Source organism: Acomys russatus, chromosome 29, assembly GCF_903995435.1.
Source record: "Acomys russatus chromosome 29, mAcoRus1.1, whole genome shotgun sequence".
NCBI lineage: Eukaryota > Metazoa > Chordata > Mammalia > Rodentia > Muridae > Acomys > Acomys russatus.
The window spans coordinates 1700244-1751241 of record NC_067165.1 but is presented as its reverse complement, the minus strand read 5'-3'; the positions used below and the strand labels follow the sequence as shown (position 1 = coordinate 1751241).

Genomic DNA, 50998 nt, shown 5'->3' with positions numbered 1-50998 from the left:
ACATTTCCAGGTCCTCCATGAGGAACCACTGAACTTAGCCTTCTGGCCCAACTGGAGCAGTGCAAAGCATGGCGCAGAAGTGCCACAAAGCATTGTTCAGAGAGCACACTTTGGTGACATTTGTTTACTGACTCTAAGGTAGGCTGATCCAGCAGGTCACTGATGGAAGCTCACAGCAAAACAAGAAACTGGTAAATAGGAGTGAGACGGAAAAGAGGCCTAAAAGGGGACTGGAGAAGTAGCTCCCACTTAGGGCCACTTGCTGCTCTTCTAGAGGACCTGAGTTTGACTTCCAGACCCCACATGGTGGCTTACAATCATGTGTAACTCCAGGCCCAGGGAATCCAGTGCCTCTCTCTGGCCTTCCAAGGCACCAGGCAGGCACACAGCACACAGACATACATAGAAAAAAAAAAAAAAAGAATTTTCTTTTTCTTTTTATAAAAGAGGCCTAAAGATAGGAAGAGCCAGGGAAAGAAAGAAGTATGGGGAAAACAAGTGAGTTACACTTAAAAAAAAAAATCCTTATTTTTTCTTTGATGGAAAAACAGCAGGGCTGACAGCAATGTTTTCATTTTAAAAAAGTGATTTAACTGCCGAGATTTGGGGCTGGGGAGATTGCCCATCTGTTAAGAGCACTTGTTGCTTTTGCAGAGGACTGAATTTTGATTTCCAGGACTCACACCAGGAGGCTCACAACTACTTGTAACTCCAGCTCTGTGAGTGTCTGCACACATGGTCATACACACAAACACATGCACACACATGAATAATAATAAATTTTAACTAAGAATAATTACAAAGATTTTCCTACTCAGAAAGATCTAAAACTTCTCAACCTATAAATTAGTCTTTCAAAACAGAGCAGATTCATATCTCAATGAAAGTATGCAATGTAGCCTTTACGATCCTATATAACTCCTTCACATATTTCACCACTGAGATTGTTGAATCAAATAATGTACAAATATCCCATATATAGGTCTGTAATTAATATTGCTGACGTTAAGAAATGGGCCCAAGTACTTAAAATACTCCCAAATTACCCTAATTTTAACTACACATGTTTTAGGAGAGAAAGCCTACCTGAGTATGGCTACACTTTACCTCTCTAGGTACCAAGTGAGAATGTTTTGACTCATTGGACTCCGCGGTCTTTTCTGGAAGGCCCATTGTAGCCTAGTCATTACCAGTAGTATGAAAACCCAGGTCAGACCTTGGCCTGGGATAGGCCTAACTAAATACTTGATAATTTTTGTAAATATGATTAGACAGAGAAAAACAGTGTTGCTTAGCACCATACTTTTACATTTCTTTTCATCTTGGGCAACTGCCATACATGGAAACTGGCAATGTGACTCGGTGAGGAAGACAGGCCGTTAGGAGATAATTAAGTCATGAAGGCTCTGTTCTCAGGAATATGGCCAGGCTGTAGACAACAGCCTTTACTTAGCATTCAATTTCCGTCCAGCTGTCTCTTCTGTGCCCATGGACAGTATTTTTCACCTTCAGAGGAGCAGTGATCAAGGTACCATCTTAGAGAGCTGGCTCTCAACAGATGCTTTGATTTTGGATTTCTTATCCTCCAAAAGCGTCAGGAGTGTGTTTATTCTCTATTAATGGCCCAGTCACGGGTAATATGGTATGGTAGCATGGACAGAGTAAGGCATTTTCTAAAGGCCATGTAGGAGCTGGGAAGGGCACGGAGGGACAGGTTTTTGTAAGGCAGGAAGGGTACCTCTGGGGACAGGCTCCCCACAAGACAGGTAACGTTTTGGCCAAATATAGAAGGAAAAGTAATACTTCTAGTGGCAGGAGAAGGGCATTGAAAAATGGAAGTTAAGAAAGAGAGGTGTGAACAACTCAGGGCATCTGGAGGTGTAGGCAGAAGAGGTTGCCAACAGTTAAGCACGCCATGCTGGTTGCCAGCACTTCCAGTTCTGACAGGCGGTACAGCGGCGCGGATACACCTGGAACATGTTATGTAACTGGCATAAACCAGTCACGGAAGGGCCAATATTCATAAATGAGGTGCACAGAATTGTCAAGTTCGCAGAGACTGAGCACGCAACAGAGGCCACTTGGTTTTGGTGTAGAGGGTAGAATAGGAAATGATTGCTTAGTTCCCAAAAGAGTTTCCATCTGGGATGGTTAAGTGTTCTGGGGAGGAATCTGGGTGGTTGCAGATCCAAGGATTAAAACAATAACATTATTATTATTATTATTATTATTATTATTATTATTATTATTATTTTACCACAGTTAAAAAAAAGTTAGCAGATGGAAAATTTGGGGACATAAGTCAAAACTTCCTTAAAAAAAGAATGTCATTTCTTTCCTTAAACAGGTCTTCTTTGGTTGTGTGGTGGCACCATGCGAAGGAAACAGTGGTGGCCTTACAGAACAGAAGTGTGAGATGAAGGTGCAAGGACACAGGGGATGTTTCAACGTATCCTAGAAGTGGACCAAGCCTTTTAGGTTCCAAATACCTTGTTTTTTTTTTTTTTTTTTTTTTTTTGTTTGTTTTTAAACCAGTCCACTAGCAGCTTCCTGCTATACTTCCCCTTACACCCACCCTTGCCTTTTCTGGATATATCAATAACAACCAACAAGCAAACAACAACAAAAAAGAGTCTCCTCCTTTACCTGCAAAGGGTTCTGCGTTCAAACTGTGAGAAGAATCAAGCCTTTGCAGAATGAAATATTTGTTTACTGTTGAACCACACTTGATACTTTGACCCTCTGCAAGAAGAGGCCAAAAAGAGTATTCAAGATAACTTAGGATGCAACAGGGCATCCCTTCTCTGCCAGCCGCAGGGCAGAGGGCAGAGAGAGACCTCTGGGTCAGCAGCGGGGGATCCCGCAGCACTCCAGGGCTCCCCGCAGGGGGTTGGAGGGTGGGGGTGGGAGAGAGGAACTAGAGCGCACTCGTGCGCAGGCGCAGCATTGTGCTCACCAGCCCCGGCTCAGTGGACCCCGGGTGGTGTCCCGGCTGCTCCCGGAGCCCTTCCCGGGTGCCCCCCAGCTCCTCTCCAGCCCCAGCCCTGCCGAGCCAGGCGCGGCCCTTCCTTGACCCCACTAGGCACCATGCCAGGGCAAAGTCCCCGAGGGTGTGAACCCCAGTGTCCCAACCCCTGGGCGGGGACGGGCGGCGGCCGCGGTGCGGGGAGCTGTGGCCAGCAGCACAACCCGCGAAGCGCTGCCGCGAGCCGCCGAGTCCCCCCGGAGCCTCCGCCGCCACGCTAGGCCCGCGCGCCGCGGAGCCCCGGCGCCCAGGGTCGGCACCCGCAGCAGCCCGCGCTCCTCCGAGGCCCGCGCCCCGCCGCGCCCCGCAGCCCGCGCTCCTCGGAGACCCGCGCTCCTCCGCGCCCCGCAGCGCCAGGCCCCGACCCCAGCCGCCCAGCCGCCCCGCTCGCTCCCAAGCCCGCGCCGCCGCCACCGCCACCGCCGCCGCCGCCGCCATGGCGGAAGTCCATAGACGTCAGCATGCTCCGGTTAAAGGAGAAGCCCCCGCGAAATCCTCCACACACAGAGATGAGGAGGAGCTGGGGATGGCGCCGGCCGAAACGCTGACGGTGTTCCTGAAGCTGCTGGCCGCCGCGTTCTACGGCGTGAGCTCCTTCCTCATCGTAGTGGTCAACAAGAGCGTGCTCACCAACTACAGGTGGCCGGGGCTGGCGGGCGGGGGCTGAGGCGCAGCGGATGGGCTAGGGACGGGGGTTCGAGCCTACCCGGGGATGTCCCTGGGCCGCGCTCCCCTTTCGCCCCGGCGGCGGGCTGCGGGGGGCGGGGGGCACAGCAAGGCCCGTGCCCAGGGACGGGGACCCGTGCGGCTGACATCCGGGGGACCAGCGCGGCCGCACACCCAACGCGCCATCCCGCTGTCACTGGGACTGCGGGGCAGAAGTTTGTGTGTTTCTGTCTGTCTGTCCGTGTCCCCTAGATTCATTTAAAAGATTTAAAAAACCGTTGACGACATCACCGCCTTAACTTTCTGGAAAAATCCGTTGTAGGAAGCGGAGGGAAATTGTAAACCTGGACAAGATGAGACAAGTGGCCGCCCTAGGCTACAAAATCTTAAGATGTTTTGGGGGGCTGGGGGGTGAATGAAGAGCAGGCATTGCTGTGGCTTGAATCAGAATGCATTTTAAGATTGTCAGTGTGGAAGTTGAATTCATTGTGCTGTGAGGGGTTTTTGGCCGTTTTTTAACCCCCCTCGCCTTTACCGTTTTTTCTTTTTGTAGATTTCCGTCCTCGCTATGTGTTGGACTTGGCCAGGTTAGTTGGAATCTTGGGCATTCCGTGGTCAATGTTGTCAGAACTTCTGTGTGTGTGTCTTTCTATGCAGAACAGTGCATCTGTGTGTGCTCTCTGTTTGCAGATGGTGGCCACCGTAGCAGTTCTCTGGGTGGGAAAGACACTCAGAGTAGTCAAGTTTCCTGACTTTGACAGAAATGTACCTCGAAAGGTAAAAGCGAGAAAGAAGGGATGCTTTATTTTATATAAAGGAGCCATTCTATGGCTTAAGGGGGGAAAAAAAAATCAGCGCCTTGCATATTTAAAACTCCAGTCTAGCCTTAACCCTAGTCTGTAAGTGCATATAGTAAAGCTATAGAAGACAGGTGAAGAGAGCATTCAAGAGAAGTGCTAACATCTAATGAAAATGAAGCGATAAAATCCTTCTGTTTTGATTAAGGAGTTTCTGGTAACAGATCTACACACTTTAGTTGCGAAATTCCTCTTTCATTACTCTGTGGGTTTTTTTTGGGGGGGGCATGGGAGTGTTTTCACATTCTGTGTTTCAGTGCCTTTTCTTCTGCCACCCCCTCTCCCTGCCACAAGTGCTGTGTATGGAGGGATAGTTAGTGTTGTTTGGGTGTTTCATAGGGAGCAACACTGTTTCTTAGACTTATGTTTCAAGTGGAAAGAATTTGACTATATAAACAGAACCGTTTCTGTTTGAAAGGACTTTATTGTCAATGTCCTCATTATTGAGATGTGTTACCCTTTCCGCTTTTCCAGACGTTTCCACTACCTCTACTATATTTTGGGAACCAAATCACTGGACTGTTCAGCACAAAGAAACTGAAGTATGAATATCTATTTTTTTCTAGTGGGGTTAAAATAATATGCTCTTAGACAGAAATGTCATATTAATGTGTCATTTTTTTTTTCTGAGGGGAGTGGGCTGGGGGTGGTGGTGGGGAGAAGTGACATAAAAACACCAGGAAGCTTCCACTATCAAATGATGAAGAGTGAGCTCACAGTTTTGATTTAAAAGTTGTTTATTTGAAGTTAAGGGATGGATTTTGTTTTGTTTCCCTTCTTACTTTTATGTTAGAAGTATTCAAATATTGTCAGTGGTGCAGCAGACTTTTATTATTTTTGCGGGCCTGCCATGGAGAAAGATTTGTGCCAGGTTTATAGGATTTTAATATATATATAGATATATGTATGTCTATGTCTATGTATATATATATATATGTTAAATATTAATATGCTTCCCCCCGACTAGGACCTTAGTTTGTAGCCACAGATGACTTGGAATACACCGTGTCACCCAGATTGGCCTTGAATTTGTGACACCGCTCTTGCCTCTGCCTCCAGAATGCTGCCCTTTTGTCTGGTTTAGGATTTTGCTTCTATACTATAGTTCATAAAAAATTCTATTTTAAGTGTGTTCCATACAGCAAATCAGATGCTTCCATTCCCACAGGCTTCCTTTTAACATGACGTGGTTAAAGTCAGATGGGATCTTGACATAAACATGATTACCGTGTCAACCATGACGGGGTAACTGGAGAGCTGTTCCCTTCAGAAAGAAGTAATGGCTCTCTCCATGGCGATGCTGCACATGACCCTCTGACCTCCTACTTCTTGACTTCTGACTTTGAGGTGTTGCATGTGCGGTACATGCACAGGGAAAATAGTTCAGCTGAAAGTTCCATGAGCTGACTGAAGCCCTGGCATATTAAATGATTATAAGCAGAATTAAGGACAGGACTGGAGAGATGGCTCAGCAGTTAAGAGCACTGTCTGCTCTTCCAGAGGACCTAGGTTCATTTCTTAGCATTCAGATCAGGCAGTTCCCTGGAGATCGAACACTCTTTTCTGGCCTCTTCAGACACCTTCACTAGCATGTACATACCTACACATGTGCATGTAAAATTAGAAATAAAATGTTTAAAAATCATAGTATGGAGATCTGTGAGGATCCAAGGCAAAGAAGTTTTTGTTTTCTCCTTTTTTTTTTTTTCCTACTTTTTGATTTTTTTCTTTTTAAAAAAATATGTATTTATTATGTTTACTGTGTGATGCCTGCGTATATGCCTGAAGGCCAGAATTAGGGAATCGCATCTCATTTTAGATAGTTGTGAGCCACCAAGTGGTTGCTGGGAATTGAGCTCAGGACCTCTGGAAGAGCAGTCAGTGCTCTTAACCTCTGAGCCATCTCTCCAGCCTTTGACTTTTTTTTTTTCTTAAAGCAAGAACCCCGACAGAATGGCCACAGTATCTCTCAGGAGAGTTCCTAGGAAGTCAGATTTGTCACAGGGAGGGAACCCTTTGCCATCTTATTATGCACTTGGAAGGCGACGCAGGCCTGCTGCACAACGCTGCGCATATAAAATTTGCTGTCCATTGTCATCCATCCATGCGTTTACACTCTGCCTCTGGTTGTCCAGACAAGTAGAAAGCATTTTAGAGTGAGATATATTCAGAAATTCTTACATTGTAAGAAGGCGGTTGTTTGAGCAGCGGAAGCATACCGCGCCAGGAGTTTAGAGGAACATCCATAACACAGCACGTCATGGGCAAGATTCTCACGGGCATCGTTTTAGTGGCCTAGAGGCTAAGAAGGGAAGTCAGTTCAATGAAGAAGAAAGAGAGAAGCTTTCCATATTAGAGACGGAGGTGGCGCTATTGTCAGGAAATTTCCATAATTATCACAGTGAAACCTAAAAGCATATGTCATTAGCCTGTGGTAGTAGATAGGGGTTTACCGGGTTGTAGTTAATGTTTTAAAGGCTTTTAAATAAAAAGATGTTTCTCCAGGGAAGTAAGGTTAATCAGTGTGGAACTTGCTTGCAGTCAGAAAGAGATTGGCATTGTTTAAAACTGCCCATCCGAGAGTCTTTCCTTACAGTGACATACTTCTGAGCTTCATTTTGCCTACCTGGTTTTCTCTTGCAGCTTGCCCATGTTTACAGTTCTGAGAAGGTTCTCTATTCTGTTTACAATGTTTGCTGAAGGAGCTCTACTCAAGTGAGTGGTACTGTCATAGACAGTCCTTGTTTTTACAACTGAAAACATTGTTTACGTGCATGTGTTTGTGTGCGTGTATGCCCTGTGTGTGTTGTCTGAGGCCAGAAGAAAGTGTGGGATTTCCCCATAGCTGAAATTACAGGCACTTGTGAGTAGGCTGATGTGGGTGCTGGGAATCCAACCCATGAGCTGTCTCTCCAGCTCCGTATACTCTGTAAACACCTTGAAAAGATACCCAACATATGTGAGCTATTAATTTATCTGTCTCTCTTCTACTTTTAAGCTATGAAAAGCTTAAGCAGGCTGGTTCTGACAGCACTGCTGTCAGAACAGTGTAATTGGGAAGGCTCCAGACCACAGTTAGGACATATCCTGAACATTAGATGTGCCATCTAGAGTTCTTGTGCCTATTGCTACCGCTGGGCAAAGCCAGGCCACAGTTCCAGGTGTAGGCTTTAAATAGTGTTCATTTCTTGCCTACTTTTACTGCAAACATGTATGACCTTTTTCTGCTTAATTAATTTTGACATAAAAATTCCAACTCAGGCCAGGCGTGGTGGCGCACGCCTTTAATCCCAGCACTCGGGAGGCAAAGGCAGGTGGATCGCTGTGAGTTCGAGGCCAGCCTGGTCTGCAAAGTGAGTCCAGGATGGCCAAGGCTACACAGAGAAACCCTGTCTCGGAAAAAAAAAAAAAATTCCAACTCAGTAATAATAAACAAATGATAAGAATAAGAGAAAAATGGATATAATTATTTCTATAATGAATGGTGTTTTTTACTCCATCTTTTAAATATCTAGATCCTTGGAAATATTTGATATTTATTTATTTATTATATATACAGTGTTCTGCCTTCATATATGTCTGCATACCAGAGGAGGGCACCAGATCTCAATGTAGATAGTTGTGAATCACCATGTGGTTGCTGGAAATTGAACTCAGGACCTCTGGAGGAGCAGCCAGTGCTCTTAACCACTGAGCTATCTCTCCAGCCCCTTGAAAATATTTGAAATGTGACACGTTGTCTTTTTTAGAGAAAACATTCTTTTCTTTAGTCATTGATAGAAAATGAGTCTACATGGATAAAGTCACGTATGTGTATGTTTTAAATTATTTTGCAGGAAGACTTTCTCCTGGGGTATTAAGATGACTGTATTTGCGATGATTATTGGAGCCTTTGTAGCTGCCAGGTAAGATGTGGGCCTATAGAGTCCGAGTCCGTGTTTTAATTATCAGTAGTTATTAATAATAAATCTTGAGCATTTGAAAACTACTGAAAAGACTTCAAACATTAAATCTTTTGGGCCATATTAGATCAAAGCTAGTGAAATGTAGATTGGGGGATTCCTAAAGTCAATTTATGTAATTTAGGATCTGATATTGTCTTCTGCTTGCTGACCACATACCACATGCTGCATGGTATATTCGGCATTGACATATATATATCCTTTTCAGTTCTGAGGGCTTTGATTTTCCTGTTTTATAGTTGACGAAACCCAATCTTCTTTAAGTCTCAAGGGTTAGAACTAGTAAGCAGCAGGGTTAGAAACCAGGTCTGTGATTTTTTTTTTCTATTTAAGTAATTTATTCAGATTACATCTTATTTGTTATCCCCTTTGACAGAAGGGGACCTTGTCCCCCACTATAAGATAACAGCCTAACAGGTCTCTTCCTGGTAGCCTGCCTACTCTTCCTCTGAGTGTCACCAGGCCTCCCCATCAAGGGGAAGTGGCCTAATAGGGTACCCCAGAGTTCATGTCCGAGTCAGTCCCTGCTCTCTACACAATTGTGGAGAATGTGCTGTCCATTGGCTAGATCTGGACAGGAGTTCTGCGTGCGTTGTCCTTGGTTGGTACCGTAGTTTGAGCTGACCCACCTGGGTCCAGCTCCTCCAGCTTTAATGGACTTCTTGTAGGTTTCTAGGACCCTCTGGATCTTTCTATTTCCCCATTCAGGCCTGTGATTTTATAACATTGTTAATTCTTTCACTTTGCATGCCATTGAAGAAAGTAGTGGCAGCCCACGTGTGGAATGAGGAGAATGGCAATGAATCTTTTTCCCTTGTGGAAAAAAAAGGATAGAAGCATAGCTTCACTTGGGCTTTCTTTTTTTTTTTTTTTTTTGAGACAATGTTTCTCTGTTTAGCCTTGGCTGTCCTGGACTCGCTTTGTAGACCAGGCTGGCCTGGAACTCACAGCGATCCACCTGCCTCTGCCTCCCGAGTGCTGGGATTAAAGGCGAACGCCACCACTGCCCGGCCACTTGTGCTTTCTTAGGACACATAAATGTCATGACGTGTTTACTCTATTAGATTGCTGAAGCTTTTCCCATGTGGAGGAAGACACAGAGCAATGATACAACTTTAAGGGGAGAAAAATACAATTACCCCAATTTGATTGTTACATATTGTATACACATGTAGACAGGAAGAGGGGAAGGCAGGCAGGCAGGCATGGGAAAATATATGCCCAAAGACTAGAAGTTGAAGGGCTTTCTAGAAGCCTTTCAGATATATTTGCTAAGGCTGAAGACTTATTTTCCTTTGGGAACCACTATACTTATTTGGTCCATTAATTATGCCTGTGGTGTAAGGGTATGTAGTGGGGATGTGCACGTCAAATTCTATTTTACATTAAATAGCCAAGTAAATTTTTGTTATTTAAAAAAAAAATATTGTTACATTTATTGTGTGTGTGTGTGCCTGTGGGCCACAGGCTGCATGTATGGAGGTCAGAAGACAACTTGTGGCAGTCTGTTCTCTCCTTTCACCATGTGGGTCCTTGGAACAGGACTCAGATTATCAGGCTGGGTGACAAGTGCCTGTTCCAATGAGCCATCCTGCTGGACCCCAAAATTCCATTCTGAGGGCGAGGGTAGGCAACATCATTGGGTACTGGAATTTGGCTACATAGCTGACTGCTTTTCCCTTTATGCTGCCTTGCCTCCTTTGAGAATAATTCAGTATTAGCCACCTATCTTTCTTCTTAGACATGTCATCCTAAAATCTGTGTTTTTTTTTTTTTTTTTTTTTAATTTATTAAGTATACAGTGTTCTGTCTGCATGTATGTACACCTGCATGCCAGAAGAGGGCATCAGATCACATTATAGATGGTTGTGAGCCACCATGTGGTTACTGGGAATTGAACTCAGGACCTCTGGAAGAGCAGGCAGCGCTCTTAACCACTGAGCCATCTCTCCAGGCCAAGCCTGTGTGTTTTAAAGTATTTCCTCGATGCCAGTGAGAACCAAAATTGTACTAAACAGCAGGGCCTCCTTGCATCTCCCTCTGGCATCGCCTGAACTTGCAGTGGCCTGGAAGGCTTCCTTTACTACTTCAGACACGAGAATGTATTGTCTTTGCAGAGGGTGTCAGTGTACACTACAGGTATACTCTGTCAAGTTTTCATTCATGTTTTTTATTTGGTGATTTCTTTGGTAATCAGGCTGCTAAGCTGTTGGAACTTTGTTTTCTTGATCCCACTGGTTATACCTTGTCACTTCATTGAGCAATTATTTTTATTTTTATTTTTTATTTTTTGGTTTTTCGAGACAGGGTCTCTCTCTCTACCCTTGGCCATCCTGGACTCACTTTGTAGACCAGGCTGGCCTCGAACTCACAGCGATCCGCCTGCCTCTGCCTCCTGAGTGCTGGGATTAAAGGCGTGCGCCACCACGCCCGGCTGAGCAATTATTTAACTTCTTTTTTTTTTTTTTAAGATTTATTTATCACTATGTATACAGTGCTCTGCCTGCATGTACATCTGCAGGCAGAGGAGGACATCAGATCACATTATAGATGGTTGTGAGCCACCATGTGGTTGCTGGGAATTGAACTCATGACCTCTGGAAGAGCAGACAGTGTTCTTAACCGCTGAGCCATCTCTCTAGCCCCTATTTAACTTCTTAAGTTCTTAGTTCTTGCTTATACTATTGTGGTTTGATATCAGAACTGTCATCCATGATTCAGAAATTCCACCCTGTGACAAGTTAGTCCTATCTTTTATGTGAATCTTTGAAGAAGAAGAAGAAAGAAAAAAACCCAACTTGTCCATAGCTTCATCCTTTGGCTTCCTTCCTTTGGAGACCAAGGGCTTCTGCTAGCACAGATGTCAGCCGTAAACCTGGCTGCTTGTTATCTGACGTCTACTTCAGAGCAGTGTACAGTGAACCAAAGTAGTTATTTTGTGCATGTGTGTGAGGATTGTTTTGAGGGAGGGTCTCAGCGGTGTAGTCCAGGCTCTCCCAGAGCTTGACCTATAGCCCCACTGCCTTAGCTCACTAACCCTCTGCTTCAGCCTCCTAAGAGCTGCTGTGACAGATGTGTGCCATGATGTCGGGCTGCATGCCTGACTCTTTGTGGCAACATGTATAAGCACAGATGTTTCTCATCAAAGTACCAAACGTGGCCAGGTCTTAGGAGTTGCTGGTAGCTGATAAAATGCATAAGAGTCTAGCTAGGCAAGAACATGTTCCTGCAAGTACTTTAGCCCAGACCTGTTTAAAATCCACTGCATATTCTTAAGGTGATCTTACCGTGCTGCTTATGTTCTGCAGCTCTGACTTGGCATTTGATCTGGAAGGATATGTCTTTATTTTGATCAACGATGTTCTGACAGCGGCCAATGGTGCATACGTGAAACAGAAGTTAGACTCGAAAGTAAGTAGCACTCTACAGCTTCTCATCGGAAGCTAACGGATGGCAGAGACGTGTGGGATAAAGAAACCTACCTGGGGGCGGGGTGGGGAAGGACATAGGAGCTCTCTGAAGGAAATGTGTATCCATGTTCATGCTGACGTAATAAATTTATGTTTGCAAGGCACTGTGGCTCATGCCTGTAATCTCAGCTTTCAGGTAACCGAGGCAGGAGGATAGCCTCATGTTCAAAGCCTGCCTGGGCTTTAGAGTAAAATGCTATCTCCAAAAAAAAAAAAAAAAAAAAAAAAGATGATGAAATTTCTCTTAAGAAATGTTCAGAGAAAAATGTCTTCATGATTGCCATTTTATTCTAGAAGACTTGGTGAGGGACCTGTTTGTGCAGTTGTGAAGGGAAGTGAGTGCTGGAGGAGGATGAGAACCAGGGTCCCTGAGAATGCTAGGGGGTATGGACGGGGCTTGCCCTCAGAGAGCGCTGCATTCCTGGCCCCGGACCTTAGCTCTGTACTCAGCTTTGTGCTTTCCATCGGAAGTGTGCGCACAAGTGCTTTCCACCATACTGTCTGCTTGCTCGCTATTGTGAGTTACATCAATTGAGACCCTCAGAAATGGAGTATTTGAGCCCTGTTTTGTTTGCTGCATTTTAGGGTTAAGTTCTGTAAGAAAACAGCTATCTGGGTTTCAGCTTTCTCTGTCATAGAGCTCTTAATGAGGGGCTGTCCTAAGTTTCCTAGTGGGCCTTGCGAGGACTCACACCAATATTCATCTCAGTTTTTCTTGAGCACTTGGTATGTGTTTCTCTCATAACTGACTCTGGTAGCCGACGTGTATTCCTGCTCATATTTCATCTTAGTAAGGCCATCTCACCCACTTGGTTCCTTGTCTGCTTCATGTTTTGTAGAGTATTTCTGAAAGCACTTCAAGTACATTTTGAGCCCAGATGACAAGTAAGAATAAATGTCCCATTCAAAGGTGGTGATCCTAGTGGATCCTGGAAGTTGTCATTTTGAGGATCTTTCCTGTTGGCCAGGACTTTGCCTTGTCCCCCAGAAAAGAATAGTATAGACTGTGTGGCTGTGTGGCTATCTGTGCAGGTTTTCCTTATTCTTAGAGATGTTTTTTCCTCCACCGAAGATACTACAAAGTTGTTGCTAACACTTTCTTTACAATGCCTGCTATTCCTCCTTCACTTACCCTCTTTGATGTCTGTGTGATGATTGCATTTTTTTTTTTTTTTTTTTTTTTTTTTTTTTAAATATTTTATTTATTTCATGTACATGAGTGCTCTATCTGCCTGTACACCTGCATGACAGAAGAGGGCATTCGAGGGTGTAGATGGTTGTGAGCCACCATGTGGTTGCTGGGATTTAACTCATGACCTTTGGAAGAGCAGACAGTCTCTTAAACCGCTGAGCCATCTCTCCAGCCCCATGATTGCATTTTTTGTTTTGTTTTTTTTTTGTTTTGTTTTCAGAGACAGAGTTTCTCTGTATAGACTTGGCTGTCCTGGACTTGCTTTATAGACCAGGCTGCCCTCGAACTCACAGAAATCTACCTGCCTCTGTCTCTCTGGGTGCTAGGATTACAGGCGTGTGCCGCTGTGTCTGGCTGATGATTGCATTATAATTGAAGATACTAGTGACATTTGTTTTTTAAATCCTTTTTATTTATTTTGTTTTTTTATTTTATTTTTATTTTTATTTTTTTTTCGAGACAGGGTTTCTCTGCATAGCCTTGGCCATCCTGGACTCACTTTGTAGACCAGGCTGGCCTCGAACTCACAGCGATCCACCTGCCTCTGCCTCCTGGGTGCTGGCATTAAAGGCATGGGCCACCACGCCCGGCTTTTAAATCCTTTTTAAAAAGAGGAAAGAGACTAGCAGTTTGGCATTACAGTGACTTTACCTTTATCTCATTTGCTGTTTCACAAAGTAGATACTAAGGCCAGCTCTGCACCAAGCCCACAGCCTCAGCTCTCTGAAGCAGACTGCCGCACAGAGGCTTCTGTGGGATGGACATTGCCTCTGCTGTCACTATAGACATGGCTTCTGGGAATTTGAAATGTGACTGGTGTATCTGAGAAGCTCAGTTTGTGGCTTTGTGTAATTATAATTGAATTAGCTACATATGGCGAATGACTACTATTTTGGACAGCACTGTCTAGAATATATCCCAAAATATAGAAAGAAAATAAAGGTTTCAATATTTTAGCCTTAGAAGAGAGCTCTTCAGTTCCATAGTTGGAAACAGTTTGTGACTTACTGGTATTAATACTCTAAAACTTATTTATGGGTCTGGGGTATAGCTAAGTTGATTTCTTTAGAGATGGTTTTTTTTTAATTAATTAATTAATTTTGAAGCTGGGCATGGTTGTACACATACTCTCCTAGCATTCCGTGAGATAGAATCAGGTAGATCTTTGTGAGTTCAAGGCCAGTCTAGTCTACAAATCGAGTCTAGGACAGCCAGGGCTGTTCCACAGAGAAACCCTGTCTTAAAAAACCTTTTAAAAAATTAATTTTGAGACATGGTCTCACTATGCAGCCCTGGCTGGTCTGGAACTTGCTATGTAGAGCAGTCTGGCTTTGAACTCACAGAGATCTGTCTGCCTCAGCCTCCCTGAGTACTGGAATCAAAGGCATGTGCTATCGTGCCCCAGTGTAGCTTGGTTGGTGTAGTGCTTGCCAAACATGCATGAAAGCCTTGGCTCAGTCTCTAGTACCACATGAGCCAGCTGGGTCCCAGAGCTGGAGGCAAAAGGATCAGAAAGCAACATGATCCTTAGCTATTTAGTGAGTTTGAAACTAGCCTGAGATATATGAGAATCTGCCTCAGTCAATCAATTAAACAATCAATGAGATGAACGAATAAACGAATCCAGGTGGTGCCTGTAATTCCAGCACTCAGGAGGCTGAGCCAAGATGATTGCGAATTCAAGTCCAGCCTGTGCTATGTAGTGAGTGGTGGTTTTAAATCAACCTGTAGAATCATAAGGGAGAATGACATTTAAAGTCATTAGAATGTTAAGGGAGAAGACAAGAGTGTGGACGTTCTTGGTTTTGTCACTTGTCAGCTATGTGGATGGTATCTGTGTCTGTGCATCTTGCACAGTCTCTGCTCCAGGCTAGATCATGCTCTGAGTCATGGTCACCTGTTGCTAAGGGTCATATGGTCTCACTGTTGATCTTTCCTGGTACTGGACGAAGAGGCACACCTTTCCATTGGTACTTACAGTCTTAACTCAGCCATGATTGGTTTAACCTAGGGCCAGTATGACCACACTGAGATGGTTTTAGTAAGTCAGGACTGTAACTTTGGGGCCACCCCCCCCCTTTTTTTTTTTTGCCCCGAAACAAGGTTTCTCTGTGTAGCCTTGGATATCCTGGACTCACTTTGTAGACCAGGCTGGCCTAGAACTCACAGAGATCTGCTTGTCTCTGCCTCCCTGAGTGCTGGGCTTACAGGTGTGCACCACCATGCCCAGCATCAGGGCTGCTTAAAATCATGGGCCACTAGTCAGCTTGTGTCTTATGACATAGAGACCTGGGCCTGTGTTTCAGAGTTGAAGGCGATTATTCAAATTAAGACACTTTTTAACCTTAAAGGCATCCAACACAATGGACATATGTAACTGAAATAGTACTCTCTTTACATTTAAATAGACCTATCTGTTTTCTCCCTAGGAGCTGGGAAAGTATGGTCTGCTCTATTACAATGCACTGTTGATGATTCTGCCCACCCTGGCCATTGCGTATTTCACAGGAGAGGCACAAAAGGTACGATTTGTAATTGCAGGTTATTTGCTCACTGTTTATGATCAAAACATAGACTTCTGAGTTGTTAGGCAGAGGTGTGCTTATTAAGTGACCACAATTCGAGAATTTGCTCTTTAGGTCTTCAGCCTGCTGATGTCAACGTTACCCTGCCTTCTTGGCATAAGCATTTTAAATATTAAAGTGGGTTGCAGTTATTTTACCAGTTAGTAATGTTTTTAATTAGGCCTATAATTATTATTACGGCAGTATTTTCTAACCTGCTAGCAATCAATCAAGACACAGACACCAGTTGTATTTTAAAATAGCCTTACTTAACCTGGGGCAGGGCAGATATTAATCCCCTAAACTACTTCCCATAGTGGGGCAAGAATGGAATCCCTGCCCCAGTCTCATGCCATTTGCTTCTAACAGTTCTATCAAGCTACCTCCCACCCATAATCCCAAATACTTGTTAATGTGCTTCATCTGGACCAAATCCTCCATCCACGCCAGCCATGTGCTTCTCCACCTAACCCATGATGGCACAGCCTTCCTCTCCTCTCCTCTCCTCAGATCTCTCCTCTTCTCAAGATCATCTCTGTCTCCCCAAGCCCTGGAACCTTAGCCACGCCTCTCCCATTTGCTCTGCCCAGGTGTGGTGGCTCTTAGGCAAGGTACAGGTGGGTCACAGAGACAGCAAGCAGTGATTAGCATCAAAATACATTAGACCAACCTCCAACAAAAGTGGTTTAGAATAGCTGCTCTCTCTGCTAGTACAAAGAAAGAAAAGTTTACATTAAAAACATTTTAATTGAGCCGGTTGTGGCGGCACACGCCTTTAATCCCAGTACTCGGGAGGCAGAGGCAGGCGGATCCCTGTGAGTTCGAGGCCAGCCTGGTCTACAAAGTGAGTCCAGGATGGCCAAGGGTAGAGAGAGAGACCCTGTCTCGAAAAACCAAAAAAAAAAAAAAAAATTTTTTAATTGATTGATTGATTGTGTGTGTGTGTTTCCATCATAGGCATCCTCCCATTATCCTCTCCCATCCCCCTCCTCACTCCTGCCTAACCCCTTCTTTCCAACAAGGTCCCTTCCTACTTTGATGTCTGTGTGTTCATATTCCATTGAGATTCTGTAGGTGTACTTGCAGGAGTAGGGTTATTTATTGGGCCATGGGTAATTAGCCTGTGGCTACACTTCTAAAGGAAATGAGCCCCTTCCTGTAGCTGTTAGCTGCTGCTGGGCACTCTGGGAGACGGATGGTGGGGGAGGGGGAGGGGGCTCTAAAACTCCTTCCTCATCCACAATGGACGGTTGAAGGGTCCGATTTTGAGCACGCAGATAGGCATGGCTGCTGTGGTTGACAATCACGTTGGCCGTAAGCTCAGAAGTGCTTCATGGCCCTCCTTCCCACCCTCTGGCTCTTAAGTTTTATCCACCCATCTCTCACAGTACTCCCTGAGTCTTGGAGTGGGAGGTTTTTGCATTTTTCTTAAGCTGTAAAATGGGAATGGAAGCTAACTATCCCTGAAAAATAAAAGATTCTGAAGGAGCTGGAGAGATGGCTCAGTGGTTAAGAATCCTATCTGCTCTTCCAAAGGACCGGGGTTCAATTCCCAGCACCCACATGGCAGCTCACAACTGTCTATAACTCTAGTTCTAGGTGATCTGACACCCCACACCAATACACATTAAAAAAAAAAAAAAAAAAAAAAAGATTCTGAAGTAGTGAAACCCTTTGAGACTCTAGAGTTCTGTTTTTTGATAGGTGTCATCCTTGCTTAAATCCCACCTTTGTTCCCATCACTGGGAGGAGGTACTTAGTATCGAATGGTGCCTTGACTAGATAAATAGCAGCTCATATAGTCATTTACTAATTTTGTGCAAAATTTTCATTAAGTAAATATAGAATAAAAAAGCAAAATCAACCCTAGAGAATTTTTCTGCAGAATAGGCCAATATTTATATAAAAACTGGTATTATATTGTTAGAATCAGAAAATTTTACAAACTAAATGGAAATGCAAAATCCTGCCAATGATACCTCTTCCAAGATTTTGTCTTTGAACCCAGGCTTCAGAATAAATATGTTGGTTACACTTTCTTAGGACAGTAGACTATGTATCAATGGGAACTTGAACAGAAGGTTTTGACTTTTTTTATTATTTTTTTTTATTTTTTGGCTTTTCGAGACAGGGTTTCTCTGTGTAGCCTTGCCTGTCCTGGACTTTCTTTGTAGACCAGGCTGGCCTTGAACTCACAGTGATCCACCTGCCTCTGCCTCTGCCTCTGCCTCCCAAGTGTATGCATCACCACGACCAGCTTGAATAGAAGGTTTTGAAATTAGACTAGTGATACATTCTTGGAGCTGAGTAAGGATCTTGACAACTTATGAAGCTTTTTGTTTTGATATAGTCTTCAATACCATTCATTCAAAGAGCTCTCCAGGTCTTTTTGAACATATGAATAGATGTTCTAGTAAAATGTAGCCTGGCTGCCAGCAAACCTAAACAGGACCCCAAAGTAGAAATTGCTATCGCTTTGACTAACAGTGTTAAGTATCTAATTGTTCTCTGGCTTTGGAGAAAGCAAAATGAGAAACTAATATTTCCTGAATCCTTCTTATGTATGTGCTGGTCACTTAACTGAAATATAATCTAGTTTTCTTAATAGCTGTAGGAAGCTTGAATTTCCATATTTTGTGAATGTGGAAGGAAATTCAGAAACATTAAAAAACTTGCATAAGGTCACACTGTTGGGAGAAGCCATGGTCTGCAGAGGTCTGCTTCCCTCTAGCAGACTCTGGCAGAAGCAACTTTTACTCTTGAACAAAGGTGTAGAACAAAGGTGTGAAAGAAGACAACCTGCCCCTCAGGACAGGACAGGACAGATGGCTCCAAGTCCCAAGGCCAGTATGCTCATGAGACATGCTTTAAGAATGCTGTAAGGATCATCATGCGTATGCACTGGAAGGACCTAGCAAAGAGAGGCGTTCCATCAGGTTTGGACTAGTATCTCGTAGCTACTTGAAACTATCAACCAAAGCAGGTATGTCTTCATTCCAAAATGACGGCAGTTTATATAGAAGTTGTAGCATAATTTGTGCATATTTCAAAGTTCAACAGCACTTTAATCCCAGCTCTCAGGAGGCAGAGTCAGGCACATCTTTGAGTTTGAGGCCAGCTTGTTCTGTAGAGCCAATTCCAGGACAGGCAAGGATACACAGAGAAACCCTGAAGAGATGGGGGCAGGGAACAGAGACAGAGACAGAGAGAATAGTTTGAATGTTCCAGTATGGCTAAGCATGTGTATTCATGGCATGAAAAAGCACTTTGCCATCTACAGTAGGGTTATATTTGTTTCCCTCTTACTCTTCTGTTTTCAGTTAGGAAATGCATTTGTTTTCTCTGTTTTACTTTTCTAATGACACTGTCAGATACAGGTCAAGAACATATTTTACCACACTGATTTTGAGGAGTGTCAGTACACTTAAATATTTTCTCTCTCTCTCTTTTTTTTTTTTTTTTTTTTTTTTTGGTTTTTCGAGACAGGGTTTCTCTGTGTAGCCTTGGCCATCCTGGACTCACTTTGTAGACCAGGCTGGCCTTGAACTCACAGCGATCCGCCTGCCTCTGCCTCCCGAGTGCTGGGATTAAAGGTGTGCGCCACCACACCCGGCAAGGCATTTTATTTTTAAGCCTGTTTCAAATAAACAGTTTGAGCCTCTCCTGGCTGGAAGTCATACTTTATCTGCAGGCGTGATGCACTTTACTCGACAAGATGTTTCAACATAAATAGTGTTTCTTGAGCTTAGTTATATATCCTGAGAAGGTTTGTTATGCTGTTTACAGAAGTTGGGTGTCCTCAAGGTCCCACAGTGCTGGGATGTAGAGTAGAACCTCTCTGATGCCTGCGCAGCCCCCGCTTCTGTGTCTGGCTGTGTCTGGCTCCCATAGCCATCTGCTGCACCCAGGGTGGTTTCTGCTCCACTTGGGATCTCCATGCAGGGCTTTACTATGGGACCTTGTGAGAAACATCTGAGGGCATCAGGGCTATGCCCTCCTTTGTTCACAGGCATAGCGTTGTCATTTTATGATGACTCAGTGCTTCTGTGGAAAGAAAGACCAGGCTCCTGTTGAAATGGAGCTTTGACTCGGTAGGTAAGTCAGATTGTACACGGGTCATGCAGTAAGAGCTGTGAAGACAATCGGATCAAAGAGGGAATGATGGGGAATTGCTATTTTGAAAAATACAGCTGGCGAAAGTAACTTTCTAAGGCTCATCTGAGCAGACTCTGAAGTGAATGGACTGGGAAACAATTTGTGTGCTTTTGCAGAGTAATCCAGTTAGAAGCAAAAGCAGGTTCTGAGCCTTGAGGAGAAAGTGCTTAGCACTGTCCAAATGAGTAAAACCAAGAAAAGGTGAGATGGGCCCTTAGTAACGCGTGTGTGTGCATCTGTGTGTATGTATGGTTGTGTGTGTGGTTGTGTGTGCATGTATGGTTGCATGTCTTTGCATGTGTGTGCGTGTGCGTGCGTGTGTGCGTGCGTGTGTGTGTGTGTGTGTGTGTGTGTGTAGGGGGCTTGAAGATGTATTCCAGGTAGGACTCACCATGAGCCCAGGATGGCTGCAGTAGTAGATCCATGGCTAGCACATGGACAGCTGGGAAGCCGGAGACCCGGGAAAGCTCTGCTTTCCATGAACAAGGACACTAGGGCCAGAGAGGATCTGGTCTCCATTCGAAGACTAGTGCTCTCCTTCTCCCCACTGTCCTACTCCCTCCTCCCATCTAAATTAGGCTTAGATCTAGACATAGCCATTTGGAGGTTCCTCTGCTGATAGGAAGAGGTTGTGAGAGTTTGTTATGAGAAGAGTGAAGATTGGCAGCCTCTGGTTCCACTGATGGTCACGGCCGCTCTTTGCTCTCAACTCTGCTTTGACACACGTATAATAAATCAGGCAAATATAATATCCACTAGGTAAAAAATGCTTTCTGGAGCAAAGGCATGCTAGTGTGCACAGTAGGCTCTGTTCGCTCAGCTGCTGTAAGCCAGTGTCTTTAATAGTCAGGGCTGATAAGCTGCTCTCAGCACTAGACTCCAGAGCCACACAGTGCAGGGACATTCACATATTCTTCGGCTATTTAAATAAAGAAACTCTGGAAAAGTAGAAGGCAATAAAATAACCAAAAAGTTTTTATGCATTTGCATGGGAACAGGATATGTATGTGTGTATATATGTATATTTAGTTTACTGTGCAACCATGCAAAAGTACTTAAAAACTATTCTTTATAAATTAAGCAGTAAGAAAAAGATAAAGTATTCTGTGATGGAGTCTCAATTTAAAAATAACTAGGGCAGGTGGGACAAACCAAATAACATATTAATCTTATTATTCGAACTTAAAAGGTTTTGACCCAGGACGCAAACTGATGCAAACTCAGATCAAGCAGAGAAAATTTTCATTAGGAAATCTAGCAAGAGGCTCTGAAAGGTCAGTTCTCCAGAAGGGCAGATGTGCTGTGAGCATAGAATATCAGTAAGAATTGGAGGCTCACACACCCCAAAGTTCTGTATAAATTACAAGACAAAATCTAACTGAGACTGACACCAGGGAGCACTAGTACCAGTGCTGAGCAGAGCGTCCTGAGAGCTTGGGCGCCCTTTTGTGTGGCTCTGCCTCTCCTTCTCTCCCTTTCTCCCTCCTCCTTTCTTATCTACAGAATCTTAGGCTTGCTAGAGAGGAAAGGACCAACATACTTAGCACTTAGTTTTAGAAAAGATGCATCTTAAAACACTCTTTAAAAAAACATAGTCAGGCTTGGTTTGCGCCTGTAATCTCAGAATTTGGGAGGCTGAGGCTGGAGGATGGGCCTGAGTTTGGGGCCAGGCTGGCCAGCAGTTATGACACTGTCTCAAAACGAGTCAACCAAAGCCCCCATTGTGGAAACGAGGACCAGGAGTTCGAGGTCGTCCTTGCTACATAGTGAATTTGATGCTACCCTGGACTATATGAAACCCTGTCTCAAAACACTAGAAGTCTGTGCATTGTACAGAAATCATCTTCCTGTTAATAAAAACAAAACAAAACAAAAAAACATCTAATAACATAGGTGAGAATAGAATGGGTATCATTTGACTAGTGACTTTCCAGAGTGTCAGGATAGATATGTTTATGCTCTGAGCTGCTGCCTCCAAAACGGAAAGCTGCAGCAAGGGCTGGCCTTGGCTTCTTGGCAGCACTCTTTGCTGGGTTTCTCAGGTACCTATGGAAGAATAGTCCCCTACTGTAGACCTCACAAGGCCACTACCATAGTGACATGACTCAGAAGAGCTCAAGGAAAAGTTGCTGTCCAGGTCTAGGTAATTACTAATCATTACGTCCATTTCTAAGTAATGAACCCTTTTATGCTCTTTACTTAGGCTGTTAAGAGTTACTGATTTTTTTTTTCAGGATCACCCTGTGGACCACACAGCTTGGTTATTTATTTATTTATTTACTTACTTATTTACTTATTTAGATCTTGTAGTATTTTCTCCACATAGAGACACATCTTTTATTTCTAGGCTTTGGCATTCTCCTTGTGAAACAAGTATGTTGGATCAGGAATTCTTTACATACATATGGATGGATTTTTCTGAGTTTGAATACTCTTTAGCTATTCTTGTCTTTGAGGCCATGCTTTTTAAAAATAGGATCAGTGACTCAGTAGGTAAGATAGGGTGTGTATTGTTCCCATACATAGCTGTTAGAGCCCTGAGGGCAGAAAGAAAGTAGTGAAACTGTCTGGGCTCTGATTTCCTATCTAAGGCCGGAGTGGGGTGCAGAGGGAGAGAGGGTGCGGTAGATGGCTAGAGTGTGGTGTGAAAGGGAGTGAGTAGGTGGTGGGAGCACTGCCTGCGGCGCAGCTCTCCTCGGGTTGGGAGAGAAGTGTGGAGATCATCAGTCGTGCTGTTATCCTCCTGCAAGATCCCTGGCACTTACCGCTGAGTAAGGACTCAGGCTTTTTTCTCAGTACTTTCCAAAGTGGCATCGTTCTCACTCGTGCTCCTTAATATATAGTGCTTACTTATATATTTTATTTATTCTATGGCGGTTTCAAAATGTATACAGTGCATACTGATCATATCTATCCCCTCCTTTCCTGCTCCCTCCCTATGAACATCCCCTAGCATGTCCCTGTCCCACTGTCATGTCGTCTCCTTCCTTTTTAATTAGTACCTCCTGCTGGAATAGCAGCTGCTCATGTTGGCTTGACCTAGTGCAGGTTGTTGTACTGCAATGAGCTCATGATCATGAGTACAGCCTTCACAGATGCTCCCTCCTTTTTTCCCAGGTTAGTTAACCCAAGCAACAAAAGATCAGAGATTTTGCAGATTTTTTTTTTTTTTTTAACCAAAAATCTATTCAAACCAAGTGTTTTGATTTCCAGAAGTGGTTGGTTTGTTTGCCCTTTGACTATATGATATTCTTGATGCTGGTAGTCTGCATGGCCCATGGTCGTGCAATGGGCTAACAACACCTGGGAACTTCCTTCAAAACAGAAGGCCGCTTAAGGAACCGTCATGTATAATCTGTAATCACAGCCACCACTAAGCAGATTGAAGACTGCAGGCCTGTGGCATAGCTCCCAGTCAGCTCTGTGCCACACACAGCGTGACCAGGCAGGCCCCATCTTCATAATGCTCTTTATCAGTTTTTTCAAGAGGTAGAAGTTGTGTTTTGTTTAAAACATCTTTACCCCTGATTGACAAAGTTCATAGTTGCTATGTCTTCTGTATTTCCTATTTTAGGAAGAATAAAAGTTTGCAAATAAAGCAACCACTGAGAGATAATAGTGGAAGAAGCACAGAAAATAACACCTGTCTATACATTCTGTACACACTTAAAGTGTTTCGTTTCATTCTCTCAGTTGGTCCTCACAAAAGGCAGCTGGATTGAACTTTTCCTCCCTCTGTGGTGCAGCTGGAGGCCCACAGAAATCCAGTGACATTTCCATGGCCTCACAGAAAGACAATTGCAGAGTGAGAAGCAGAATTCCTGCTTTTTGTTTTTTGATGGGTGGTGGCAAATGGGGATTGAACTCGTGATCCCATGATTGCTAGGCAAGTGCTGTGCCGTTGAGGCGCCCCTCAGCCTGAGCTGCTTTTGACTTGTTGATCTAGTAAGCGTTTCTGTATAGAGGCAGAAACGGGGAAAGAAGGATATGTCATTTCCCAACAACATACATTAGTACAGAAGGGAGGTTCTGCCCAACACGTGTCTGAAAGTTCCATCCTTAAGGACCTCCATTTAGGTAAAGACTGCAAACAAAAAAGAAAAGAAAAGAAAAAAGAAAAAAGAATTTCAGAATGAGGAAGGAGCAAAGTTAGTGTTCGTTGAGTATACCATCTGGACAGTATCTATTATAGTAGTGCTTTGAGTTTTGAATGAGTGAGTTTATAAAGTAAAAGAATAAATAGTGAATAGCAGCTAGAAGAAGCAGTAGAAAGCAAAACACTGAATCAGGTGCTGTCAGTGTTCAGCGGGAACCATTGGAGTAGCCCAACTGAGAGAGCGAACAAGTAGCATCATCAAATTGAGGGTTTACAAACATGAGCCTAATCTGACTGGGGAAGTTGAGGCAGTCAACTGGAGTTCCCGGTTGAGCTTTTTTTCTGGGGATGTGTTACTGTTTAGGCTTCTTGATGGGATTAGTTTTCTCTGCCAGTTAAAGAATTAAAGGCAGAAAAACCTCAAAAGCAGCAAGTAGCAGCGGGAGCAATCTCAGACTCAGCAGACAGCACCAGTCGGAGAAGAAAGGCTTTGTGAGGGCTGAGGACACAACAGCAAGGCACACACAGAGAGAAAGACCCTCGACAAAGCAGCAAGAAGACTTTGGCTCGGGAAATCCAGTCTTTCATGAGGCTGGAGTTTTTAAGGATTTTTGAGGGGGTCTTCTTTTCCCATTTTAGTGTTGATTAGTTTGAACAAAGGGTGGCTGAGAGGCCCACAACCTTGGTGGAAACTTGGCCCGACCCAGACTTGAATGGGTCAGAAGTTCATCATCAGGGGACCTGACTGGCCTTCGTTCTGTGCTGCCAGGCTAGCCATCTTAGAGAGGAAGAAGCCAGCCATCTTGGAAATGCGCCATCTCTATTACCTAATGTGGCTCCTCTCCCCATCCATCTGCATGCTAGGGAATCTGTATAACAGATGAGCTTGCAATCAGAGCAGCATCTCCATTCCCATCCAATCAGAGCAGCGTCTCCGTAGATGAGCTTCCAATCAGAGCAGCGTCTCCATAGATGAACCTCCCATTCCCATTGCAGACTTTTTGACATCATGGGATAAACTATACTGACCTCTGTGGGAAATGTTTCACCTTTTAGCTGTTTGCAAGAAGGACACGGTGTTTTTTTTTTTTTTTTGGTTTTTCGAGACAGGGTCTCTCTGTGTAGCCTTGGCCATCCTGGACTCACTTTGTAGACCAGGCTGGCCTCGAACTCACAGCGATTCGCCTGCCTCTGCCTCCCGAGTGCTGGGATTAAAGGCGTGCGCCACCACGCCCGGCTGGACACGGTGTTTTTACCCTTGGCTGGTTCACTGTTCTTCCCTCTCCGGGTTACGGAGCCAGGGGCCAGCCTGTCTCCGGACAAGAGTCCCTGGAGGACACTTGAAGTAAATATGCTCAAGTCTGGAATAGGAGAGCCTTCTTGGCTTCTAGTGTCTACTTTTTAACAAGCTTACACACATAGCACATGACAATTTATCAGTATCATGTATTCCAATTATTGAGTTTATAAAGAGAACACGGGCGGGGGGGAGGGCGCAGGCAGAGAGGGAGGAGCTATTAACAGCAGGTATCTATATGATTTTGTGGCTCTTTTTAAAATTAATTTATTCATATTACATCTCAATTGCTATCCCATCCTTTATATCCTCCCATTCCTCCCCCCTCCTGCTTTCCCCCTCCTCCCTTCCCCTATGTCTGTGACTGAGGGGGATCTCCTCCCCCTGTATATGGTCATAGTGTATCAAGTCGCTCTTGAAGTTAACATTTCTCAAAGGATGTAGTTTACCAGGTTTGAATATTGTTTGGTGGAAAAATAAGCTCTAGCATTAAAGTACATAAAAGGTATTTTATTCTAGAGCTAAATTTCAGTGACCATGGCCCAGCAAAACATATTTGTTACTTCAAATCAAATGTTCCAGTGTGAAGGTAGTGTCATGAAGCATTATTATTATTGTTGTTGTTGTTATTTTATTTTTTGGTTTTTTGAGACAGGGTTTCTCTGCGTAGCCTTGGCTGTCCTGGACTCACTTTGTAGACTAGGCTGGCCTCGAACTCACAGTGATCCACCAGCCTCTGCCTCCCTAGTTCTGGGATTAAAGGCATGCACCACCACACCTAGCAAAGCTTTATTATTTTATAGGACAGTGGAAATCATAAATCAAAAAAAGGTTAAAATATCTTGGTGGGAGGGCGGGGGTGGGGCTGGAGAAATGGCTCAGTGGTTAAGAGCATCACCTGCTCTTCCAGTGGTCCTGAGTTCAATTCCTAGCAACCACATAATGGCCTCACAACCATCTATAATGTGATCTGATGCCCTCTTCTGCTGATAAAGTACTCATATACAATAAAAATATATATCTTGGTCAGTCCATCGGGGAGGCGGTTACGAGAAGATGGAAGCTTTTTTATAGGCTTCCCATTCTCTCTGATGATACTGTCAGCTTTTGGGTTGGTCGAAGCTGGTGGTTGGCTACATTAGTAGATTCCAAAATGTTGTTATTTAGAAGTCATGTGATGTTAGTTCATACACAGAGGTGGACAAAGAATGGCTTTTCAAGGCTTAAAGCTAGGCCGAGATAAGGTAATGAGCCTCTGGACCTGTACCATCCCAACCTCTCCATATCATGGAAGTTCTAATCAGTATCAGTCTTTGCAGACAGTTTCCTTCCAGGAATTCTCCTTGACAAGATTAAGAAGTTTTTACAAATTAATTTTTAAAATTAAGGAAGAAATTAGCTGAGAGTGATGGTATGTGCCCTTAAACCCACCACTTGGGAAACAGAGAAAGGCATATCTCTGTGAATTCGAGACCAACCTGGTCTACATAGAGTTCAAGGCTAGCCAGGGATACATAGTAAGACCCTGTCAATATATATATATAGAGAGAGAGATAGAGAGAGAGAGAGAGAGAGAGAGAGAGAGAGAGAGAGAGAGAGAGCGCGAGCGCACACGCTAGTTTACTTCTCTTGAATTACCTTTTATAAACAAAAGTATAAAGAGGTTTGGAGGGGCCTTGTTGGGCAAACCCAAAGATTGCATGCATTCTGGCCCAAAGCATGCATGATCCATTTGTTGTTTTAAAAACCTGTGTTTGAAGCTGGGGTGATGGCGCACACCTTTAATCCCAGCACTTGGGAGGCAGAAGCAGGTGGATTGCTGTGAGTTCGGGGCCAGCGTGGTCTACAAAGCGAGTCCAGGACAGCCAAGGCTACACAGAGAAACCCTGTCTCGAAAAGCCAAAACAAAAATCAAAAACAAAAAAATCGCCTGTGTTTGTGATAAGAGGATTTTAGCATCTTAGCAGCTGTTTTGAAAGCTTTGACTCTTAAACCAGCAGGAAATGCACAGCAGACTGTACGAGCTTCTTTTATTTTCCAGTCTTTCAGTTTCTCAGGTTTTCTTTCTTGCTCAGGGTGGATGGAATGACTAGGCTGCAGAGCAGGACATGCACCTCTGAGCAGCATAACCGTGTGTTTAACATTTCTCAGTTTGGTGTGTAGCTGAGGCACTTAGTAAGGAGTAGCTTTTATTAGCTGCTTTCCTTCCTTCCTTCCTTCCTTCCTTCCTTCCTTCCTTCCTTCCTCCCTTCCTTCCTTCCTTCCTTCCTTCCTTCCTTCCCTCTTCCTTCCTTGTGGCAGAGGGAGCAGGCCCTTATATGTTATAGGGACTGATCGAGTCATATTTATCCTGCAGCTGTGTTTTCAAGTGGCTGCTTCTTGCCGTAGTCCCAGCCAAAGATCTATTCCTGTGCTAAAGCCCAAATACAGCAGGCTGACTAGCTCTCCAGAGGCAAGCCAAATACTTAGGGGAGGGAGCACGGATCCCAGGAGAATTGTTTGTCTCCTCTTGAATATTCATTACTGGAATAAAATCTCGTGTTCCATATAAAGAGAGCCTTAAGGCCTGGAGTTGGCAGATTCAGGGCTGTCTGTATTAGCTCTGTGACCTCCTGTTACTTGTGTGTTGTCCCCTGGGGATAATACGATCTTTACTTTTCATCTCACACAAGTGTTGTGGGAGCCGAATAGCGTGACCTGTGCAGAGCACCCCCATCCCCACCCTCCAAATATCAGGCAATACTTTGACTGTTTTGATTTGCTTTCATCAGTGGCAAACATGAATAAACTATCCTTAACACAGTGACCCAAGGTGTCAAATTACACACCCAACATTGAGAGCTAAAACAGAAGGAGTGTGGGGCTGTAATACAGATTACATTTCACTCATAGGTGGCTCATGTGCTTATGTGTGTGACTTATGTATAATTAATGATATTTACTAGAGTGTTCCTAAAAGCTTGTAGAAATCAGCCATTGGAAGACGAGATTTTGGAGGGGTCAGAGAGATGGCTTCGAGGGAAAAGGTACTTGCCACCAAACCCAATGACCTGAGTTCAATCCCTGGAACGCACATAGCGGAAGTAGAGGACCAACTTTTCTAAATTTTCTTCTGATCCCAATACATGGCATGTTCATTCTCTTCCCCCAAGATAAGTAAATGTAAGTTTTGGAAGAGCTAGTGATATGGCTCAGTGGGTAAGCGTGCCTGCTCTGCAAGTGCGGGAACCTGAGGGTGGATCCCTAGCATCCACATAAACAAGACAAATAGGCAAGGCTATGTGCATTTAACCCCCAGCATTAGCGGGTAGAGACATGTGCAACTCACTGGCTAGGCATCCTGCCCCAAACGGAGCATCCATGGTTCAGTGAGAGACCCCATTTCAAAGCAATAAGATGGAGAGTGAGAATATGGCATCTTAGGTCTTGCTCTTGCCTCAGCATGGCCACATGTGCATGTAACAGGCTTGTGTAGTTATGCACTTGAGTACCCACATGTCTCTCATACACAGAGCGAAATATTTGGGCAGATGTTTCACAAAAGAAGAAACACTAATATTAAGTGTGTTAAAAATATCCACTTGTTAGTTAATAGAGAAATGTAAATTAAGATTACAAGAGACCACTTACTGCTTGGTAGATTGGCCCAAAACAGCTCTAAATGTGGGTCAGAATGCAGAGCAGTGAGAATCCCAAATAGGGCTAGTGAGGACCTAAAACTGTGTAGCTACTTTGGGAAACAATTTGGCAGGTTTTTTTTTTTTTTTATAAAGTAAAGATAAAGTCAGTAAAAGAACCACTGATCTCACAGTCCAAGTTTTACATAAGATAAATGAAAATATGGCCACAGAGGTTTGTTGGAGCTTTATTTTTAAGAACAAATTATGTGGGGACCTTGAGTAGTGATATTCTCAGGGTGGGTTGCTGTTATAGCTCACAGCACGGAGGAGGCATGACAGTGTTTGTGTTATATAACTGCTCTACCTAAAGTTCTCGGACAGCAAAGATGCCGTAGTGGAACTGAACTCCAGCCAGAAGAAGGTATTAGATCCCTTGGGACTGGAGTTACAGGCAGCTGTGAGCTGCTGCCTGACGGTGCTGGGAATCAAACCCAGCATGAGATTCTTGGGAAAATTTCAATGTCTCGGGGGCTCATTGTTTCAATAGTCTAATAGTCAGATTGAGAGACACAATGTGCCTTTACAATGTCATCATCTCTGCCAGGCGTGTTATGCTAGCAGAAGTACTTCAGAGGTCTCCAGGGCTAGAAATAAGGGCCCTTATTTGGTTGTGGTGAGCAGGGGATGTTTAGGTTGGGTGTAGAGCTGTCTTTATCTTACCTGTTACAGTGATTGTGTACTGCACATCTGTCTATTAGTGCTATTATTAGTACTATTTCATACTGGTGGTTTTATTTCTGTATGATATACCTTAAAGAGAAAGAATCATGAACAAGCTGGGTAACTGCTGTGCTAGGATATGATTACATAAAAAGTGGGTCTTCCCTGCGGTAGCTCACAGTCTGTAGATACGGTACAGAAAGACAGTTGAATGGTAAGAGCATAGAGAAGTGCTGAGGGCCACTGAAGTGCTTGATCAGCGGCAGCTGGGCGAAGGAGCCCTGGGTTTAGCCTGATGGGTGAACAAGAGAGTCCGTGTGGACAGGGAGGGCATTCCTAGGCTGCAGCTGGCAGAGAGGAAACTTCATCTCCTGTTTTGTGAACAGGAGGAGCCTGGTATTGTGGCAGCCACAAACTGGGGTTGAGTTGGATACAGGGCAAGCGGGAGCTGGGTAGGTGGGTGCAGAGGTGAAAGCTGGAATGGTGTTCTTGTTCACGTGCCCCTCCTCTGGTGGGAGATGGTCTTGCAGTCCCTTTTGGGTTCTTTATAGTTTGTCTTAAAACAAACAAGCAACAAGAACAAGAGAACAGCAGCTTCCAAGGAGGAGAAACTGAGTAGTTTTCTTCAGATAGCCTTCTGCTACACATGTGACTTAAGGCTGCACTTGAACTTCTGTGCACTACAGGGGGATCAGCAAAGCTTTTGATGGGCAGCAACCTGCAAACATGGCACATTTACGTAGGACGGACTCGTATCTTTAAGGAAAGAACAGTTTCTTAGTGCCAGGATGGGGAAGTTCAAAGTCTCTTCTTCATTTCAGTTTGGAAAGGGGCAGACCTGAAAATTGGTTCAGGTATATATATCTGCAAGTCTATTTTATAATACAGTATTTTAATTAATTCTTTGAGAATTTCATATATACATATGATTTATTTTGATTATTTCCCCCCCCTTCCAGCGCATTCCTAATTTATTTTTTTTACAAATGTATTTAGTTTTATTTGTGTGTGTGTGTGTGTGTGTGTGTGTGTGTGCGCGCGCGTGCGCGCACGCTCACTGGGTGGAGGAGAATGGAGATTTCCTGGAGGAGTAGTATTGGGTCCTCTAGAAGACTCAGGTCCTCTAGAAGGCCAGCAAATGTTCGTAATCATTAAACCATCTCTCCAGCCCCCCTCCCAACTTTATATTCCCTGACCCTTTAAAAAATAACTGACCAAGTCCAGTTTGTCTTGCCCATATACTTTTGGGTGTGGGACCATCCAGCAGGGGCCACACCCTTAAAGAGAAAGGATTCTCTGTCCTCTGTCATTTGACACTCTACAGTTTCCCTCAGTGCTTGGAGGGGTGTAGCAGGGAGCTGACAGTGAGCAGAAGGACTTCAGCTGGCGGTTGGAGGTGTGCTCTGAAATCCGTGCTGTTTTGTGTGTTACAGGCGATGGAGTTTGAGGGCTGGGCGGACACCCTGTTCCTGCTGCAATTCGCCCTCTCCTGTGTCATGGGGTAAGCCTTTAATCTGTGCTTAGCAGATCATTTCCTAGAGAAGTAGATTTCAAACATATGTTCTAGACTTCTTCTCCCTTGTTTCTGAGTATCTTATTCAATTTTGTGAGTGTGTCACCTAGATCCTGGTGGCTTCACATCCCCTGGGAATACGCTAAACTCATCCCAAGCCACTCATAGATGGATGGGAAAATGAAATGGACATTTGCCCACCATTTCACTCTTTGATCACAGACATTATATTTTCATTTGCATCATTTCATTTTTCTCAACACTGATGTCTAACATATGTCGTTGGCCATCACCAATGAGAAAGCAGGCTCAGAACTTAATGATCTAAATTTGCAGTTAGTGGCTAGCAGTGGTAGCATTGCAATTTGGGGCTGCTTGACTTCTGTGTAGAGGCAGGAGGGTCTCTGCGTTTCCCCGGTGTGCTCTCCTTAGCTGGACAGTTTGCTTGCAGTGTGTGACTGGACATGCTCACAGCGAGTACTTCAGAAGCCTCAGTGATCTGGGTGTCACAGATGCTGTTGCCTAGTTGTTGAGCAGACTTGTCATCCCCTCTTAAGTGCTCATTTGTCGTTGTTTTCGTTTTACAGTTTGTTTTGTTTTTGTTTTTTGAGACAGGGTTTCTCTGTATAACCCTAGCTGTTCTAGACTCAATTTGAAGACCAGGCTGGCCTTGAACTCACAGAGATCCACCTGCCTCTGCCTCCTGAGTTCTGGGATTACAGGCGCACACCACTGCACCCGGCTTCTCATTTTTTCCCCATCATTGATAAGCTCTCTTGCCTTCATCCTGGCCATGAGGTCACTTTATCCTAGGGGCAAGTGCCCAGATGACAGAGGCCTGTGAGCCCTGAGCACTCTGGCTTGCACAAATTAGCAGGAAGAATATTCTATAAAGAGCCTGTGTCATTATGAATGAAATGCCCATGGTTTTTGTACCAGGAAAAACACCCAGTCAGAAAAAGATGTGTTTCTCTTGAATACAATTTCAAGCTGTGGAGAGGCACGGAAAGCTCTCAGTGCTCAGCACTGGTTGTTTCTCTTAGTGAGGGATTGTGGGAGCTTGAGCTCGAGCCTCTAACAGACCCTTTCTTCTCTGCCCTAGGTTTATTTTGATGTACGCTACAGTCCTCTGTACTCAGTATAATTCTGCTCTTACCACAACGATAGTTGGCTGCATTAAGGTGAGAAGAAATAACAATACTATTTCTTTTTGGAATCTATTTTAAACTTGGTCTCCTAATTTAAAAATCTGGGCACCAGTGAGGTGGCTTAGCTGGTGAAGATGCCTGCTGCCAAGTCTGAAGATGTGAGTTCAGTCTCTAGAACTCACACAGTAGAAGGTGAGAATTGACTCTTTCAAGTTGTCCTCTGACCACCATTTGCATACCGTGGGGTGAACGCCTCCTAACATAAGTAAGTAAAAACTGTTTTTAAAAAAAACTAATTAAAAATTGGCTTATGGGACCAAGAAGATGGTTCAGCAGGTTAAAGGCACTTGTTGTCTGTGCCTGATGACCTGAATTTGGTTCTTAGAATTCGTGTAAAATTTTACATGAGAGCGCTGATGCCACAAGACTGTCCTTTAACTGCACATGCGTCCCTCCCACCACATATGCACAGTAATAATGATACAACAAAACATTTAAAAAGAATCTGTCAGTAGCCTTAAGTCTCCTAACCTTATTCATGTGTGCTGGCTTATTAGCTGGTGGTGGTAATTTCTAAGTCAGCTTATGAGAGCTTAAGAAAAGCATAGCCTGTACTTGGAGGTGACTTAGCTCTGGGGAGCATGGGACAAGTTAGGCACATTAGCTACTGTAGAGGAAGAAAGAGGAGACTGCTTCCGGGTGGAGGCTGGAGGCGTAGCCTTCTCCCTTTAGCCCCTGCTGAGAGCTGTTGTGCTCCGAGAACTGCTCCGAGAACTGCCTTTCTTGGCGAGGTGGAGCCTGCTAGAAACTCATCAATGTGAATTTCCTGTGTTGGAGCCACCTTCAAGTGGCCTGCTTTTAAAAGTTGTGACTGGTCGCTGGGCATGGTGGTGCACGTCTTTAATCCCAGCAGTTGGATGCTGTCAATTTGAGGCCTGCAAAGTGAGGTCTACAAAGCAAGTCCGGGATATCCAAGGCTAACAGAGAAACCCTGTCTTGAAAAAAACCAAACCAAACCAAAAAAAGCTGTGCCTGACAGTTCAGTGATTTCTCTCCTTCTGATTGGTTTTATTTAAAGAAGAGTAATTTGTCTTCAGGCAGAAAAGCCAAGTTACCTTGAGTATTGAGCTAAAGCTCATTGAAATTTGGGACTTCTTTGATCAGATCTAGTGGTTTTAGTTTTTCAGTTATAAGAATGTTCCAGATGCCCAGATTCCTCAGCAATTAGTAAAGTGGGCTTGCCTTCTGAAAGATGCCAGAGCGCGAGAGGCAAGGTTATGATCGTTTTGAAAAAGGAAGGCAGTGGCAGTCCCACTTCCTGTGCCCTTGTCAGCCCGCAGTGAGGGAGAAGAGGCAGAGGGACAGCCATAGCTGTCTTTACATTTTTCTCTGCACCCACAACAGAACAGGACTCACTGAGCTTACGAGGAACTGCACTGGGTTAAAACTCTATAGAATCTGTAGCTCCCCATTGTGGAGTCAGAGTTTGACAGGAGTGGAACTGCACATGTAACAAGTCACATGAAATCTCTCAGAAAGCTTGTTTAGTAGCAACCTGTCCTCAGGGGGTTGGAGTGGCCCAGTTTAGTCCCCTAAATTACCTCTCAGTTGTGTTTTGTTTTGTAAATACATTCCAGAGCAACGTGCATGATAGCAAGAACACAATAAAGTAAGAATTGGATGATTTTCAGCCTAGGAGAGGGATGGCGGGAAAGCCCACAGTTTATTGAAACTATTTGGCCTATTTGCTTAGATCTCTGGGAGCACTGTTCCATGGTTAGCATTGGGCACCGCTGCCATGATGGTCACATGACATCGTGCTTAGATCTCTGGGAGCACTATGCTGTGGTCAGCATCAGGTGCCACTGCCATGATGGCCACATGATGTCATGCTTAGATCTCTGGGAGCACTGTGCCATGGTCAGCATTGGGCACCACTGCCATCTCATGATCACATGACGTCATGCTTAGATCTCTGGGAGCACTGTGCCATGGTCAGCATCAGGCACCGCTGCTGTCATGGTCACATGATGCCATGCTTTCTACTTGCTGCCTACGTCTTGTTGGCTTCAGTTTCAACTAGAGAGAGGGAGTAAATGATTGTCAGCAAACTAACTGTTGCTTTGTCTGCCTTATGACTGAAAGATGGCAGTCTTCCAAAGCCATAGCTGGCCACAGTCCTGTGAGCCACAGCAGAGCTTCTGAAATAGTGCTGGTCACAGCTTTAAGAGGCCAGCTGCAGTTTTCCTAAGTGACTTTAAGCGTCCATCTAAGGATCTCAGCTTCACAAACCCTTAGATTGGATTCCTTGTTCCCCTCAATATAGTGGGAAAGTCACTTAGAATAGCTAGTTAGAAATAGAAGTTCCTAGCCCTGCCCTGGGAATACCAAATCACATCCTGTTAGTAGAGGCTGGAGTCTTAGCTGCAGAAAGATTGGGGGATTTAGTCTTAGCTTTGAGTAAACACAGTGCTCTTCCGTACTTTCTAATGATTTCTGTGTGGCAGAGGTTGCTTGGTGTACTCTCCTGTGTCCCCGCATGTTTCCTAACTTGTGGTTTTGAGCACTGCGGCTGGGTTCTCCGCCCTCTCCTGTTCCCTGCACACTTGATGTCTATCATCATCCACCTTCATCCGAAGAGAAGTCCATCACACTCCTTTCCGAGAGTCCTGATGCCCTCGGTCACTCTATACTTTACTTTGTCTTTCTACTCAAACAATAGGAATGTCTGCTCTACCTAACCATCATTAGCTCTAGAAAATGCCATTTCTGGGTGCTGTCCCAAAGGGCATTTCATTATAAAGACAGTTTTGAAATTTGGGTTAATGTGTTTTGCACCTACCCCATGCTAGGCATCAAACTCAGGGGTCTGCACCGGCCAGGTAAGTGCTCTCGCACTGAGCTGCACCACAATCCTGGCCTTGAACACATAGCCTCAATTCTGTCTCACAGGCTTATCTAGGAGAGTCCAGGTGCTAAGAATGTGACAATCACAACTCATGGGACTTCACTTGCCAAGAAGGAGGGAGAGCAGGGAGATTGACTTATGGATGTGAAAGGAAGGAGACTGGGGAGGCATCACACAGTATTTTAAGCTATAGAAAGCTATATTCTGCTTTTGTAGTCTGAGGACAATTAAGGAACCAAAATATAATTGTAGTTGGGTGTCAGAAAGGGGATTAAAAAAAAATTTAAATCTTTGCTTTTATTTATTTTTTTCTTTGCTTTTATTTTTAAATGTTTTGAAATTAAAGTATAATTTATCATTTTTCTACTTCCCTTTCTTCCCTCAGCCCCTTCCTTCCCACCTTGCACCCTCTCAAACTAATGGACCGATGGCTTCTTTTTCTTTGTTATTGTTTTATACACATGCGCTCACACGCATGTGTACGCGTGCATGCACACACATACATACAATATTATCGGCCCGTTTAATGTTACTTGTATGTATGACTCTAGGGCTGACTGCTTGGTACTTGATAACAATTGGGGGATACTATTTCTCTTGGTTGCCTTTAGTTCTTTGTCTAGGGATGGGACCCATGAGGTTTCCCCCTTGCACGGTAGCATATTCCCTGCCGTGTCCAGGAGACACAGTCCCACAGAGCACTTGCTGATTCTCTGTCTCTTACATTCTTTTCCCCTTCCCACAGTGTTCCCTGAGACTTAGGTGCAAGAATCCTGTTGTAGATTTATCAAGTGGGGCTAGTCACCCCACAGTCAGTTGGTCTCTGCATTTTCATTGTTTGTGCTGTGCTGTTATGGTCTTCTTTGGTTGCAAAGAGAAGTTTCTTTGATGAGGAGTCAACCTGCCTTTATCTGTGGGTATAAAGCTAAGCATTTACAGTGTAGTCAGGAATTGCGCTGGTCTAGAAGAGTGGAGGCAGTAGGGTCTGTACGACTCATTGGCTTACAAGGCCTGGGTAGTCAGCTAGGTTTCCAATAGCAGGCATGACTTTCCCTCCTGTTTAGCGGGCCTTCAGTCCACTTAGCTGTTGGTTACTGCCAAGATGTGCATGCCACTATTGCAGCCTCCGAGATCTTGCCGTGATGGTCGTTGCAGTTTGTGTGTTTCACGATTGTGTAGGATAATTTGTTTCCTTCCTTCCCTTGGATGCTGGCGCGGCACCTTCTGATACTATGAACGCTAGTCCTCAGCACGAAGGCTTTCAAGTTGGATCCAGCTCAGATCCTCCAAGTCCTTTATTCTAAGCGCATGGTGTCTTTGTCAATAGAGACTACCTAGCAGAAGGGACTTTTAAATTTTTACTTGTGTGCATCTGTGTCTGTGTGCACACATGTCTGCATGTGTGTGTGTGCTACAGGGCATCTGAGCAGGTCAGAGGACAACATTTGGAAAGTCAGGTCTCTCCCCTTGGCTTCTGAAGATTGGACTTAGGTTGTGAGTTACCTGCTGAGCCATTTCATTGGTCCAGCAGAAATGGTTTTAACTATAATTTTTTGAAATGACTTCTTACGTGTTTTGCTTTTTGAGACAGGATCTCTCTGTGTAGGCCTGTCTGTCCTGAAGCTAGCTATGTAAACCAGGCTGGCTTCAAACTCACAGAGATCTTTCTGCCTCTGTCTCCTGAGTGCTGGCATTAAAGGTATGCAGCACAATGCCTGGCCCTATTAAGGTATCGAGGAAGTATCCTCAAAAAGGACTATATTGGTCAGATCTTCATTTTCCTTTTTCATTTTTTGGGGGTGGGTGAGCGTTCAAGACATTGTTTCTCTGTGTGTCCCGAAACTTGCTCTGTAGATTAGGCTGGCCTCACACACACAGAGATCCACCTCCTTCTGCTTTATTAATGCTGGGATTAAAGGCATGCACTACCACCATTTGGCCTTCCTTTCCATTTTTAAAATAAGGAAAATGCTTCTTCTTTACTCTCTACTCACAAAGTCAACAGTTATCCCAATAGGAGAGAAGAAAATCCCATTGGCCACACGAGGAGGCAGAGTCAGTTTGATGATGTGTCGTATTCTCCGTGTAGGAGAGAGTGCTTGTCCTTTTGAGAAGCAGATTGGGAAGGCTCATGTTAGACATCCCTTATGGCTGCTTGTGCTCTTGCCACACTCATTCCCTTAGTGGGTACTGTGTGCTTATTCATTTTGAACTTGACTCTCATGAGCATGCTTACATGTACATTTCAAAAGCTCATTAGACTTACATAATAATATATTGTCATTTTTCTTTTTTAGAATATATTAATAACTTATATTGGAATGGTCTTTGGTGGAGATTATATTTTCACATGGACAAATTTTGTTGGCCTAAATATCAGGTAAGTAATAATATTGAATTAAATATAACTACACTGATAAGTGAGGTTTAGATACTCAAATAGTGTCACAGCATAGGACTGAGCTGTTCATTCAACCAGGAACCTGTTCACTTATAAGATAAGTTTAGGGAGTGCCTACAATGTAGTTAATATGTTTCAATGTCTCTAGCTAATGATTTTTAAGAAAAAGAAGGAAATGGTCCATATTCAGTGCATAAGATTCAGAGTTGAGCTCCCTCTCCCCTGCGCCAAAGACCAGTCATTTGCTTATTAAACTTGATGGTAGGTAATGCGTGCAAGAAACTCAGGGCTAAAGCCCACCACTTCTATTATAGTTGTGAGTCTCTGACTGTAGATATGTCACTGCTTTTGGGGAGCAGGGTTGATGGCTCAGCAGTTAAGAGTACTGGCTACTTTTCCACAGGACATAGGTTCAATTTCCAGCACCCACATGGTAGCTAGCCCTATCTGTAACTCCACTTCCAGGAGATCTAATGTCTTCTGGACTCCACAGGCCCCAGACACAAACACGGTAATAGACATAGGCAAAACATTCATACACACAAAATAATAAATAATGTTTGGAAGTTAATTTTGTTATTTGAAAGTTTCTTACAAGAATATAATATATGCTGACTTCTCTGTCCTCACGCCTTTGCTAACTCCCATTCCTGTCAGCTCCCCGTCTCTACCATCCCCTTTCCCAGATCATGACTTTTGTTACCGATTTAATGTAACCAGTGCCACCTCTGACCATTGGCCTGGAACTAGCCATCATGCATATCTGGGATTTCCCTCTATCCTGGTGGGTTGTTAATGGGTACATATGTGAAGGCAGTGTTTCCCCACTCCCCAGTCTAACCATAGTAAACGGTTCAACAGTGAAGGGTGGGACCCCGTGGGCTCCATCCATCCCTGATGTTCAGGTCTGTGCCTGTCCTGACCCGGTACAGTTATGCATAGCTGCCTGTGCGTTCATGATGGTCTTGCCTAGGAGAGATGACATGTCATATAGCCTTTTTGCCTTCCAGCTCTTGCATTCTTTTCACTTTTTTTTTTTTTAAACTGCAGTGTTCCCAAGCCGTAGGGGGAATAATATCAATATTTTGTTTAGAGCTTGGCGCTCCTCAGTTGGTTATTCTCTACTTCCGTGTTGTTGCCTGGAAACAGGCCTCTCTGATGAAGGTGCGGTGTTTCCCTATGAGCATAAACTTCAGCAGTTAGAAGACAGCTTGATGCTGTGCTCATTTGTTAAACGACAGCCTTCAGCACCCCCTGCCCTGTGATTTTTGCTTGCCATGAGTTTTTGACCAGGTTTACAATACCAACATGAATTCCCGCCTGTGGAGTGGGGCTCAAATCCAACCAGAGAGGGCAGTTAACAGAAGTTAACCCCTGTTTAACAAAGTGCCCCTGCTGTGCAGGTGAGCACACTCATGGCCGGATGTCTAGGAGATTGTAGGACTCACAGCTTGGTAAGAAACGCTGGTGCCTTTTCTCCCTCATGGTGCCCTCTGGGACTATGGAAGCGAGCCAGCAGAGCGATCTTCCTGCTCAGTCCCTGCTACATTTTTCTGTATCTTGCACCTCGAGTGGTGTCTTCAGCAATACGGTCTTATTGTTTGGTTCTGGTGGCCAGTAAGGGGGTGGCAAGGGCCTGTGAGGTTATGGAGGCACCTCTGTGGTGTCCATGTCCAACTATTTCTAAGGAGGTATCCCATATCTGGCACTAGGGATTTTGTTTAGTACCTTTTGGCTTCTGGGAGAAGCTTTTTCCAGGCATACAGAAAAATCTCCCTCCAAATGTTCTCTTTTAATAAGTACATTTTATAATTTGGCTAAAAAGGGCTGGAGAGATGGCTCAGAGGTTAAGAGCACTGGCTGCTTTTCCAGAGGTCCTGATTTCAATTCCCAGGAACTATATGGTGGCTCACAACCATCTGTAACAGAATTCAGTGCCCTCTTCTGGTGCACATGATGACAGTGTACTCATATACATAATAAATAAATACATTAAAAAAATGGCTACAAAATAGTCAGTTTCCATATAGTTTTTTTTGGTTTTTCGAGACAGGGTTTCTCTGTGTAGCCTTGGCCATCCTGGACTCATTTTGTAGACCAGGCTGGCCTCGAACTCACAGCGATCCGCCTGCCTCTGCCTCCCGAGTGCTGGGATTAAAGGCATGCGTCACCACGCCCGGCTCCATATAGATTTTTTTATACACCTGACATTAACTCCTCTTCCCTCCTTGTTTAAACTTTCCTTTTTTTTCTTTCTTTCCTTCCTTCTTTCTTCCCTTTCTTTTTTTTTTTTTGTTTTGTTTTGTTTTTTGAGACAAGGTTTCTCTGTGTATCCTTAGCTGTCCTGTCCTGTACTCGTTTTGTAGACCAGGCTGGCTTTGAACTAACAGTGACCCACCGCCTGCCTCTGCCTCCTGAGTGCTGTGATTAAAGGCGAGCGCCACACTGCCTGGCTCACGCTTAGCTTTTCTACACTCAGTATTCCCACATTGTTCTTTCATGTGACCTGTGTTCTACTCCCTCATTTAAGGCTCCCCCCTCGCAATGGCCTCTTTCTACAGAGACTCCAAGTTGAACACACAAAACAAGAGATTGAAGCTGGAACCCGCATGCTAAGGAGAATGTGCAGTGTTTGGTTTTCAGTGTCTGGTTGCATCACTGAATATGTTTGTTTCTGATTTCATCCCTTTAACTGCATATTTCATAGCTTCATTCTTCTCTATAGCTGACTAAGACTCCATTGTGCATGTGTGCCACAGTTGCATTGCTCATTCACCCGCTGAGACATCTAAGCTGATTCCAGGTCCTCGCCATTGTGAACATGAGTGAGCAACTATCTCTGCAGTAGGATGTTGGTGTATGTGGCCCAGGAGCCGCTGAGTCGTTTGGTGGATCAAGCTGTGGCTCTTGCAGGAGTGTGCACACTGATCTCCACAGTGGCAGCGTCAGTTTGCTTCCCACCAAGGTCACTGCCTCTCATTCAAGTCTGTTGGCCAACATGAGTGAAGGGTTGATTGCCACTGTGTGGAAGACTCCATTCAGTTCTAGGGTTTCAATGTTGTGGTTTTTTTTTTTTTTAATTTTTTTTTTATTAATTTATTCTTGTTACATCTCAATGTTTATCCCATCCCTTGTATCCTCCCATCCTCCCCCCCCCATTTTCCCATTATTCCCCTCCCCTATGACTGTTCCTGAGGGGGATTACGTCCCCCTATATATTCTCATAGGGTATCAAGTCTCTTCTTGGCTACTTGCTGTCCTTCCTCTGAGTGCCACCAGGTCTCCCCCTCCAGGGGACATGGTCAAATGTGAGGCACCAGAGTACTCAATGTTGTGGTTTTAAGTATTATTTATAGGCCCATACTTTATCCAGTTTATTTTTGGGCCACACCTCTGTCCTGGTGTTAGTGCTGTCTCTGTAGGAGCTTACTTGCCACCTCGAGATGACTGATCCCAACTCCAGCTCCTTTCATTTCCTCCTAGTCAACCCTGCCCACAGTTCTGGCCATCTTAATTGCTGGTAACTCTACCCTTCTTGGTGAAGAACCAGTCTCTGTTGTATGGGGGAGTTATTTTAGGATTTATCTTTACTCTTACTTACGTGTGTGTGCCTGCGTCTGTGAGCGTGTACATGCCCGAGTAGGCCTGCAGAGTCTGTCCTTTCCTCCTGCCTCTCCATGGGCCTGGGCTAGCTCTGTCACCGACTGAACCATCTCACCAGCTCCTCTTCTTTTTAATTAGAAGCAAGCAATGTAATTTTCCTAACCTTTCACTTCTTCAAATATAAAAGAAGACAATTCTTATTTGCTTTATGAATAAATATGGAGATTGATACTACTAATAGCTTAATAATTCTCCTTTGGCTTTCCTCTGTTTATTTGCTGTCTTCTTGGGGTGGAGTTGGCGGAGAGAATTAGTAGACGGTGTGTTGTCTTAGTCACTGTCCTACTGCTGTGAAGAAACACCACTCAATTGTGGACATGTTTACAATTTCACAGGTTTAATCCATTAATCACTATGGCAGGGCACTTAGCTGCATGCAGGCAGCCATGGTGCTGGAGAAGTGGCTTAGAGTTTTATATCCTGATCCACAGAGAGAGACAGAGGCACAGATAGACTGACTGACAGACAGACAGACAGACAGACTGACTGACTGACTGACTGACTGGAGAAGTAGCTTAGAGCTTTATATCCTGATCCACAGGCAGAGAGAGACAGAGACACACACAGACTGACTGACAGACAGACAGACAGACAGACTGACTGACTGACTGGAGAAGTAGCTTAGAGCTTTATATCCTGATTCACAGGCAGAGAGAGACAGAGGCACAGACAGACAGACAGACAAACGGATGGACTGACTGACTGACTGATTGGGCCTGGCACCAGCTTTTGAAACCTCGAAGCCCACCCCCACCCCTGCAACACACCTCCTCTAACAAGGACACACCTGCTCCAATGAGAGCACACCTCCCAGGCCTTCCCAACAGCCCACCAGCTAGGAAGCAAGCATTCAAGTATACGAACCGACTGGGGACCATGTTCTCAAACCACCACAGAGTGCTACCTGGAGGTTGCCTCTTGAGTGTCAGGCTCTGTCTGAACTTAGAGTGGATGCTGGCTTCTGTTTGTCTTGATTAAGTTGTTGATGCATCTGAGTTTCCATTTTCTTATGTGGGATGAAAATAACTTACTGTTGAATTAGAATGACAGGACGCAACAGGACCTGACAGGTTCAAATCCAGGCATTTCAACTCCTGTTCAGATGTTATTTTCCTTACAGCTTTTGCAAGGAAAGCATATTGTTTAGTTTTCTTTTTCTTTAGAAACGAAGTTGTCTTTATTATCTCTAATAATAGAGATGTTTTTTGTTCCTGTTCTTTTTGACTAGTATACAAAGGCAGAAGTTGTGGATACTAATCTTTTTTAATGCAAAAGCCAAACTACAGGGATATTTAATAGATTCCACTTGCTTGGAAATGGTTTCAGTTCTTAACAGACTGCACTGAAAAGGAAACCACTAAATGAACTATATACCTGAAGAATATATGATTAACCCTGACAGATCTGCCTGTGCCCTGCCTCACTTCTTTATTGTATTAAGAAAGGCTTAGCTGGGCAGTAGTGGCACACGCCTTTAATCTCAGCACTCAGGAGGCAGAGGCAGGTGGATCCCTGTGAGTTTGTAGCCAGCATGGTCTACAGAGAGAATTCCAGGACAGCAAGGGCTGTACAGAGAAACCCTGTCTTGAAAAACCATGCCCCCCCTCCTCCCGAAAAAAAAGAAAAAGAAAAAGGAAGGCTTGAGAGCCAGGCATGCTAGCTCACATTTGTAATCTCAGCAGCTGGGAGGATGGAGGCATTTGAAACAGGAGTTCAAGACCGCCCTCAGCTACATACAGAGTCGCTGCTAGCCTTAGACACATGATACCCTATCTCAAATACCAACCAAAAAGAAAGGCTGAACGGCCCCCCTCCCTGGCCTGGTTTAAGTGTAGGGAGCATGGGGCATGCTTGGTAGCTTTTCAGATGCCGCTGAGCTTGAATTCTATGATTTAAGGAGGAGTTCATGTTTTCCTTAGAGTACAATTGAGAGCCTGTTTGTGTCTTCCATAAATACTTTTTCAGTGTCCACCTCCTCAATGTTCAGCCAAGGGCCCCCTGCCCCAAAAGAAGCAGCAGAGAGGCCGGGGAATGAGCACTGAAGACAGAGCTTGCTCCAGTGTGTCAAAGGGCTCTGGCCCATGGCTCAGGCCTGGCGGATGTTGCCTTGTGGAGAAAGATGCCATACTCTCACAGATACCCAGGCTAGAATTCCTGGACTCTCTGGAACGCATCGTTTTCTGTCATTAAAAAAATTAACAGCATGCCTGTAATCTCAGCATTTGGTAGGCAGGGACAGGTGGATCTCTGTGAGTTTGAGGCTACCCTGGTCTACAAAGTGAGTCAGGTAGCTGAGCGTGGTGGCGCATGCCTTTAATCCCAGCACTCGGGAGGCAGAGGCAGGTGGGTCGCTGTGAGTTTGAGGCCAACCTGCTCTACAAAGTGAGTCCAGGACACCCAAGGCTACACAGAGAAACCCTGTTTCGAAAAACAAAAACAAAACAAAACAAAAGTGAGTCAGGCACAGCCAAAGTTACACAGAGAAACTGTCTTGGAAAACCAAAGTAACTAACTTAATAAATAAAAATAAAAATAACACGTAAATAATTAAATGTGGTAATTAACTCTTTTTAGTGTCTAGTGCTGCGAATTTTGACAAGTTACCTGTTTGTATTTGGCTGCCTCTACCCTCAGATCCTGACAAAAATCTTTCTGTCCCCAGAGCTTCTAGAATGTCACATGGATGGTGTATGTTGGGCTTCACCTTTGAGTCTGGTTCTTTCACATGCTTTTCAGCTGTTTTTGCCTGTGTTGGTGCTTCATACACTTTTATTGCCGAGCACACCCTTGAATGGCTGTGTTACAGCCTTCACCGTTTGGAAGCAGTTGGGCCATATCCAACTTAAAGCTATTATGCTATTATGCATTATCTGTCACAAATACTGCTTACAAGTCTGCGTTTGAACATAGGTTTTCATTGCACTGGGATAAATATTAGAAAGAGATTTCCTACGTTGTATAGTAACGTTAAGGGGTGGGGTGTGACTGGTTGATAGAGTGCATTCCTAACATATGGGAGGACCTCCTAGGTGGGGGAAGTGGGGAGGGAGGGGGAGAGAGGGAGGAGAAATTGCCATCCTGTTTTTTGTTTGTTTGTTTTGTTTTGTTCTCTTTTTTCTAAAATGTTCGGTCTGTTTTGCATAGGCACCGGCAGTGTGTGGAGTTTGGTGTTTTGCATCCTGGCCTTAAGAGCTGCCCAGGTTCCCTTGAATTGAGCCCCTCTTCCGGCTCTGTTATGTGGCTGTATTGTGACCTTGTTTCTCTCAGGGTTAATGATCGGAGCATCTTTTTAGTGCTGACACGCCATCAGCATGCTTTCTTTAGTGAAGTGGCAAAAGTCAGATATTTACCCACTTGAAAGACTTGATCATCTTTCTCATGCTTTTAGAATTATGAAAATACAGCATATTCTAATTTGGGGCTTGTGTTTTTATTAATAGTATGTTCTGAAGAACAACAGTTTTAGATTTTGATGAAGACCAAGTTAGCAATGTTTTCTTTTGTGTGTGGTGCTTTCATTGTTGTATCCAAGAAGTCTTTGCCTGACCCAAGTCCAAAAAATTTTTTCTCTTGTGTCCCAGATGTTTCTTTTAGGCTTCATAGTTGTTCACAAAGCCTGTTTTGAATTAACTTTTAACTATAATAAAGTCAGAATCAAGGTGCTTTTTAATGCTTTGTGTTTATAAACATAATCAGTTGCTTCCATGCTTATAATAAAAAATAAGTCCTTTCTATCATTTGCCTATGTTCTCAAAACACTACTTTATAGGTCGGTTTTGCTGTGGTTGTTTTCTTCTTTATATCAGCTCTATAAAGGAGGCAGGCTGAAAGCTAGAGAAAGAAGCCTGATACATTTGAACAGAAGAGGGGTCTACAGTGGGTCAGTGCTGTACATGTGAGCCATGGCTAGAGGACTGTAATCCAGAGGGCTGCATCCCAGAGTCCAAGTTACATGTTCAGTAAACGAGTGAATATCTTTGTGTAGCTAGCCTTGCGAGTCACGTGTGTGCTGGTTTCACCCAGATTACCAGCTTCTGAGGGCAGAAAATGGCTTAATTATATCAGTGTATATTGCTTGCAGCCCATAAGAGGCATCTGGCCAGAGTGATTTAACAGCAAAACCCTGCCAGTAATTTCTGTATGATTGTGCAGCTGTGGAGGGCCATCCCTTGCAATGGCTCCTGTGAATAACCCACTTCACAGAGGCTAAGGAGACTGCTGAGTGGCTGGTTTGCAATGCATCACTCTATCCAGATTCTTAACCTCAGGACTGTTTATTTAATGAAAGTCAGTTGATGAATATCTTAACTCTCTATAGCTTTTCGTAGTATCTTCTGGTTGTGTAAGTCTGGAACCTTTTTTGAGGGTCAGCGGTAATAAAAGCCATCCTACTAGAGCCTGTGTGGCCAGACCAGACTCTGCGATCTGTAGAATTGCGTCCCAGAACATCGCTCTTGTGACCTTTGCCCAGCGCGTGAATCTTTCATGCTCGCATTTAGATCCTTTGCTTGTTAGATCCTTCTTCGAAATTGTGTGTGGGTTTTTGGTGCCAGGCTGTTTCTCCTAAGTGGTTCCCTTCGTGTAGATTCTTCTTGTCCAGACTTCTGAAGTAAGCGCTTGAGCTTTCCTTCATTTGGTGGTTCTCATTTGCAGGGAGAAGGACATGTTTGTATTCCTTAAGTGGCTGCTGAGGGCACACCTGCCAGGCTGTTTATAGTTATACAGTGGATTGTCACTAGAGTAGCTCGTACCCCTGAGTAAGCTGTAAGGAAGCCAGGTAGCTCTTCGATAATATTTCAGTGGGAAGAGGAGAGAGCTGGACTGAAATGTAGCAAATCCTATCTGTGTTTTGTTGTCGCTGCTGCCACCAGCTACCTACTGTTTCCTCTTGATGACCTTACCTTCTCGTCTTTCACATGTGGCCTTTCGCTTTGACTTGCTGCCCTGCTTGCTTCTGCATCTCAGTGGCTTCAATCAGCCTAGAGTGCCCCTGACTGAGGTCCCTTTGTAGGGGACTTGGGAATTTAAAGGAATTTCCCACAGTTTGGAAAACTCACAAAGTGTGCTCTCCTGGTTCTAATGGACGTCTACTCATATTTAAGTGTTCTTACAGAGAAAGAAGGAAAAGGGGAGCAGCTACAAGAGAGAAAGTGATGGAGGTGCTCAGTCTTAAGTATCAAAGTAACTTAAGGAACACAGAAGCAAGCACTCTCCCTCAGTGACTTAGAAACCTCTGCATAGACAGTAGCCCTGAGTAGAGACCTAGGGGAAATGCCTAACAGGTATTCAGGCTTGCCTCCTTTCTCCCATAACTCTTCTGTTCAAAACCCATAGACGCACATGGAACCTCACCAGAATTCTGATCTGGGAGAGGTTATTTGTCTGCCATGCTAGTTAACAAAGCTACCAATATCCTTATGGGGGTGGTGGGTGCCACAAACATCTCAACAGGGCTTGGGAATCTTCTAGGTGGTTTTTTTTTTTCCCCTTCTAAATTTATTCCTGGGCAGTCACCCAAAGCTCCTAGGCAGATGGAATGGTTCATTCCCTAGCCAGACTTCTATGACTAATGCACTTCTATTTTTGAAGTGTGTGCAAGGACCAGCTCTGACTTTAGTATAGGTAGGACATAAACAGATACCTGGGAAGGCGGCGGCCGCTAGCGCTGGGCACTTCGTTCTCCTTGCCAGCCTTCAGTCACGCTGTTCTTTGCTCACCTGGCCTCCTTAGTAGGGAAGGTAGAGTCAGCTGTTGAATTCATTTGTTCCTTAGACTAAAGCAAGTGCTCACTCTGACAAGGCAAAACCAGAGGGACGTTCCTCTTCAGGAGTGTATACTCTGGCCAAGGGGACTGAATTATTTATAAACAAGCAGATACGCGGAGCCTGGCTGAGGCAGCTGGGTAAGCTTCTGTAAGGAACTGGAAGCCTTGTCTTTGTGGAGCTTTCCTCACTGAAGAAATGCTCGCTCCGCTCGCTCCGCTGGCTGGAGAGACAGAGTCATAGAGAAAACAAGGCGGGAGCCACTGGCTGGGAAGGGTCGTGGGCTACATTCCATGTTGAGCCTGGGATGAAATGAGATTCTGTGCACTGAGAATTATACTCATGAGCTGGGGTTGTAGCTCAGTGGCAGAACGCTTGTCCAGCAAGAGCAAGACTTTCTGTTTGATCCTGATGCAAAAAAAGTAAAAATAAAAATACATCGTGTTGGGGGCGGGGCACAGTATAACACAGTAGGCACAAGGCGACATGGAGTGGGGTTGGAGCAAAGGGAATTGACTGTCATGAGGAGATAGATGTTCATGTGCTTTAGACACAAAGGCTTGGTCCTAGCCAAGCCGTGAGGGACTCGGCTGCTAGCACATTGGAAGACAGAACATGTTTCCAGGAGAGGCAGACCAGGTTCAACAACAGAACGGAAAAGCCACCATGGGAAGGGAAGGGAGCCGCAAGAGGCCCTGGCTGGGAGTCAGTGATAAAGGGCGGGAAACTGGTTTCTCATGAGCACAGAGTGCAATGCAAGGTCCTGTGCAGGGGACTCTGGAGCTTCGGAAACTCACACGCTGATGAGGACAGTGAAGGACAGGAGCCGCAGTGTCAAGTGCAGTGGGACCCAAGGCGGGGCAGCTGCTGCATGGAGACTAGCCTGGCACCCTGATGCTGAGCAAACTTCTTACAGCTTTGGACTCCATTTCCTCTTCTGTAAAATGGGCATCTTGCTGATCAGTGGGAATCCTGCTAGGAAGGTTAGACTAGAGGAAGTGTGTGTTGCGGGGATGGGAGGGAGGGGGGAAGGGAGGGAGGGCTCAGAGAGTGGGTGGTGGTATGTTCTCCCCTCCCTCATGATGGCTTTCTGTTTTACAGTATTGCTGGAAGCTTGGTGTATTCTTACATCACTTTCACTGAAGAGCAGCTGAGCAAACAGTCAGAGGCCAGTAACAAGCTGGACACTAAGGGGAAAGGGGCAGTATGACCTCACGGCTCCTCTCCTGAAGACACCGAGGGAGTACTGCTCCTTTGCAATTGTGCGCCCCTAGGATTGATTGCTGCCTTTGAAAATGTATTGACTGTATGTGAACTATGTTTGAATTAATTTATAGCAGACTGGAAAAATGTACTGGGTGGGTTTTAATTTATTTTTCTTCTCTGACAGTGAAGCATCAGTGTTTTTGAAGTCTTTCATTCCATAGCTTGCTATCCAGGAGGCCCTGGCAATATCTACAATGTGTTCCAGCTAGGGCTGCCTTCCAGTGGGCTGTCTCTGTGGAGTTTAGTGGAAATGCGGCTGTGGACTGAAACAACTTCTCCTCCTCCTTCTTTTCTCTTCTTCCTCTTCCTTTTTTTTTTTTTTTTTTATTTTTTATTGCATTATCTTCATAGCATCACCACATTTGCCACAGGTGGCAAACAGCATTGGCACTAAAAACCCCACTAGGCTCTGAAGTGTTTTGGTTTCCTAGATTGTGTGGGAGTAAGCAGAGCGTGCTGTGGAGTGTCTGTTTCTTCTCTATTCAGTAGGAGACACGCAAGGGTTGGAGGAAGCTGGGCATTTACTCATTTATTCAGCTGTAATGCATTGAATGTAGCTGTTGGGCACTGTGCTGAGTTCTGGATGCTGAGTTGAGTTGGTAGTGGTTGGAAAGTCCACTCTTGCTGTAGACTGCATGTAAGATGGAGATCTCGTTTTTTCTGTCCAGCTGGAAAACCCTGTGTGCTGGCTGCTTCAGCCCCCTAGAATTGCAGGTCTGTGAGATTAGAAGCACCTGCCCTGCCTACTCTACAGCCAGAGTCCAGAGCCCTCGATGATTGAAGAGCTACTCTCTGTAAACCATCACAGTAGTGGCTCAGAGGGACAGAGTCAAGGTGGCTACCATCTCCTTCCGCATCCTTCGTCATGTCGACATTGTTGCTACTGTCTTCCTGTTTGCAGGTCCTCATGCATGACAAGACAAAGGCCCATATTTCTGAACTGACTGGTGTGAGGGAAGAGCTAGGTGGGCATCTCTATATTGTTGGGACTTGATGGTTTGGCAGGATCTAAGTCTCTCCCTATTTGAATGACATGAGGTGAGCTGTCATCTGCAGCTGTACCCACCTGATAAGCATGTCAGTATGGGTCCCTCCTTCTGAGAGAGCAGCTGTGAGGGGACATTGTGCGAACAGCCTCAGGGAGGAGTGCTTGCCAGAGCTCAGTGGCATGGCTCAGAGACTTCACTGGCTGTGGACGTGGGAGTGTTTGCTTTGGCCAGCAGAGTCAATTGCTAGGGTTGGGACACTCACTTGCTTCCAGTTTCTTGGTAGGCACCTGACTGCAGGCCTAAACAGCTTCTATTTCTGTATCTCTGTGGGGAATAGAAAAGTTTTACTTTTTTTCCTTCTACTTGAAATTTTTCATCTATAGGCTCCACCTTGCATATAAAAAAATTTTTTTTTTGCATATAAAAATTTTAAGAAAGCACATTTGCAAGTTTTTTGTAATCTTGTATCAGAAATCTGTGGAAGGTTTTGGTCAGGAGAACTGAGGCAGGGTCTCCACAGAGTATTGTGTCTCTATGGGTTGGATCACAGGTCCACTGAGAACCATAGGTCGTAGCACCTCTGCTTCCCTTACTTGGGGTTCTTAGTGAGTAAAGACTTAGTGACCAGCACTTTGTCAAGCTTGTGGACAAATAAATAGGGCACAGCGAGGAACTCTCACGTGCATCCTTGTTCAGAGGTCTAAGCTTAGTTGAAATGATAGAAGTCAGTGAGTTGTCAGTAAGAACTGCCTGCAGTTTCGGGTGCCACTGATTTTAGTCCCACCCCAAAAGAACGGGGTTTCTATTTCAGAGAACATGATGCCCAGATCAGTCTTCTAGCTCCCGTGAGCCACATAGCTCTTAGAACTGCCTATTCTGAGTCCTCTTCAGACATGGATGCTAGTCCCACATTGGCGTGATGCTGATTTCTTCCACAAACAGGCTGTAACAGACAGGGAAGGAAAAATAGTGAGAATGAGCGCAGTGCCCAGTGCATCCAGCACACAGCACAAGTAGGCCTGTCGTCCTTTTCGTGGTGGACTGTGCACCTTCAGTGATAGTAACAGGACAGCACACGCTTCCTGAGAAGCACAAGCCAGTGCCTCCTTGCCTCCAGATGCTTAGCCTACAGTCTGTCCCCTCTTTTTGGATATATATATATATATTTTTTTCCTGTATAATTATAGCCACTGTGATTCTACTTCTTAAAAAGTTATTTTCACATTATGATGGCAGATTTGGAAAAAGGAAGACTATTTTCCATCTCAGTGGGAGACAGTTGCATTTCAGAATAGTGGTCCAGTGATGACTCTGCTGTCACCTCAGAGCTAAACACCCTGCAGTCAGCTGCCTCAACCTGGCAGCCATAGTCTTTAATGCCATCACTTTTTTAAGCCTGCCTTCTTCTACTCCTACTTACTGTTCACATTTCATCTTGTGGGATGAGGAGAGACTCTAGTGTTTTGTTTTTTAAACTTTACTTTGAAAATATTTTTTAAAAAGAAATCTACTGGTTAGATTTTTATTGTCTTACAAAAATGTTTTTAGAGATAATTTTGTTCACAAATGTTCCCTTTCTCATGCTTACTTTTGCCCTCAGGTGTTCACCTCTCACAATGTTTTTTTCAATATAGATTTTATTTACCAACTTAGTGTTTTTAAGAGTTACTGAGCATCGAGGTATGTAAATCAGGTGACATAAACATGAAAAATCATGTGCCTAA

The 50998-nt window shown here is 44.4% G+C and overlaps 1 protein-coding gene across 1 annotated transcript; it reads left to right on the top strand.

The window, feature by feature from the left end:
- The first annotated feature begins 3436 nt into the window (after positions 1 to 3436).
- On the top strand, positions 3437 to 48572 carry Slc35d1 (solute carrier family 35 member D1). The gene is made up of 12 exons (XM_051171431.1): positions 3437 to 3664; positions 4245 to 4278; positions 4382 to 4468; positions 5023 to 5090; positions 7192 to 7263; positions 8385 to 8453; positions 11819 to 11921; positions 15602 to 15694; positions 31058 to 31125; positions 32240 to 32318; positions 37491 to 37573; positions 48121 to 48572. The coding sequence occupies exons 1-12, from the start codon at positions 3462 to 3464 to the stop codon at positions 48227 to 48229; spliced, it is 1068 nt and encodes a 355-aa protein (XP_051027388.1). The 5' UTR covers positions 3437 to 3461; the 3' UTR covers positions 48230 to 48572.
- The last annotated feature ends 2426 nt before the right edge of the window (positions 48573 to 50998 follow it).

What these genes read in the sequence shown, in the direction of transcription:
- Slc35d1 (XM_051171431.1), top strand. Translation starts at nt 3,462, where the DNA reads ATGGCGGAAGTCCATAGACGTCAGCATGCTCCGGTTAAAGGAGAAGCC. An exon ending in GCCCTCTCCTGTGTCATGGG is followed by an intron (nt 31,126 to 32,239) that starts GTAAGCCTTTAA and finishes TCTCTGCCCTAG; the next exon opens with GTTTATTTTGATGTACGCTA. An exon ending in CGATAGTTGGCTGCATTAAG is followed by an intron (nt 32,319 to 37,490) that starts GTGAGAAGAAAT and finishes TTTCTTTTTTAG; the next exon opens with AATATATTAATAACTTATAT.